This window comes from Talpa europaea, assembly GCF_964194135.1.
Source record: "Talpa europaea genome assembly, chromosome: 1".
NCBI classification, from domain to species: domain Eukaryota; kingdom Metazoa; phylum Chordata; class Mammalia; order Eulipotyphla; family Talpidae; genus Talpa; species Talpa europaea.
In genome coordinates, this window is record NC_140073.1 from 11,249,040 (window position 1) to 11,321,128 (window position 72,089).

General features: G+C 35.3%; 7 protein-coding genes across 10 annotated transcripts; 5 read left to right on the forward strand and 2 right to left on the reverse strand.

Annotated features, from left to right (window-relative positions):
- Positions 1-248: 248 nt before the first annotated feature.
- On the forward strand, positions 249-17,554 carry LOC311171491 (olfactory receptor 4C11-like; the record flags this gene model as incomplete). 4 transcript variants are annotated; one of them, XM_084234376.1, is made up of 2 exons in its annotated part: positions 249-311; positions 16,691-17,554. In XM_084234376.1, 2 exons carry the CDS (start codon positions 249-251, stop codon positions 17,552-17,554), a joined length of 927 nt encoding a protein of 308 aa, XP_084090502.1. The 4 variants fall into 4 exon arrangements, with proteins under 4 accessions (XP_084090502.1, XP_084090500.1, XP_084090501.1 ...); XM_084234374.1 differs by lacking the exon at positions 16,691-17,554 and adding an exon at positions 8,265-8,317 and having other exon boundaries at positions 249-1,128; XM_084234375.1 differs by lacking the exon at positions 16,691-17,554 and adding an exon at positions 7,555-8,317 and having other exon boundaries at positions 249-418.
- Positions 17,555-26,402: 8,848 nt separating this feature from the next.
- LOC311171504 (olfactory receptor 4C16-like) lies at positions 26,403-27,329 on the forward strand (the record flags this gene model as incomplete). Its single annotated transcript, XM_084234417.1, has 1 exon — positions 26,403-27,329. One exon carries the CDS (start codon positions 26,403-26,405, stop codon positions 27,327-27,329), a length of 927 nt encoding a protein of 308 aa, XP_084090543.1.
- Positions 27,330-36,504: 9,175 nt separating this feature from the next.
- LOC311171475 (olfactory receptor 4C16-like) lies at positions 36,505-37,455 on the forward strand (the record flags this gene model as incomplete). The annotated part of the gene is made up of 1 exon (XM_084234348.1): positions 36,505-37,455. Exon 1 carries the CDS (start codon positions 36,529-36,531, stop codon positions 37,453-37,455), a length of 927 nt encoding a protein of 308 aa, XP_084090474.1. The 5' UTR covers positions 36,505-36,528.
- Positions 37,456-42,701: 5,246 nt separating this feature from the next.
- On the forward strand, positions 42,702-43,772 carry LOC311170199 (olfactory receptor 4S2-like; the record flags this gene model as incomplete). Its single annotated transcript, XM_084232593.1, has 1 exon — positions 42,702-43,772. The coding sequence occupies exon 1, from the start codon at positions 42,753-42,755 to the stop codon at positions 43,770-43,772; it is 1,020 nt and encodes a 339-aa protein (XP_084088719.1). The 5' UTR covers positions 42,702-42,752.
- A 4,109-nt stretch (positions 43,773-47,881) lies between these two features.
- LOC311171546 (olfactory receptor 4P4-like) lies at positions 47,882-48,808 on the reverse strand (the record flags this gene model as incomplete). The annotated part of the gene is made up of 1 exon (XM_084234493.1): positions 47,882-48,808. One exon carries the CDS (start codon positions 48,806-48,808, stop codon positions 47,882-47,884), a length of 927 nt encoding a protein of 308 aa, XP_084090619.1.
- Positions 48,809-59,942: 11,134 nt separating this feature from the next.
- Positions 59,943-61,125, forward strand: LOC311171206 (olfactory receptor 4S2; the record flags this gene model as incomplete). The annotated part of the gene is made up of 1 exon (XM_084233868.1): positions 59,943-61,125. Exon 1 carries the CDS (start codon positions 60,190-60,192, stop codon positions 61,123-61,125), a length of 936 nt encoding a protein of 311 aa, XP_084089994.1. The 5' UTR covers positions 59,943-60,189.
- A 4,847-nt stretch (positions 61,126-65,972) lies between these two features.
- On the reverse strand, positions 65,973-66,899 carry LOC311170747 (olfactory receptor 4P4-like; the record flags this gene model as incomplete). The annotated part of the gene is made up of 1 exon (XM_084233171.1): positions 65,973-66,899. The coding sequence occupies one exon, from the start codon at positions 66,897-66,899 to the stop codon at positions 65,973-65,975; it is 927 nt and encodes a 308-aa protein (XP_084089297.1).
- Positions 66,900-72,089: the final 5,190 nt, after the last annotated feature.

The window sequence follows — 72,089 nt, forward strand, 5'->3', positions numbered from 1 at the left end:
TCCAGTGGCCGGGGAGCAGCCGGGGATCGAACCAGCACTGCAGAGGCTGTGGGGAGCTTTGCAACTCAGTGCTCAAACACTGCACCACCAGGAAGGCCCTGATTTCATTTTTTAAGAAAACACACTTTATGTGCCCATTGGTAGTGGCATTTACATAATCAACTATATATCCATAACTTCCAAATGTGGACTTTATTTCATAAACTTTTCCTTTACAGATAGACTATTTCTCTGCATCACAAGAAACAATGCAGCCAAATAATAATGTCACTGAGTTCATACTGTTAGGATTGACACAAGACCCTGTGAGGCAGAAAATGGTAATTGCTGTCATCTTCATTTTCTATCTTGGAACTGTGGTCGGGAATTTGTTGATTGTTGTGACCATCAAGTGCAGCCGGACACTCGGGAGCCCCATGTACTTCTTCTTATTCTATTTGTCCCTTGCTGATTCCTGCTTTTCAACATCCACAGCCCCAAGGCTCGTTGTGGATGCTCTCTCATCCAAAAAGATCATATCTTATAATGAGTGCATGACTCAAGTCTTTGCAATACATTTGTTTGGTGCCATGGAGATCTTTGTTCTCATCCTCATGGCAGTTGATCGCTATGTGGCCATCTGTAAACCCTTGCGCTACCCAACCATCATGAGGAGACAGGTCTGCATCATCCTGATTATTTTTGCCTGGATAGGGTCGTTTATACATTCTATAGCTCAGATCTTTCTGTCCTTGAGATTGCCATTTTGTGGACCCAATTTAATTGATCATTATTGCTGTGATCTGCAGCCCTTGCTGAAACTTGCATGCATGGACACTTTTGTGATTAACCTGCTGCTGGTGTCTAATAGTGGGACTATTTGCACATGCAGTTTTGTGATTCTGATGATCTCTTACTTTGTTATCTTGCATTCACTGAGGAACCACAGCACTGAGGGCAGGAAAAAAGCTCTCTCCACTTGCACTTCCCACATCACTGTAGTAATCCTAACTTTTGTCCCTTGTATATTCATATATACACGCCCTCCAACCACATTCCCCATGGACAAGATGGTGACAGTATTCTATACCATTGGAACACCCTTTCTCAACCCACTCATCTACACACTCCGGAATGCAGAAATGAAAAGTGCCATGATAAAATTATGGCATCTCAAAATTTTATCAGAAAGCCAATAATGAAATGAGGACTTGTTGATTAATTATTGAATCATGGTTCAACAGACTCACTAAGATATCTAATTTGAGAGTGTATAGTGGAATATCTAACAAACTGCATGGTAGTTTTGCCTCCTTCTGTCATGTATATCATCCATTCCTATTATTTGACAGTTATATTTACAAGTCAGAACAAGGGCTAGTTGGTGATAATATTTGAATGCATGAATAGAATGTAAAGGAAGATGAATAAGCTCAATAATGTGTAGAGCAACAATGGCATAAAAATAATGGATTTTTCCTATCATTATTACTCAATTCAAAATTTGAAGACTGGAAATTGTACATTTCATGGAAAAAAAATATTTTGTTGAATTCCTGCTTAAAATAAGATTTAAAATATATTTGAAGAACAAATTCTCAGTTAATGATCATAGAGTAATTGTGATAGTCTATGCTCTCAGCAAGATTTGTTTTTAACGATTTATTTTTATTTATGCATACAAGAACTGGGGTATAGGCCAGAGGTGCGAGGGGTGAGACGATTCACCAGAGACAGAATGGGGAGGAGAAGAGATGGATCTACTGAAATACACTGCTGAGGGGAGCAAAGGATCAGACAAGAGAGGTCTGTTATGCCATGTGGGTAAACTCCCTGGCCAGGGATCAAACACATGCAGCAGTGGATGGTGATAGCTTCATACCCTTGACTTTAACCCCTGAGCCACCAGGGAGGCCCCTCAGCAAGTTTTTAATCATCTTGTGAATGTGTACCATTTATGTTTCATTTCTCTGTTAGTTTACCTTTTGCTAAAATCTCTTCAATAAAATCACTTATTAAAATATGTCAGTCCATCTACTCACAAACAATTTCACAATAAATACACCTCATTCATGTCTTCTGTACTTCTCGATGTAGCATCCAAAATTTTGGCACCCAAGAAATGTATCAGTCATATTGATCATTGTTTTGCCTCAGTGATAAAAGAACCAGGATATAGGATCTATTGAGAAATCCCAGGAGGTGGGGGGCAGATTATGAAAACCCACTGTTTAAAATGATAAGATTATGGAAACTCTGGATCCTATAAAAGTATATCTGAGGGACATGGAGCAAAGACCTGAAAAGTGAAAAAAAGACTCCCGAGGTAAACACATCAAAAATGCAACACGTGGAGAAAAAGGAACTCTCCTGCATTGTTGGTGGGAGAGCAAACTGGTCCAACCACTATAGAGAGCTGTGTGGAGATTTCTGGACCTACTAAACATAGAGCTTCCATATGATCCAGCAATTCCACTCCTAGGTATTTACCCAGAGGACACAGAAACATCAATTCCAAAGAACACCTGCACACCCATGTTTATAGCAGCACTGTTTACAATAGCTAAGCTTTGGAAACAGCCCAAATGCCCAAAAATAGATGACTGGATCAAGAAGATGTGGTACATATACACCATGGAATATTACTCAGCATTCAAAAAAGATAAACACATGCAATTTGCAGCAACATGGATGGCACTGGAAGGGATCATGCTCAGCGAAATAAGCCAGAAAGAAAAAGGAAAAATACCGGATGGTCTCACTCATAGCAGGAATCTAGAAAACTTAAATAAGGGACCAGGAAAATGAATAACTATAAGAAAGAAAATATCAAAATCAACAAATAACTATGAACAAGAGACACCCTATGGGGGGGTGGGGGGTGGGGAAAGGAGGGCTTGGGGTAAAAATAAGGGGGTGGTAATTGTATGGGGAATATAAAAATAAAATTTAAATTAAAAAAAATAAAATAAAATAAATGCAACCCAAAGCATTAAAAGAAATCAGCAGAAGGAATAAGTATCAGTTGGGCCAGCTGCATTCTCAGGAAGGTAAAACATTTCAAAAACCAAGAGTTGAAAAAGAGGATGCAGGAACCCTTATCAATTCAATATGGTTATGACGATGACTATTCTACTAGTTCAGTGACAATTTATTAAACCACCACAGAGTGTTAGAAAGCTTGCTTAACATTGGCCTGGTAAAAGCCTAAATAACAAGATATGAAACTGGGGAGACATTAATAGGGATGATCAGGAAGGCTTTCCTAGTCCTGTTAAAACTCAATGCTGAAGGGCCTCCTTGGTGGTACAAGGGGTTAAGACACAATCTATGAAGCTGTCCACAGCCACTGCAGCGCAAGTTCGATCCCTGGCCAGGGAGCTACCCACACGGCACAGCAGTCTCACCTGCTGCTCCCCTCAGCAGTGTATTTCAGTCAATCTGCCTGTTCTGTTCCCCACTCTGTTTCTGGTGAATCCTCTCACCCCCCACACCTCTGACCTGTACCCCAGTTCTTATGCATAAATAAATAAATCTTTTAAAAAACTCAATGCTGAGTATTTGGGGGATAAAAATTAAAACCTCTTTTTTTTTTTTTTTTTTTTTTTTGCTAGTGAGTGAGGCAATGTGACTTGGTTTCAGAATGATGACTATAGCTACAGTATGGAAACTGACTTGACTGGAAAATACTGAAAGCAGGAGAGTCTTGCAAGGCCATTATAATTAGGGTATTAAAGGATGGAGGATAGTGAGTCTCCTACTGGAGCCTATGAGATGGAGAGTGAGATGGACGCTGTGTGTGCTGCTCACTCAGATCACACCCTTTATCAGGCATTATTTGAATTGAAGCCCAGAAATATGCTCACACTTAATGGACAGTTAACTTATACAATAGTAGCCAAGAATATACAATGAAGAAATGAAAGTCTTCTCAACAAATAGTTCTGGAAAACCTTAATGGCCACATGGACATGATGAAACTAGACCTCTATCTCACACCACACACACAAAAGTGAATTAAGTTAGATTGAAGGCTGGATTGTTAGACATGAAACCTTAAAATATATAAAAGAATAAATAGTCAAAACACTTTATAACATTGGCTTTAGGGATAGCTTTTGGGACTTGACACCAATGTCAAGGGGAAAAGAGCAAAATTAAGCAAACGGGTCTATATCAACCTAAAATCTTTACATAGTAAAAGAAACTGTCATTAAAATGAAAAGTTATGCTACTGATGGAGTAAAATATTGCACATTTTAAATAGAGGAATTAGCAATTTTTCTTAATCATTGTTTAATAAGACAAATTGAAGATTAACTTTGATCACATCTGTCTCATGTTTCTTAATTAGAGGGGACGGAACACTTTAGGAAATGACCTTCCCCAGACTCCTTAGTTTGCATCATCCATCTTTAAATACTCCTCCAGGGAAGGCACAAGAAAAGCATTTCCCAGTCACAGTCCTATCTGAGAAGTATATCCAGTCAACATCCTGTGTGGGAGTGGATTTCAGAAAGTGTGTGAGGAATCTGGGACCATCTTAGCCTGACTGTCGGCATGCAGATGAGCGCCTAAGCCTTGATGTGAAGTCAAAGAGATCCTGGCTACAGATACTTTAGACAGAGCATTCAAAACTCTTTATTGAATTTTCATTTGAATAAAGGGTGTTCAAATGATCATTGGAAGAAAAATGGTAAACTGATATCCTATCCTCTTTATAAGTTGCTACAAAAGGTGTTTAACTGCATTTCATACTTAGAGAATATTGATATGATCAATGCCAGAGTTCTCTTCTAATTCCAAAAAGAAGATATTTGTGCAAGGACAGAAAGTTTAAGGATTTTTCTAGAGGTGCTACATTTTAAACTGGGAAGATGGAATAAAAGGAATGTACAGCTGTTTCTGGTAGAAATGGCCACTACTAGGTAAGGTCTATTGATAGACTAGGGTGTGAGAGATGAGCAAATAGAAATAACATCTGTTTGAGGATTATAGGAAATGTTCTGTGGACATGATGATCTTTGATGATTTTGACATAGTTGGATGCAGGCTTCCATCAATTTTAATTGAATGCAGAATAGTGCCAAATGCTATTGAATTATGTCTATGAGAATTTATTAAATTATTTCATTCACCCAATACTTTTTATTAAACATGTACTAGATGCTTTAATTCAGCAGTGAACAGACAAAAATTACCTTCTTTATATTTCTTCATTCTGATACATATATCATTCATTTGTTATACATAAAATGTGTATTTAATGTTTATTATATGTTGTATACAATAAAATTTGGTTTATATATTAGAATATTAGAATAATAGCTGTAGGAATGCCATATATTTTATATACAATACATATTATCTATAGTTCATACAATACACACATATACCTACATATATACTTAATTTTTAGATCTCATAATTCTGTTTTTACTTCTGTTTGTTGAATTGTTGGCAAAGTGCATAGTTGGAAAAATTGTAACTCTACAGAGGACACACAAGTAATGGCAATTCAGGGGGTATGACATCGTGAAGAGCACTGAATTTCTGAACTGCCCCAATACCTGCCTCATCATCCCACTCAAACTCCTAGACCTTAAAGCTGCCCCAAGAATCTTACTGTCCTTCCAGTCTACAGCAGAAGATAGTTATACTCAGTCAGTTATGTATCAGTAACAGCCCATCTCCTTAGATAATTTTAAAATTTTATTTTAATGCAGCATCATTGTGACAAATGATATATGTAATATGTCACATTCAAGTATAATACCAAGGAAATATTTTGGAAGGTGAGTCATTCTCTCATTCTGACACCAAAATGCAGATTCCCACCTGCCCCACAAATAATACGCTATTGTGCACTCCCCTAAATACAGGTAATTTGTAGAAGAATGTGTGTGTGTGTGTGTGTGTTAGTCTGCTGTCAATGAGATATTACCATTCAGTTCTGATCTCTCAATTTACAACATCACTGAGAAGCCTTTGCATGTATCACTGCTTAGTTTGGGCTAATTCATGAATTTTCACCCTTGATTCACTCAGCTCCCTTCTGAAGGGCACTGAAGTTATTTTCTATCTTTTGCTACCATAGAAAGGGCTGCAATGACTGATCTTTGTGAGTGAGATTATCTGCACCAAATGGAATCACGGGACCAATGTCTATGTGCATTTGTAATATCATCAATATCAAAAATTACTCCTTAAGAGATTGTGCTCACTGAACACATACCAAAATGTGTAGGATTATTGTCCACATAATTTCAGCACTGTTTGTTAAAATGCCTTCCTCAAAAAAAAATCAATCTGTTAATTTTATAGGTGAAAATATATCTAATTTTCATCTAATTTTGAATTTCTATTAAATGAGCATCTTTGACACAATTATTTTTAATAAGATTTCTTTTGAAGTCAGATTTTTTATCCATTATGCATTTGAGCTGTGTTTTTCACATTCTTTATTTTATTTTTTTAAACTTCCTGAGCTATGTTTTAAAAGATTGAGCTCTAAAATATATATTCACTTTTGAGAAAATATGCTTTTGACTGTCACAGAGTTTGTCAATCTATTTACCGGTTTGCAACTATTATGCTTTTAACTGTGCTATGATTTGGAGAATATTTGTGTTGAGGCACAAAACCAATTTGTCTACTGTTTGGTATGTATGATTAAATATTAATCCCTTTCTATTTTTATCTTCTCTTACTTCAGTTAGGGAATAGCACATTCAGGATAGATCCCAGGAATTCATTAAATTGTTTGGCTAGGAGTTGGAGTTTATAGAGGTCGTTTTCTAAATTCCTGGTGCTTTAAATAAAAAAAAAAAGTTAAAAGAAGAGTTTCTAATGGCAAATTTTCTCACTATTTTATCCTTCATGTTAGTCTCAGTATATTTTCTCTTAATAAATAATGTTGACTCAAAAAAAAAAGGATTAAGTGGGAGAATTTCACTTTGGACAACAGTATTTAGCTTAAAAAGTACAAAGTTTAATGATAGAAGCTGAATTTAGATTTGTAAAAAACTGAAAAAGTTTCATCAGTAAAGTAAAATGAAACTTAGTCAAAGTGTCATAACAAGTATCACAAACCTCTGAAGTCTCATGAGTGACTGGATCACCTGAAACATACATAATAATCAATATAATGTCAAATGAAATGTTTGTTTTGTCTCATACATGTGTATACATTTAGTTTTTATTAAGTAAGATATTAATTCAACATTTTCAATTAATATTCAGTAATTCAATGATTTCAACAATTATTCCTTGACGGTTCAGAATATCTCTGCTCAAAGATATTTAATGCTACCAAAAGCAAGCATTTTGACCTCCAAATATAAAACTCTTTTCACACTCTTCTTTTTTTGCAGATTAATATCTAACCTGTGTTTTCTCATTGTCAACTGAAAGAATGCAGCCAAATAACAGCGTAACTGAGTTCATACTGTTAGGATTGACTCAAGATCCTAAGAAACAGAAAATGGTAATTGCTGTCATCTTCATTTTCTATCTGGGAACTGTGGTCGGGAATTCACTCATTACTGTGACTATCAGATGCAGCCGGACACTCAGGAGCCCCATGTACTTCTTCTTATTTTATTTGTCCCTTGCTGATTCCTGCTTTTCAACATCCACAGCCCCAAGACTCATTGCGGATGCTTTTTCAACCAAAAAAACCATATCTTACAATGAGTGCCTGACTCAAGTCTTTGCACTACATTTATTTGGCGCCATGGAGATCTTTGTCCTCGTCCTCATGGCGGTTGATCGCTATGTGGCCATTTGTAAGCCCTTGCGGTACCCAACCATCATGAGCCAGCAGGTCTGCTTCAATTTGGTTGTTTTTGCCTGGGTGGGGTCTTGCGTACATTCTATCGCTCAGATCATTCTGGCCTTGAGAATGCCTTTCTGTGGACCCAATTTGATTGATCATTATTGCTGTGATCTGCAGCCCTTGCTGAAACTTGCATGCATGGACACTTATGTGTTCAATCTGCTGTTCGTCTCTAACAGTGGGGTTATTTGTACATGCAGCTTTGCGGTTCTGATGATATCGTATGTTTTTATCTTGCATTCACTGAGGAACCACAGTGCAGAAAGCAGGAAAAAAGCTCTCTCCACCTGCACATCCCACATCATTGTAGTAATATTATTCTTTGGTCCTTGTATATTCATATATACACGTCCCCCAACCACTTTCCCTATGGACAAGATGGTGGCAGTGTTTTATACAATTGGAACACCCTTTCTCAACCCACTCATTTACACTCTGAGAAATGCAGAAGTGAAAAATGCCATGAGAAAATTATGGCATATCAAAATTACATCAGAATGACAAAGATTAATTAAGAGCCTTGGTTGATTACTTACTGCATCATAAATCTCTGCTAATAGCAAATATGAGTATAATTTCTGACTCCCCCATGCAATCTAGTGTCAAGCACTTGCTTTTCTTAAAGATTTCTGGGGTTCATCCCTTAGGTCAGTCATTTTCTAACATTTTCTGTCTTTTTTTTTCTTTTGCTGAGAACTTAAATCTGACATTGTTGATGGTGAAATATACTTCACAACAATAAGGACGTTTATACAATCACAAATTTTCATCTGAGCATCCTAAATAAAGGATTACACCTCTCTCTCAAGTGTAATTCCAGCTACAGCACATTGCAAATAAGTACCTTGTTTTCTCTTGAGTTCTTAAGCAAAGGAACTAATGTGTGTATCGAGAAGTTCATTCCATTATATATTTTTGATTTTTGATTTTTGAGAAGATCAAAATATTTAAAGTATAATAATTTGTTCTAAAATATTTTTTATTATTTCCTTTGGTTATTAGTATAACTGAGACATTACATATAGGATTTTTAGATGTAGTATTAGGATTTGCAGATGTGGTTTTTCTTCTGTATTTGGTGATGGGGTGACAGTAACAGAATTCTATAATATTAGAAGGTAAGAAAGTAAAAAAATGTATGTTGTCAAGAACAAATAAATTATTAAAATACATTAGAGATACACTATATTTTCTGTGATCAAAGTATAGAAAAATAGAACCAGGTTTTAAAAATTTACATGAAATTATTTCATTTGAAATTTTGTCAGTGAAAGTTTGAAAAGTATCATAGACTCTGAGATACTACTCACATACTTGTTCATAGAATTACAGAGGACCCACAACTATAGCAAGTTGTCACTTATTTTCTGTATCTGTACTTTTTTTTAAAAAAAAAAGGGTAGTATAGATTCACAAGTTAGAAATTTCAATCAATTTTGGTGCTCAGAGTGGACAGAGAAGATTAACAGCTGTACCTGGGATATGCATGCAAGGAGTTATAGCATTACATTTTAATATTACTGTTTGTTTATATTAAAGTATACCACATTTTTAGCAATTGCAAGATTCTATTTTATTTTAATGTTGTGTTCCTCGTTATTGAAAACCTTACCAATCACTATGTCCACCTCTTGTCAAAGATTACCTTAAAATAAATTCAGTAAATACTATGAGATTTTAATATTCTCACTTCTTTTTTTGTTTTCTGTGTCTTTATGATCATCAAGCTCTACTCTGCTGTTACAAACTTGTCATTCCATGTATAAGGAAGGTCATATAATACAACATGGAAAAATGATTAAACATAAACTAATCTACTTCTCTGTAATACTACCACACATAAACACAAACATTATTAATGTATTTATGTTGATATGATATTGATGAAAAATTGAAGGCAGAAGATATATAAGAGAAGAAATAAGATAAAATTTAACATAAAAATCAAGGATAGAAAATAGAATTATAAGAAATTATATAGGAAAAGAATAAACATGAAGCTTTATGTGGTTCCAAAACACAGTCAAATTAAAACTGTGGAAATTAAATAAAAGCTTTAAAATTTCAAGAATAATTTATCTATCAATGAATAATTTTGAATTAATCACCCACCCTCAAAAGGAATTCACCTAGAATGGAAACTGAATTATGATTATTATTTTATTTTGAGAATAAGTAGTAGCTGCTGTGTCCCTTGGTCTTGTCATTATTACACTTGTGTCTCACAAAAAAACTGCAAAGTTAGGTGTTCCTATTGAAAACTTACAGATAAGAAACCCAAAGATCATAGAAATAAACAAATTCCTCAGGTTGTTTGTTATGGATTTGAAGTTCTCTGTCTCCAAGTCATGTGTCACCTACATTGTGACTTATTTCCATCATGTTTCTAAAGGGCTAAAACAGAGGCACCATTAACAAGTTGATGCAATGACCATAAACTCAAAGTATGTGGTAGAATATAATAATTATTCATATGACCTCTGGGATAAAACTGCATGAAATTAGCATTAATAAAATTGCCCTCTTACCCAAAGCAATGTAAAAAAAAATTAAATCCTTGAAATTTTCGATTGTATTCTTCAAAGAAATAAACATTGCTTAGATTTTATGGAAGCACAAAAGCCCCCAATAGTCAAAGAAATCCTGACAAGAAGAGAAGGGAGGTATCACACTCCCAGATCTCAAATCATATTACAAAGCTATAGTAATCAAATCTGTATAGTATCTGAATAAAGAGAGACACACAACTAAATGGAATAGAATCGACAAATGAGACTACATCAAACTAAAAAGCTTCTGCGTAATGAAAATAACTATCATTTTAAAGAAAACACACCCTACTGCTGAATGGAAGCAAATATTTTCATGTCATAAATTGTACAAGAGAATGGTATACAAGTTCTACAGACCTCATAAATCTCAACAAGAAAATAAATAACTCAATCAAAAATTAGGCAGAAGAGCTCAATAGACACTTCTTCGAAGAAGACAAATAGATGGTTAATAACCATGGGAAAAAGCTCACCATCATGTATCATCAGGGAAAGGCAAATCAAAACCACAAATCAAACTGACTCACACCAGTGAAAATGACCCATACCAAAAATGATCAGAAACTACAAGTGTTAGAATGGATATGAGAAAAGGGAATTCTTGTACACCATTGGTTAGGAACATAGACTGTTCCAACCCCTAAATAAAACAGAATGGGGGCCTCCCCTAGTGGTGCAGCAGCTGAGCGCCGGGCTGCGAAGCTGCCTGCAGCCTCTGTAGCGCCGATCGATCCCAGGCCACCGGCAAGGGTCCCACATAGCGCGCAGACATCTCCTGCTGCACCAGCTGCTCCCCTCAGCAGTGTATTTCGTCTGTCTGCCTGTTTTGTTCCCCGCTCTGGCTCTGGTGAATTCTCGCACCCTCCTGTGCTTCTAACTGTACCCAGTGCTTGTCTAAATAAAAAAAAAAAAGAAAGAAAGAAAGAAAAAAGAAAACAGAATGGAAGTTTCTCAGAATATTGGGTTGTCATGATGCATTTTTGCTTGAAAAACATAGAAAAAAATGCATCGTGACTTTGCCAACAACCCAATGTTAACAATAGGTTTTCCAGGTCCTCCCTGGTGGTGCAGGCAGTTGAGCGCAGCCCTGTGAAGCTGTCTGCAGCCTCTGCGATGCCGGTTCGATCTCCGCTGGCCTCAGAGCTGACCCACATGGCGAGCAGACCTCTCCAATCTTGCCTGATGCTCCCCTCAGCAGTGTATTTCGTCAGTCTGCCTGTTCTGTTCCCCGCTCTGTCTCTGGTAAATCCTCTCACCCTCGCAAATATCTGGTCTATACCCCGGTTCTTGTATAAATAAAATAAATCTTTAAAAAAAAAAGTAGGTTTGCCATATGATCTAGCAATTCCAATTTTAAGTGTCTACCCCCAATACTGAAGATATATGTGCAATCCTATATTCACTGTGGCACTATTTTCAATAAAATCATGGAAACAACCTATGTGCCCAAGGACAGATGAGCAGATAAAGTAGATTTGGGGAGTGTGTGTGTGTGTGTGTGTGTGTGTATATAATAAAATATATATAGATTTGGTATATCCAAATCTACTTTATCTGCTCATCTGTCCTTGAGCACACAGGTTGTTTCATGATTTTATATATATATATATATGTATATATATGTATATATATACATATATTGTATACACACATACACAATGACTACTTCTTATGTGTAAAAAAAAGATGAAATCTTGCCATTTGCAACAACATAGAACTGAAGGGCATTAAGTGAAATAAATCAGAAGAATGGCAAATACTGGGTGATTTCACTTATATGTGAAATATAAAGAAACAAAACAAAGTAACAGACAAAACTAATACAAATCCTAGACATAAAGAATTGAAGCTACTACAGGGTGGAGTAGGTCATGGGAAGGAAGAGGATGTCAATGCACTATGGTGAAGGATTTTGTGTTTTGAGTGCACTGTGGTAGATGTAACTATAACTCTGGGGGCATATACAGTATTGTTAACCAGCTTTATCGCAATACAAATCATTACGATTTAAAAAAACAAGGTCAGTCTCCTAGTCAGTACATAGAGAAGTTTTGATTTCAAAATAAAAAGTATACTCTGTTCCTCTATATCTTGTTTGGGGATTCGTATTCATATTCACATTCATATTCACATTCATATTCACATTCATATTCACATATATTTAAATTATTGTTGATAAAGAATAATCTATTATCACTATTTTGCTTTTTTTCCCTATCTGCCTTGCATATAATTGTTAATCCCAAAGCTCTTCTGTTTTTCCTTTGTGGTTTTTTGCAGTGATATTCTTCTTTTCTTTATATTTTTTTCATTTTTTAAATAACCCATGCTTGTTATTATGTGTGGTTGCAATGTGATTTCCATAAAATTTTTGTGTTATGATGGACTGTTTTATGGATAACAGCTTAATGTCAATCACATTAATACTTTCATTTCTCCTGTCACACACTTTCAGTTGTTGAAGCCATTATTTATAATTATGTATCCTGTCTCCATTAAACAACTTTTGTAGTTCTATTCTTTAAATGTTTCTTTCAACATTAACACAAAAGTTGAGATATGTCCATGCCACCATTAAAGTCTACACTTTGTGTATATGCAACTATATAAAATAAGTATGTTACTTCCATATATGTTCATGTTATTGCTTAATATTCTTCAGTTACAACCTGAAAAAGTACCTTTGGCATTTGTTGTCTTGTAGATCTGGTGGTGATGGACCCACCCAGCTTTTATTTGTGTGCAAATGTCTTCATATCCTCTGTATTTGAAAAAACACTTTTTCTGAGTATTGAATTCATTGTTGTCATTTTTTTTTTCATTCATCACATTGAATATATCTGCCCACATCCTTCTGTTTTGGAACGTTTCTACTGAGAAATGTGAGAAAAGACAAATTATGGCTCTAGCTGTGGGGGGCGGATTTTTTCCCAGGTAACCCACTTCCTTTTTAAAAAGTGACACTATTTTTATGCTTCTGTTCTTTACCAGCATCTTTACTGTTCATTTCTTTAATTCTTCTTTTTTTCCCCTGTAACAGTGGTCAGCCTGAAACACCTAGCAACTCCAAATCCTTGTCTATATGTAATTAATGAGTGTGAAGAAGATTGACATGCTATTATCACAGGCTAAGTAATAAGTGAAAAATCAAGTTTATTGCCTATGAGGTATTTCTGACTAGCAAACTAAGGAAAACTTCAGGGAATAATAATCTCTAGGATATGAGTAACTTGCATCATTATTTCTGAAGATATTCCCCCTGGAATGCAAGCATAAACATTTTTTCCCGTTTTCTGTGAGAAGTCTACTGTCAGAAAAGTATGGGCAAACTTGACTCTAATCAGAGAGTCCTTTAACAGGTAAGAGACAAATTACCACTATCTTTTCTCTCAGAGTGATTATCTTTACAAAATAATCTGACATATTTTTAATGCATGTTAAATAAACTGTTCCCACACACTCTGAGAAAGGAACATAATAAAAAAAAAATCATTATTTAAAAAAAATACTCAATATAGGAAATAAGTAGAATTATCATAAGTATTAAGAAAAAAATGATCATTTGAGCTCAACAAATCCTTGATGAACACCAGGTATGCGCCAATTCATCACAGCATAAAGGCAGCAGGAGAATGCATTCCATGGGTTAAAGCTTATTATAGTTTCTAGATATGAGAGAGTTTAGGAAAAGATTAATAAATGAATTTGATGGAAGTTAGTAAAAGATAGTCCAGGTAAGAAATTATAGAAAATGTTAATAATATAGTTTCTACACAGCTTTTGAAGAAAGTCACCTTTTCTATCTTCCAGAGATAAATTTGAGTAGAATTTTAGATGAGGGTAAAGCATGTTTCTGAAATATTGCAAAATTATAATTTGCTGATATGTTAATTTAAAAGAGGAAAAATGCTGTTTAGATAAAGTTCAGAGAAAATATGATGAGGTGACTAAAATCTGGAAGATAGCATACTGTATATCTAGTAAAGGATTTCCTCAAAATATTTTGTATTAATAGTCTTCTCTTTCTTCCAACTTAATGTCCCTGCCCAACATTCATTCACATGTGATTATTATCCACCCTTGTTCCTTTACAAGGTCTCTGCTCTTTTTAGTAATATTTGGAAAGATGAATAAATAGATAATAATCTCATGTCATTGGGGCAATCAGATGAAGAGACCATAGTTAATGTGTATTACATTTTATGGTGAATTTTTGGTTCTTAGGTACAGCTGCATTTCTAGGGTATCTGTTGAACCAATAAGGAGGAATCATAATTCAGTTACCTAGAGTGAGTTCTTCAAGAGGGTAGATATTATTAATCCTTTTGTATAGATTTTAAGTATAAAAGATCTTGAAAAAAAACAATTGGCATTCCCACAGAGAATGGTAAATTCTGTGTAGAAATAGAATGTGTATTCTCCCAAAGATCAAAGTCTACAATAACTTAATGGGGGTTTAATGACAGTATTTAAGGCATCAGTGCAGCTCACTCTGGTCTCTGCTATATAACATTAGAAGTGCAGGAGATAACAAACACTCTGCCTCCCACTGTCATCTATTTGACACTTTTTTCTAGACTGCTTTTTCTTCTGAACAATTGTCACTGTCCCCACACCAACAATTTTCTCATTTGACATGGCTATTCTGCCCTTGACTTACCTGTTTAATGAGTTAGAGGGAGCACAATGAATGGTCTTTGTTACTGATACAGTTTTGTCTCCAGATATTGGTGTCTATTTTTGTGTCTGATTCCTTTAAAGAACCTGATGAAAGATGTTAACTTTCCTTTAGAAAAAAAATAGGCATATGGTTATATACCAATTGTACCACAAATATGAATCAATATTATGAGAATATGAAAAATGTAAAGTCTTTTTTTGCACCCTGAGTATCTAGGTTCAGGATTATGGATTATGATTCAGGATTCAGTATTCAGATTCAGGATTATGTGTGTAAGACATTCAGCCTCCGTCATGTCATATGGTGGCCTTCAGGGAGCAACACTGTCCACTCCAGGCTTTATAGTTATTCAAAACTTAAATTTATCTTACTTTTATCTTCAATTTCTGACTTTATAAATTGAGATTGATTGATTTCTTTATTAATTTCCTTATTTGTCTTTCTACCATGCAGAATAGCTAGAAACTCTAGTAAATTCATGTTGTGAATGCCTTTTGTAATCAGAATAGTACAACAAAAATAGATAATGTCATGTCATAAGGAGTAGTAGAGAATTTTCAGTGTAAAATATCTTACTGACCACCTGCAATATATAAAGCATTGAGTTGGAACTGTGACAAATAACATCTTGAGAACACATTGATTTGAATATTCCAGTTCTGTGAAGGAACTTAAAATTAGCATGTTCATTTTTATGCTATAAGCACTCATGTCCAGTAGTATTAGAATATTGTAAGTAAGCTTTTAGAGAGTTCCTTCTCACAATCAGAGAAGATCATCTACAGGATGATTTTCCACAGTTCAGTCCTAAGTTCACAGAGGAGGAGGCACTAGGAATGTAGGGTTTCCAGGAGGAAAGGAGAGGGCAAGATGACAATCATATGCCTGTTATGCTTTTTTCTGGACTACTCCATGACTTCCCTCCTGCTCCACCTTGTATATTTACTGATCTGTCAACAATCCCACTGCACTGTGAGCAGTCTCCAATAAATATTGCTGATTTGAGAACATTTCTTCCCTTCTAGATCGTAGGTTATTACAGATTATAAAATACATTAAAAATTCCTTGGTTTAACATTGAAAGAGAACCCCTAAACTGCACTTAAGGTATAGAGAATATTTTTCAAATAAACATATGACTGGCATACTCTGAATTGTTTGGAACATGAATAGATAGAACTGGGTTCTACAATTATTAAAATGAAAAGAAAACTTAAGGGAATAACAGAATTGTATATTTTATTTCTATATTCTTTCAGTTGGCAAATTTCATCAGAATCTTTTCAAAGATCACAGGGTTTGTATTGAAAAGCACTATCAGAATCTACCTGATTCACAAGCTTAGTTGAGATGTACAACATCCACTGAAATGATCATTAAAAATAAAGGCATCAAGGTTTAGAGAAACATTCAAAAAATCACAGAATGTACCTTGTGAAGAATATTTGATTTTGCTTAAAACATTCTTAAATAATTCACTTCAAGCACTTCTATATTCCCCCAAACACAATAAAAAATTGTTTATTTTTTTGCAGATAATCCATTTGAAAGTCATTCCTTCAGCTAATTCATGCAATCATGTATCTGAAGAATAATGTAACTGAGTTCATTTTGCTTGGGTTGACTCAAGATCCTTTTAAGAAGAAAATAGTGTTCATCATTTTCTTACTCTTCTATTTGGGGATATTATTAGGTAATTTGTTGATTATTGCTACCATCAAGATGAGCCGGTCACTTGAGAGTCCCTTGTACTATTTCCTTTTCTACTTATCCTTTTCTGATACCTGTTTCTCCACTTGCATAGCCCCTAGAATGATTGTGGACACCCTTGTGAAGAATAACACCATCTCATTCAATCAGTGCATAATACAAATTGTTACATTACATTTCTTTGGCTGCCTGGAGATCTTCATTCTAATCCTCATGGCTGTCGATCGCTATGTGGCCATCTGTAAGCCCCTGCACTACACCACAATCATGAGCCATAGAGTCTGTGGCATATTGGTGGCTGTGGCCTGGGTGGGGTCCTGTGTACATTCTTCAACTCAGATCCTTCTGACCTTGAGTTTACCTTTCTGTGGTCCCAATGTGATTGATCACTATTTCTGTGACTTGCAACCTTTGTTGAAACTTGCCTGTGCAGACACCTATGTCATCAACCTACTTTTGGTGTCCAACAGTGGGGCCATCTGCACAGTGAGTTTTGTCTTATTGATGTTCTCCTATGTCATTATCTTGCATTCTCTGAGAAACCACAGCGCTGAAGGGAGAAAAAAAGCCCTGTCCACCTGTATCTCCCACATCATTGTGGTCATCTTGTTCTTTGGCCCTTGCATATTTATATACACACGCCCTGCAACCACCTACTCCATGGATAAGATGATAGCTGTGTTTTATACAATTGGAACACCTTTGCTCAACCCTATGATTTATACTCTGAGGAATGCAGAAGTGAAGAATGCCATGAAGAAGTTATGGAGCAAGAATTTGATCTCAGATGACTAAAGGTGAATGGAAGTTACACACTTTTATTAATAGTTTATATTACCTAGGAGCTCCTTTCTATGAAGTTATTACAAATCTAACTTGTAATATGAGAATTATCTCCTTGAGGAAAATAGACAATGTAAATCCATACACTGGCTAGTGTTGAATTAAATGTGTATATGGGAATTGACAGTACCAGGTATAAACTGATGCATAAGGCCTTTTGTCTTAAATGTCATTCACTGATGTGTTTCTGCCTCTCCTGCCTGCCTAGAATCACTTTTGGTTTTGATCTACTGTTTTCCCTGCTCTTCATCAGGTTGACATCTGGTATTGTCTGCTTCCCAAATAGTCTCTGCCATATGCTTATACGAATAGCCTCGCTAGTTTTACCTACTGTAAAAGATTTTATTGATTCAACCTTTTAAAATGGACCTGTTTATATACTTCCTGGCCAAAGAGAATGTAACACAATAAATTACTATAGAAGAGTCATGTATCAAGAAGCAATATATAATCTAATAAACTCTCTTCTGAATTTTAGTCTTTATTCTAGATATATACTATGTGTTTATTTAGCTCCTTCTAGAACAATGACACAGCAGCCAGAAAATTCATTCTCTGAGGTAGGTCTTCAATGTTATGAAAGCTTTGACTATTGTATTTATACTCACAATAATATTCTTCTGGTAAAATCTGCTTTTTATTCCTTGTAATTGGAAGATTATTAAGGTTTTTCTTAAGTCATATGAACCAATTGTGGTCGAGAATTCCAACTGAAGAGAAGTATATTTATGTGGTCTAGAAACAGTGAGAATAAGCAGCTGCTATTAATGAGATTCAAAATATAAATAGATATAATAAGCTCAAGGAAGATATGTTGGTTTTAAAATGGCAAAATTTACATGATAGATATGTAATACCAATTTTCTTTGTGGAAAAATGCAAATAGTGGAAAACAAAGGACCTTATTTTTCAAGGGCTCAGGGGGTGCAAGAGGAAAGATGAATAAATGGAGCACAAGTTATTTTTTGGAGAAGGGAAACTTTATGATACAATTGTGATGGACTCATAAAGCATAAGTCAAAACCCATGAGACTATACAACCCAGCACAATCTATCTGACCAAAAATATGAATGCTATTGAAGATAAAAATCTTGGTCCATATGAAAAATTCTTGAGTATATCTGATAGATGTTTATCAAGTACAAATAGTATATGCCTGATGTATAGGAAGAAAATGAAGGACACTAATGTAAAGCAAAAGAAAACTGGAGAAAAATTGAAGATGACACCAAAAATACAATGAGGAGCTCCAATTATAAAGTTTATACAACATTGTAGATAATTGTTGCCTCAGTAAATAATTTTTAAAAGGTTTAACAAATTTTATCTAGACTGAAAATGCAAGGCATTTGAATTATATGTTAATTAATCTGACTTATGATTAAAAGGGCTGACTACTCTGATTGCTTTTGTGAGCAACATGAATGGATCCTGGGATATTAGTTGGAAAAGAAAGTCAATTATAGTAGCTTGGATCAGGACACTAGTAAAATGTCTGCTGTAGTTTCAGCTTTCATTGTTGAGGATAATATCAAATGCTACCTCCCCTTTGGATAAAGTTCTAGATTTTTAAACATAAAATTAAATATATACTTGGTATATGTCCAAACAATCCCATTCTTAGCTCTTTATTCAGGAGGAATATATTCATGAAATACCTGTAATATAATGTTTACAGAATATTGGTTCATAACAGCCAACAGCATGAAACAATGCAAGTGTGCATGAATTTTTTAAAAAGATAAATTTTGGCACATATACAATAATTTATTCTCCAGCACAGAAAATAACTGTACTCCTGAAATACACTACCACATTGGTGAACTGAAAAAAATATTTTGTTGTGTAAAAAGAGCTTTACAAAAAGCAGCATATACTTTATAATTTCATTAATATGAAGGTGTTCAGCAGACAAAATTAAACTGTGGTGGAAGCTAAGACAAAACTATATTTGTCTACATGGGGTGAGAGGGTTCAAGGAGTGAGAATAATCTGGGAAGAAGAATGAAGTCCATTTCTGGGCTACTAGAAATTTCTATATAGTAATAGATACTTTAGTTACATTGGTATATTTATTTGTAAACTTTGTTTTATATTTGAATTTTTTTTTTAAGATTTATTTATTTATTTATACAAGCACTGGGTACAGTCAGAGCGCGGGAGGGTGAGAGAATTCACCAGAGCCAGAGCTGGGAGCAGAACAGACAAAAGGACCGAGGTACACTGCTGAGGGGAGCAGCGGGCGGCAGGAGAGGTCTGCGCGCCATGTGGGACCCTTGCCAGCGGCCGGGCATCAAACCAGCACTGCAGAGGCTGAGGGCAGCTTCGCAGCCCAGTGCTCAACGGCTGCACCACCAGGGAGGTCCTATATTTGAAAAATTTAATAAAATGTAATGAAAAATAAATTTCTTGAACATGTAACGATTCAGCCATTTTGCTTTACTCTGCTTTGCCATTATTCTGATGGGAAAAGGTGATTTTAAATGTTTTTTCTGTAGTTTCTACTCTTTTACATAGTAAAATCTTGTTAGAAGAACAATATTGCATTCCCTTCTGTGTTTACTTTATCATAATGTACCAACCTCCACCAAATTATAAACTCTTCGAAGGTGACTTCCCCACCCTTACTATGCACTGTGCTGCCAAGGGAACTTTTTGCCTTTGTGAAAAGCATGAATACTGGCAAAGACAAGGAAGATCAAGTCATAATTTCCAATAGAGACAAAAGAAAAAAAAGAGTTTTCCCTAAGAAAGAGCTGGTACAGCCAATGTGGGTTCAAGACATAGAGAAATGAACCTGGGGCAGGGACAGTATTCGGACCATGCAAACATGATCTTTCAGGGAATGTCTTTTCCATCTTTCACCACTAATTCTTGAAATTTCGATTCAATAATTTTTGAATGCTAGACTAGCTAGACTCATTACAGTCAGCAAAACAAGCAAAATCACATTTAGTGGAATGCCCGTCACTGACATATCAATATCAAAAATTATATTAAATAATGTCAATAGTTCATTAAATGTAAGTGATCATATAAATTAATAATAAGAAGTCACAGTAAAAATATATATTGGCAGAGCAGTTTAAGAATATGACAAAACTTCATGCTATTTTAAAAAATCATTTCAAACATAATTACGCATCACGATGAAAATAAAATTTAGGGAAAGCATATACCATGTAAACACCTATAATATATTAGTGTTCAATGGTGCAAGAGTGGAATTACTCCATTGAATGGCAGATCCGTTTTTTTTTTTTTTGTAGTTTTTTTTTTTTTTTTTAAGATTTATTTATTCATTTATACAAGCACTGGGTACAGTCAGAAGCGCGGGAGGGCGAGAGAATTCACCAGAGCCAGAGCGGGGAGCAGAACAGGCAGAAGGACCGAAGTACACTGCTGAGGGGAGCAGCGGGCGGCAGGAGAGGTCTGCGCGCCATGTGGGACCCTCTCCGGTAGCCGGGGATCGAACCGGTGCTGCTGAGGCTGCAGGCAGCTTCGCAACCCAGCGCTCAACCGCTGCGGAATGGCAGATCCGTTTTTAATGTCTTGAGACACCTCTTTCCATAAGGGCTGGCCAGCAGTGAAAGAGGGCTCCCTTCAACTAATCTCCTCTGTATCATCTTATTTGGGAATTTTCATTCATGTAGATTTCAATTATTATTGCTGAAGAATGACTATCACCACCTTTCTCTTTTCTATCTGCTTTTATATCATTTATTACTCCATAACGCTCTTGCACCCCCCTTTTTTTTTTTTGGTTTGTTTGCAGTAATATTTTTATTTCTTCTTATTTTTCTTCTTTTTATTGTCTATGGTTGCTTTATGCAGGCTCCCTGAAGTTTCTTGTTTCATTATAGTCTGTATTACTGATACCATATTGTCAGTCACATATGTACTTTTTTACCTCTGCTCACACCCTTTAAGTTGTTAACGCCACAATTTAAATCTCTTTATATTGTCTCCATTAATGAACCTTTTTAGTTGTATTCTTAAAACTTTTGTTTTTTAACATTAATAGTAAAATTAAGAAAGGTTTATATACTACCATTAAAGTAGTAGTATATGCATTTCTTTAAATACAACTAAATAAAGTTTATTCTTCATGTATGTTCACATTGTTATTTAATATCCTTTACTTTCACCTTGAAAAAGTCCAATTAGCCCTTGTTGTCAGGCCAATCAAGAGGTGACAATCCCACTCAGCTATTGTTTGTGTGAGAATGGTTTCAGATCCTCTTTATTTAAAAAAGAAATCCCACATACTGAATTCTTTGTAGTCATTTTCTTCATTCCTCATGGTAAATGTGTCACCCCCCACAATCCTGCCCTGTTTGTTTTTCATTGTTATTATCATTTTAAGTTTTTATTTAACTGATGTTGACTCATAAGTTTTTAAACATTATGTAAATTCTCAGCATTTTATATCAATAGTGGCATATATTATGTTACATTGACCATCAAATCTCTAACTTCCATCCTTCGTCATACTATTGACCCCTTTTACTGATATATCCCTCCCACCCCTTCCATTTTGGGAACCATTGTTTTTTTCTGACATTCTAAATGTTTGTTTTATTTTGTTTGCTCATTTGTTTTGTTTCTCTTCCACATGTGAAGAAGTGATACAGTTCTTGTCTTCCTCTACTTATCTCTTTTAGCATAATATTCTCTGGGTGCATCCATGTGGCTGCAATGGCATTTTTTTAAGCAAAGTAGGGAAAGTAATTGTTTTCAGGTATCCCACTTCCTTTTTAAAAACTGACACTATTTTTATGCTTCCTGTTCTTTACCAGCATTTCCACTGTTCATTTCTCTATTTTCTTCTTCGTAACAGTGATCAGCCTGAAACACCCAACAACTCCAAATCCTTGTCTACATGTGCAAAATGAGTGTGAGGAAGATTGAAGTGCTATTCTTACGAGCTAAGTGAAAATCCAGAAATTAAATTTATTTCATAGGAAGTATTTGTGACTAGCAAACTGAGGAAAACATTGGGGAATAATAATAATAATACATTATGAATAACTTGCATCATTATTTCTGAAGATATTCCCCCTGGAATGGGCATGAACAGTTTTGTTTTGGTTTTTTTTTCCAATTTTTATGAGGTTACTATCAGAAAAGTATGGGCAGACTTGATTCCAATCAGAACAGCTTCTAACAGGTAAGTGACTAACTGCCTCTGTCTTGTCACTCAGTGTGGCAAAATAATCTGACATAATTGTCTAATATATTTCTATGTCTTTTAAGTAAATTATCCCCACACACTCTGAGAAAGGAACAGAATAAAAACAACCCAAAGTTTTTTTTGAAATGTACTGCTAATAAATAAAATAACATAATAAATACAATGAACATATGTATTAAGGAAAAATGATCATTTGAGCTCAGTAAATCCTTGATGAACACCGGGATTATTTATTTGTGTATTAAAGTTTATTATAGTTTCTAGAAATGGCAGTATATAGAAAAAAATCACAAATAAATTTAATGGAAGGCAATTGAAGATTTTGCCAGGTTAGAAATTATAGAAAAGGTGAATAGAATTAGTGGCCTTTACATAGATCCTGGAGAACACCAGCTTTTCTATCTTCAAGAGACAGATTTAAATAAACTTTCTATATTAGAGTATAAAATTAACTATTCTCTATGCAGGCTTCTAAAAATATCATTAAAATATAACTTGCAACTGGCATACTTCTGATTATTTTATTTAAAAGTGTAATAATTATTTTTTAGAGAAAAAATGATGAGGTGACTAAAACCTGAAAGATAATATGCCATACAACTAGTGAGGGAGTTTCTGAAACTATTTGTGTAAAAATCTTCCCTTTTCCCCTATTTAATGTCCCTGCCCAAAAGCTATCTGAAATTTATCTTAGTGTTTTTTAATTTGTCTTTATAAATTGAAATTGATTGATTTCTTCATTAACTTATTTGTTTTTCTACTATACAGCATAGGTAGAGATAGAAACCTAGTAATTTCTTGTTGTGAGTGTGTTTTGGAATCAGTATAGAGAACAATAAGATAAACATCACATTTAAAAAGTGGTAGGGAATGTTCAATGTAAAATATCTTACTGACTACCTGCAATGTATAAAGCCTTGAGTTGAAACTGTGACAAGTAATGCCTTGGGAACACATTGTCTTGTGATATTCCAATTACAGGAAGGAAGTTAAAATAAGCACACTCATTCTTATGTTATTAGCAATATGTCCAATAGGACGAGAAAGCTACAAGTAAGCTTTTAGAGAGAAAGGGTGTTAATTATCCTTCTCACAATCAGTGAAGGCCATCTGCAGGATGTTTCTCCACAGATCAGTTCTAAAGTTCACAGAGGGGGAGGTATGAGTTGTGGAGAAAAGTTGAGGATAAAAGGAGTTTGGATCATCTATACCTATTATGTTTCATTCTCGACTACTCCATGACTTCCCCCCAGCTCCACCTCATATATTTACTAATTTGTCCACGTTCCCACTGCAGTGTGAGCACCCCCCTGCTTCTACCCAGTCTCCCAACTGCGGAGATACCCACATGGCATGGCAGACTTCTTTTGTCTCTCCTGCTGCTCCCCTCAGCAGTGTATTTCAGCCTATCTGCCTGTTCTGTTCCCCACTCTGTCTCTGGTGAATCCTCTCACCCTCCCTTACATCTGGCCTGTACCCTGGCGCTTGTATAAAAATAAAATAAAGCTTTAAAAAATAAATAAATAAATACATGACTAACGTACTCTGAATGTTTGGAATGTGAACAGATGAAATGGGTCTACAAATGCAGAATGAGGTGGAGATTTTTAATGCCATCATGAAATTACTGATTAAATATTTTATGAGGATTGATTATTAACAAACCGACCCAGTTAAATATAGCTATTACTATTAATTTATCTTAAAGACATATGTTCAAATGTAGAAAAGAAATGCTCATCCAAGAAATTAGCAAACCAATAGAAATGACAATATCTAAACTAAAATCCCAACTCTCAAGAAAATGGACAAAATCATGAATGATTAGAGTGACAGAGATGTTTTCATCATCTTGTTTGCAATGCCTGCCTTATTTTCAGTGTCACTATTTTATGACACAGCACTCTTTTAAAGGAATCATGAAAATAACAAGCTCATTGTAATGATTAGGATACCCAGACTCATTCTCCTACAGTTTCTGAAATGTGTACAATATCACCAAGTCCTACAAGAGATTTTTCTTAATAGTTAGCACACCAAAGTAAAAACTTCATCATACATTTTGCCTAAAGTTTTCTTTTACTTGGAGGAAGATACGAGAGTTCAGGTCTGTTGAGAAAAAGAAAATTTACTAAGGGAGAAAAATAAATTATGCAAGAGTAATTCTCTCTGTTTAGACTGTTTTTGTCTAGGCTTCAGTCAACTCACAGTTTACAAAACAATATATTGGATGTTGGAAGAGATGGGAGGAAAGCAATAAGGTAAGTAACTCTCCACATTACATTTAAATATATCACATTTCAGGTTATAAATTATTTGCATATAGTATGTCTTCCAAACTCAACAAGAAATATACAGAGAGAAATATTTATTCTTGGAAAATGAGGGTATTGTTACTATTTCTTTTCTTCATTTTTGGCTTTGGTATTATTTTACTTTACAATGTGGGAAAAAAGATATTGTCTTAAAAGAAGTGACTTTTCAAAGTTCAATCTTTGTTGACTTTGTTGTCAGAAAATAATTAATGATAAAGGCAGTTACTATCTACTATTCCTCTTTCTAAAATTACATTTCTCTTCCACTTCTACTTTTTTGCTCCATACCATGAATGTGCTCTTGCAAGATTATAACTGTGTCCTGCTCCTATACCATCTATCTGGAGACACACAAACACCAACTACTGTTGACCAAATAAGTTTGCACTAAAATTTTTAATTGTGAATATATATACTATTAAAAAATATTGCCCAATTAATTTAGAAATGTAACTTCAGGAGCTTTTAGTGTTCTTAGGTTTATTTCAGAAATTGAAGATAAACAAATGGAAGTGGGAATATTTGAGATATTATCAACCATCAAAGAGCATTATTTCTCTTCACCAATCATTGTCAAAAACTAATACCACAGTATTTATTGAAGGTTGCAATAGACTCTTTAAAGATGATATCTGGTTATGTTCCTTCCTTTAAAGCTAAATATCTGAGAGACGTGCCCAAAGAAATGGAGAACACTATGTTTTTCTAGGTAATCTACATTTATGTGAATGTGTCTAAAATATGGACTATATAAATGAAGGTGTAAACACTGAATCTAGTTGAGATTTGTGTGTGTGTTTATTATCATTATTTTGTGAATCTACCTTCAAATATAGTAATGTGTACCCTAAACACTGGGTGATGCATCATACAAAAACATGGATATGGCCTTCAAAACTTATTAAAATGAAAAAAAAAACACCGAAGAAAATAATAAAATATGATCTCTTATTTCAATATTCTTTCAGTTGTTAAAATTAATCAGAAACTTGTCTAAGCTCTCATAAGAGGTCTTATTGAAGAATGTAAAGAGTGCTATAGGAAACTACCTTATTCACAAGCCTAGTTGAAACTCAGAAAACCCAATGAATTGATCATTAAGAGTTAAAGCACAAGTATTAATGTGACTTTAATAATGTACATAATGAGGGATATTTGATTTTGTTTAAAACAGTCTTGAATAATTTGCTTTGAATATTCTGTAATATCGCACTACAAACTATAAATTAATTCTGCTATTTTTTGTAGATAATCCCTTCCAAAATCATCCATCAGCTAATTCATGAAATCATGCATCTGAAGAATAATGTAACTGAGTTCATTCTGCTTGGGTTGACACAAGATCCTTTTAAGAAGAAAATAGTGTTTGTCATTTTCTTCCTTTTCTATTTAGGGATATTGATAGGTAACTTTCTGATTATTGCTACCATCAAGATGAGCCGGGCACTTCAGAGTCCCATGTACTTCTTCATTTTCTATTTATCCTTTTCTGATACTTGTTTCTCTACTTCCGTAGCTCCTAGAATGATTGTGGATGCCCTTATGAAGAATAACACTATCTCATTCAATGAGTGTATAGTCCAAGTATTTTCTTTACATTTCTTTGGCTGCCTGGAGATCTTTGTTCTAATCCTCATGGCTGTTGATCGTTATATGGCCATCTGTAAGCCCCTGCATTACATGACCATCATGAACCGACGTGTTTGTAATGTGCTGGTGGCTGTGGCCTGGGTGGGGTCCTGTGTGCATTCTTCAACTCAGGTCCTTCTGGCCTTGAGTTTACCTTTCTGTGGTCCCAATGAGATTGATCACTATTTCTGTGACTTGCAACCTTTGTTGAAACTTGCCTGTGCAGACACCTATGTCATCAACCTACTTTTGGTGTCCAACAGTGGGGCCATCTGCACAGTGAGTTTTGTCATGGTGATGATCTCCTATGTCATCATTTTGCATTCTCTGAGAAACCATAGTGCTGAAGGGAGGAGAAAAGCCTTGTCAACTTGCATCTCCCACATCATCGTGGTCATCTTGTTCTTTGGTCCTGGCATATTTATATACACACGCCCTGCAACCACCTTTTCCATAGATAAGATGATAGCTGTGTTTTATACAATTGGAACACCTTTGGTCAACCCTCTGATTTACACTCTCAGGAATGCAGAAGTAAAAAATGCCATGAAGAAGTTATGGAACAAGAAGTTGATATCAGATGACTAAAGATGAATGGAAGTAACACATTTTTACTAATAGTTTGGACTAACCTAGAAGTTCCTAGAGAATATTATATCCTTTCTATGGAATTATTACAACTCTACCTTGGTGAGTGAGAGTTAACTCATTTAGGAAAACAGACAATGTAAACACATACTTTCATTAGTGTTGAATTGAATTGAATGTATACATGGGAATTGACAGCAGCAGGTATAAACTGGTGTGTAAGGTCTTTAGTCTTAAATGTCATTCATTGATGTGTCTCTGCCTCTTCTTCCTGCCTTACATCACTTTTTGATTTGATCTGGTGTTTTTCCTACTCTTCATCAGGTTGGCATCTGGTATTTTCTGCTTCCAGATTATACTGTTATATGCTTGTATGAACAGCTAACTAGTTTTACCCACTCTAAAGGGTTTCATTGATGCACCACTTTGTCTCATCACATTTTAAAATGGTCTTCTATTTGTTATTCCTCATTGAATAAAAGGTAACAGATTTAAATAAATATAAAAGATGAACAAAGCTAGTAGTAAATAATATATAAACTCGTAATCTCCCTTCCAATTTTTAGAGCCTTTGCTCTAAATACTGACCATGTATTTACTTAGATACTTCTAACTCATAGCGGTAGGAAAACTCACTCTTTGAGCTAGGTCCCTGTTCTTAGGAAAGCTTTTACTACTAATTTATACTCACAATAATATTCTTCTGATGAAATCTAATTTGTATCCCTTCTGATTGGACAAACAATTAATGAATGAATTGTAGCATAGATGGTCTACCTTAAAAGCAAAATATTGATGTGTTCTAGATATAGTGAGAGTAAGCAGCTGATATTGGTGAGGTTTAATATATTAACGAATATGAAAACCTCAATAAGTACACTTATGTTTTAAAATGACAAAATTTACATGATAGATTTGAATTATCAATTTATTTTCTGGAAGAACGCAAAACTGGAAATAGTTGGGGGGAGGGAGAGGGTCAGTGTTTTTCAGGGTTTCAGGGAATGGGTAGAAGAGAAAAGATGAATAAGTGGAGCACAGGTCATTTTTAGAGATGGGAAATTATTAGTTGTGATACTATTAAGATGGCTGCATGTCATAAAGCATAAGTCAAAACCCATAAAAATGTACAACAAAGTCCAATCTATCTGATGAAAAATGTGAATACTGTTGTGGATGAGAATCATGGACAATAAGAAAAATTCTTGATTAAATCTGCAGAAGAGAGTTCTTAATAGATGAAACAGCAAGTACAAATAGTATATACTTAATAAGTAAGGAAAAAAATCAAGAGTACTCACTTTAGGGTATGTTGCAAGATAAAGGACACTAGAGATTCATTAAGATGACACCAAAAAATATGATGACCTCCATTTAAGAAAGCTTTATAGCATTATAAACCACTGTTAGCTCAGTAAATAATCTTTAAAATCTTAATAAATTTTATCTAGACTGAAAATGCAAAGCATTTTAATTGTCTGTAAATTCAACTGACTTACAGTTAATCCTCCAATTGCTTTATTGAGCAACATGAATGACTCCTAGGATATTAGTTGGAATAGAAAGCAGATTAGAGTAGCTTGGATCAGGACATAGAAGGTAAAAAGTATATATACTTTTCAGATTTTTATTGTTTATGGGAATATCAAATGCTGCATCCACTTTTTAAAAAATATTTATCTATTTATGCATACAAGAGCTGGGGTACAGGCCAGAGATGTGTGGGGTGAGGGGATTCATCAGAGACAGTGTGGAGAACCCAGGCAGACTGACTGAAATACACTGCTGAGGGGAGCAGCATGCGAGACAGGAGAGTTCTGCCACACCATGTGTGCTGCTCCCCAGCCAGTCGGGGACCAAACTTGTGCTGCAGAGGCTGCGGAGTGCTTCATAGTGCAGTGCTTAATCCCTTGCGCCACCAGGGAGGCCCTGTTGCATCCACTTTTGACAAAGTTCTAGCTGTTTAACATAAAATTGTACCTATGCTTAACATAAATCCCAACAATTCCATTCTTAGTACTTTATCAAAGAGAAATGTATTCATGATGCACATATAATATTTACAGAAAATTTGTTCACACAGCCAAGAACATGAAACAATACAGATGTGCATAATTTTTTTAAAAATATAACATATGGTACACATACAATGAAATCTTCCCTAACAAATAAAAAAAGAAATATACTACTGAAACACATAGCAAAATATTTTGAGTAAAAGGAGCCTTACAAAAAACAGTATACATTTTATGATTTAATTAACAGAAGATCTTCAGCAGGCAATATTAAACTGTGTTGGAAAATACGACAAATAAGATATACTTATCCATATGAGGCAAGGAAGTTAGGGAATGGGAATAATCTGGTGAGTAGAATGAAGTAAATTACTGGAGTAATGGAAATCTATACTGTAATATGTATTGAAGTTATGTTGGTATATTTATTTGTAAACCTTGTATATTTTTAATAATAAAATATTATGAATAAATAAATTTCTTGAGTATCTAATGTTTCAGCCATTTTGCTTTACTCTGTTTTGCCTTGTTTTTTCTCTGATAATGAAAAGTGCTTTATAATAGATCTATGATCCAACCATCCAACTTACCCAATCTTTTTTTTTATTATTTTAATAGTTTTTTTTTTAAATAGAGGCATGTTTTATTTATTTATTTGTTTGTTTGTTTGTTTTTTGTTTATACATGCACTGGGTACAGTCAGAAGCGCGGGAGGGTGAGAGAATTCACCAGAGCCAGAGCGGGGAGTAGAGCAGGCAGAAGGACCAAAGTACACTGCTGAGGGGAGCAGCGGGTGGCAGGAGAGGTCTGCGCACCATGTGGGACCCTCCTCTGGTGGCCGGGGAGCAGCCAGGGATGGAACTGGTGCCGCAGAGGCTGCGGGCAGCTTCGCAACCCAGCGCTCAACCGCTGCACCACTGGGGAGGCCCCAACTTACCCAATCTTTATGGAATAATTGAAAGCAGGAATTCAAAGAGATATTTACACTGTTAAGTTCATTAAAGCATTTTTGCAATAACCAGAAGGATAAAGCAAATGTGACATATGTTCATTGGTCACAAATTGCTAACTAGTATAATGACATTAAACTAAGTGAAATAACCCAGACACAAATACTGCATGAGGTAAATGATAACACACCCAGAGACACAGAGTAGATTGGTATTTTTCAGGCACTGGAGAGAACACTGGAAAGTGTTGCTTTTCCACTGGTGTAAAGTTTCAAGTGTGCAAGCTGAACAAGTTCTAGAAGATGCTGTTAGGTTTCATGCTAATAGATATCAGTACCTATTGTGCATTTTGTGTGCTTAAAAATGTATGTCACAAGGTTGTACTTGTTTACTGGGACCATTCTTTTGGGGTTCTTTTAAATGTTGGCGAAAACCTATTCTATTCTCTCAGTTTTCTTGGGTGAGTTCCCCCTGTCTTTAAACTACCATCTACATTGCTCAATCTACAGTTCTGATGTAAATTTCTACCAATTTTTTCCAGTTTTATTTAGAAACAATGGATATACATCACTTTATAAGATTAAAACATAAAGCATAGACATTTTGGTTAGCATCTAATGTGAAAAGATTGCCACAAAATATTCAGCTAACATTCATCTTCTCACTTCAGATAAAATGTAAAGGAAGGAAAAGATATTTATTCGCAATGAGGATTCCTAGGATTTATAATCTTAACAGTTCTCCTATAACCATAAATCAGTATTAACTATAGGCATCATGCTGTGCATTACATTTCTTTGTATTTATCTAGACATTTGTACCTTTCTCTAGTTCCAGCTCCCCTAACCTCTGCTTCTGGTAAGTACATTTCTGATCTTCTCTTTTTTATATTTTGTGTTTTTTTTTAATTCCATGACTTATTTAGTTAGCATAATACTTTCAGGGTCCATCCATGTTGTCACAAATAAGATTTCATCATTTTCATGGTTGAGTAATATTCCACTGTAAATTTCCTTATCCATTCATACGTTGATGAACACCTCAGTTGTTTCCATGATTTGGATGCTACAAATAGTACTGTTATGAATGTGGGGATGCACATATCTTTTGAAGTCAGAGTTTTCATTTCTTTTGACTATAATCTGAGATGACATGATAGTTGTATTTTTCATCTTTTGAAGACCCCCACATATTTTTTTCCATAATGGCTGTACTAATGTACATTCCCATGACAAGTGCACAGGTTTTCTATTTTAGCCCTAGCCTCACCAGTGTCTGCTATCTCTTGTCTTTTTGATGATTATCATTTTAACAATATGAGGTGGTACTGCATTGTGGTTTTAATTTGCATCTACTTAATGACTAATGATGCTGATCATCTTTAGGGCACTGAGTAGGAGTCAATTTTTTTTCCTCTGTGAGGGACTTCTTCTTTCAGCTATAACATTGCTAAAAGTATAAAGTTTCCCTCCTTCTGTGTGCCACCATCTATTTACATTTTTCCCTTTATCCCACTGGTAGCTTGATGAGTTATTTATAAACATTCCAGATACTTTTTTGCATCTTGTTGCTGAGTCTGAATAATGATAACTTGTTATTTTTTTAAGTTAAATAGACAAATCATAAGTGGAGTTTATACATCTGGATAATTCTGACTAGCAAAGGAAATTTAACATTAGGGAATAATATTCTCTGGATGTTCATATCTATGTCATCAGGTTTTAAAATATTCCCCCTGGAATGCAGAGAAAAACATTTTTTTCAGTGTTCTGTGAGAGGGCTGCTATCAAAAGTCAATGGGCAGATTTGACCCTAAGTCAGAGTCTTCTAACCTGTAAGTAACATCTTATTTCCATCATTTTACAAAGAGATATCATTATAAAATAATCTACCTCGCTTTCTAACATAGGTCCATGTATCTTGTGACTACAGTGTTCCCACAAAGTCTGAGAAAGGAACAGAGGGGAAAAAAATGAACAGTTCAACTTTTTCAAGATTTACCACTCATAGGAAATTAGCAGAATGAAACATAAGCATGAAAATGATCTTTTGGATTCCACATGTTTGATGAGTCCAGGTGTGTGAAATGTCATTGTTATTGTGTGGTAAGAGAAGGAAGCTGTCTTCAGTGAAGGTTTACTATAGATTCTAGAAGACACAAGAAGGATAGTAGTAGCTGTTGACTTTTATGGTGACCTTTTGATTCTCAGATCAAGCTTTTCATAGGGTATCTCTGGATCAGATAAGCAGGGAGTCCAGAGTGAGAAGTTCAAGGAGGGATGATTACATATTCTGTGCAGAAATTAAGTAAATGAAGAGTTCATTTTAAAGACAGAGATCGGTGTCACTAAATTAATGAGGGGCAGATAGTTTACAGAGATAATCCTTGAATAAAGTAATGCTTCCCACTGTGGCTTCAATAAAATAGAGTTTTAAGCAGAGTAGAATCCACCTAACAGACTATATTCTACCCTCACCTATTCTCCACCTCTCTGTCTGCTATCCTCTCAACTCTTCTGTTTTCCCACACCAAAGGAGAACTGTTTTACTAGTTTTGACAAAATAAATCTTTCTAAAAATTGGCTAACTTTGTTTGAAGAGTAAGAGGGTAAGATTATAGTTACTAGAAAATGTGTTATATTAGTGATGCTGTTTTGTCTCCAAAGTGTTACAACCATGTTTGTGTCCTTGCTTTGTGAATCAGAGGGAAAGTGTTAACCCTCCTCTGTAAAAAATATTGAACATGTGGCCATATACATATTATATATGAAAATATTAATCATTATCAGAAAATATGAAAAATAGAAAGCTTCTATCATATGCCTACTGCCAATGATTCATATTAACAAAAAATCCAAGTGCTCATTTTTATGGTACTAGGGTCCCCACTGTCTTGCATAACCTTGTAGTACATTGCAGGTACTATACCATTTACTCTAGTATTTATAGCTGATTCACTAAGTAGCTTGTGTTAATTTTTAGTTTATTTTAATTACGGTAACATTGGTTTGCAACACTGTATATGATTTAGAGATAAGGCTCACCCTCTTCAGTGCATGTTACCACACCACACCCCTAGTCTTCCTCCATTGCCCATTGTACCCCCTCCCCACTTTACTCTCCCCTATTCCCCTCCCATCTGGTAGCCTAACAAATCATCTGATAAAATAAAACCAATTAATAAGTTGTTTATAACCAAGCTCAAATTTGTCATTGATGTTTTCTGACTTAATAATTCTGGAACATATGTGTATGTCTGGCACCCATGAGAGATAGATGAGACCTTTCGATTTGATGCTAATGTGTTTCTCATTTGAACAGTACTACAACAATGACATAAATATCCTAGTTTAAGGAGTAAGAAGCAAGACTCAACTTAAAGGCACTGGCTGAGCACCTACATTGTACCAGGTATTGTGCTGGAGAATAATATCTTAAGAAGACACTGTCTTCCAGTGTTCTTTATTCAAGATGAAAACTAAAATAAACACATATGTTATTATATCGTGAACAGTGATGAGTCATTTTATTTTTTTAAAGATTTACTTATTTATGCATACAAGAGCTGGGGTACAGACCAGAGATGCTGGGGTGGGGGGAGGTGAGAGGACTCACCGGAGACAGAGTGGGGAACAGAACAGGCAGACTGACTGAAACACACTGCTGAGGGGAGCAGCAGGTGAAGCAGGAGAGGTCTGCTTCACCATGTGGGATGCTCCCTGCCTGGCCAGGGATCAAACTTATGCTGCAGAGGCTGTGGATTACTTCATAGTGCAGTGCTTAACCCCTTGCACCACCAGGAAGGCCTGATGCATCATTTTATAGAAAAATCTGCAAAGAAAATATTTCAAGAGCAGCTGAATGAATTTCTCTTCTCACAGGTTAATGACTCAAGACCATCTACAAGATGTTTCTTGGAGGTTTGGTCCTAAGATTCATGGAAGATTGAAGCAGGTATCCCAGAGCAGGAGTGGGTAAGATGAGTTTGGACATTCTACCTCTATTTTTAATCCTTAGTTTCTATATTACATGCTGGAGATCCTGCCTCTTACAGTCATTAATCTTGATGTGCTCTCTTTGCACTTGACTCTCATTATGTGTTATATCAACTTCAATAAGTATTTGTTGACTGAGAAATTTATTTTCCCTTGTGTAGAATGTGGGCTATTATAGCTTACAAAATATATTTAAAGTTTTTTTTTTCAGGAATAAAAAAGAATTCCTGAAACATATTTTGAGAGCACAGAAAAAGGTTTTTCAAAAATACTAATAAATATATGACTTAAAGAGTCATGTTTGAAATATGTATGGATAACAGACTGGATAGAGACCTTTAATGTCATCCTGAGATTACTGAGTAAATAGTTGATGGAAGACTGACATTTAGCAATAAGGTATTCAAATCATGTATGTTTATGAGTCTTAATTTGTTAAATATATAAGTCAAATGCAAAAAAAAAGGGAAATAGGCTATTCCTAAAAATGAATGAATGAATGGAATTTATAACATATAAACCAAAAATTCTATGTGCTCAATGAAATGGTGAAAATCTTGAACTATTAGAGTAATGTAGATTTTCACTACTTCCCTCAACATTCTACCATGTTCTAAAGTATCAGCATTTTATTATACATCACTCTTTTAAATAAATAAAAAGAATGAGCTTTTAGTATTGATTAATGTAGCAAAGCTAGGTTGTCTTTTTTTAAGATGCTAGTCCAAGATGACATATTTCCAGAGATTTTTCATTAAGCTATCCCAAAACAAATAATTCATTTTCCAAAGAATTTCTCTTAATATTAACAAATATAAGTTGTATTTCAAGTTTGTTAAGAGATGCATGTTTGTCAAGGGACAGGAAAATATAAGAAAAATTTGATGTCTACTTAATCTATAATTGTCTATGTTTGGCTAGCATATTTTTTTAAGAAAAATGTATTACATGAGTTTGGTTAGGATTCAGAAGAATACAGTGGGGTAAGTAAGTCTTCCAGATTACATTTAAATATGTCACATTTCAGTTTTTATTTTTATTTGCATCTAGTGTACTTTCTGGCATCATTTTCATAAGAAAGATAAAGATAAAATGCTTCAATCCTATGATAACATTTCTTTCCACATTTGAAAAAATATCAAAAAAGTGACATTTCAAAGTTGAATAAGAATTGATTTTTCCAGAATAAAAAAAAAAAAATGAGTGAAGTCAATTACTATCTCCTAACTTCTTTTTAAGCCCTCATCTCCCTCTCTATTTGCTCACTTCTGAAATATTGGGGTTTTCAGACACCTAAATAATATAAACTCTACTGGGATTGAAACCATGAGTGGGTCCTATATCATGAACCTGGTGACATACACCCCTGAAAATAATCTCTCAGGTCTAAACTACTGAAGCTAAAAATTTGAATTATGAAAACATGAATTATTGAGTGTTAAGCCACTGTTGTTCATTTAGAAATGTAAATTCAAGAACACTGAGTGCTCTCAGGGGTGTTTTTCAAAAATTTCAAAAGTTCGAAAAATAGACATGGGGATATTTGAGATATTAACAAATATGAAAAAATATATTCAGTTCTAACAACTTCATTAGATATTTGTCAACTACTAATTACAATTAAATTCATAAAATTTACAGCAGATAATTTAAATGCTATAAATATTTTCTATTCTTCTTTTCAAGGTTTAATATAGGAGCAAGTATGCAGTGAGGAGGTAGGGCTTATTATGTGTTTATAAATAATATATATTCTATAAATAATTATAAATGTGATACATATATATATATATAATTGGGGCATTAAGATTAAGGTTTTGTGTGACTTTATATAACGAACCTCCAAATACAGTCAAAAGTACCCTAAATGCAGTGATACTCCGTACAGATATAGGCCATAAGTTTGACTGAATATGAAAAAAAGAAAACATAAAACAGAGCTGCACCTCTTAAGCATACACTAAAATTGGTGAAATTTATCAAATGACATCCAAATTAACAAAAGGCTGTTAGAAAGTATCACATTGTAAGCTAACATTACCCAATGAACAGGTTGTGGAAATTAAGGGTAATAGGTACAAGAAAATTATTAAGAAGCCACAGTTAGAACATCTTGATGAGGAATAGCTATTTTTCCTAAAGTATTTCATAACATTACATATAACTCTATATATTCATTCTTTTATTTTTTTGCAGAAAATTCATTTCTCACTTACTCCTTCACCTCTTTCATGAAACCATGCATCTGGACAATAATGTGACTGAGTTCATTCTTCTTGGGTTGACTCAAGATCCTGTAAGGAAGAAAATAGTGTTTGTCACTTTCTTGCTTTTCTATTTGGCAACCTTAATGGGTAACTTGCTGATTATCGCGACCATCAAGACCAGTCGGGTACTTGTGAGCCCCATGTACTACTTCCTTTTCTACTTATCTTTATCTGATAGTGGCTTCTCTACTTCCGTAGCTCCTAGAATGATTGTGGATTCCCTTATGAAGAAGGCTACTATCTCATTCAGTGATTGCATGATCCAAGTCTTTGCATCCCACTTCTTTGGCTGCATGGAGATCTTCATTCTAATCATCATGGCAGTGGACCGCTATGTGGCCATCTGTAAGCCCTTGCGCTATACTACCATCATGAGCCGTAAGGTTTGTGGAGCATTGGTGGCTGTGGCCTGGGTGGGGTCCTGTATGCATTCTTCAGCTCAGCTTTTTCTAGCCTTGAGTTTACCTTTCTGTGGCCCCAATGTGATTGATCACTATTTCTGTGACTTGCAGCCTTTGTTTAAACTTGCATGTACAGACACCTATGTCATCAACTTACTCCTGGTGTCCAACAGTGGAGCCATCTGTACAGTGAGTTTTGTCATACTAATGTTCTCCTATGTCATCATCTTGCATTCTCTGAGAAACCACAGTGCTGAAGGGAGGAGAAAAGCCCTGTCCACCTGCATCTCTCACATCATGGTGGTCGTCTTGTTCTTTGTTCCATGCATATTTATATACACACGACCTGCCACCACATTCCCCATGGATAAAATGATAGCTGTGTTTTATACAATTGGAACACCCTTGCTCAATCCTCTGATTTACACTCTCAGGAATGCAGAAGTGAAAAATGCCATGAGGAAGTTATGGAGCAAAAAGTTGATCTCAAATGACTAAAAGTGAATGGAAGTTATACAATTTTGCTAGTAGTGTGAATTGACCTAGCCCAAGTTCCTAGAAAAGATTAACTTCATTTTGTGTAGTAAATATAATGCTATTATAAGGCATCAGTATACTTTTTCAGGATAATAGATAATGTGAGCTCAAACTCTGGTTAGTGTTCAGTCAGTTTTGTATAGAGGAAGAAGCAGCATCAGATACAAACAGTCACAGAAGATCTGTTGCTTTAAGTGTTCATTTATTTCTTTGTCTCTGCCTTCCCTACCTATTGACACTGAGACTTTGATCTAGTGTTTTCCCTGCCCCTTGTTTTGTGACTTCCAGTGTCTACATACCCATCCATAAACTTACATGTACAGGCTACTCAACACCACCTTTCCAAACTGCTTCTTTTTTTTTTTTTTTAAGATTTATTTATGTATTTATACAAGCAGTGGGTACAGTCAGAAGCGCAGAAGGGTGAGAGAATTCACCAGAGCCAGAGCGGGGAGCAGAGCAGGAAGAAGGTCAGAAATACACTGCTGAGGGGAGCAGCGGGAGGCAGGAGAGGTCTGCGTGCCATGCAGGACCCTCCTCCAGTGGCCTGGGAGCAGCCAGGGATCGAACCAGTGCTGCAGAGGCCACGGGCAGCTTCGCAACCCAGCGCTCAACCGCTGCACCACCGGGGAGGCCCCCAAGCTGCTTCTTTATTAGACATTTGAGTCTGTCTCTAATCAGAGACCTTTAATTTAGTAGTTCTTCATGATCAGGAGAAAGATTCAGATTCAAATGATTATAGGAGCTTCAAGCTGTAAGTTGCAGTATATAATCTATGTAATCCCCTGCATATATTTTAAATGTTTACACTAAATTCTTACTAGGTTCATTCAGAATAGTGTCAGACTATGGAGAGAAAATTTATCCTTCTTGGCAGCTCTTTGTCTTAAGAAGGGCTTGACTGTCAGGTTTGTTCATATTAGTATTCTTTTGTAAAAATCTGCTTTTCTGCTCCAAAATTAATTCCTCTTAATTTGGAGGGGGGGTGATATTAAGATTTCTTTCATTATACCAATTTTAATAATATGTCTATTATGTTGGGTTATGATGACTGTAACATAGTCTAAATAAAGGGTGAAATATTTATGTGACTACAAGTAAAGAGAGCAAACAACTGATGTTACTGAATTTTAAAATATAAATAGGATAAAATGATCAATGTGAGATGTGAAAGGACAGCTTCTAGATTTTTTAAAAACATCAATGTTTACTTGACAAACATGAATTATGAATTTCGTTTCTGGAAAACTGTGGAAACAATGGTAGTATTTGCCAGGATTAACAAAAAGTAAAGGGGTGAATCGGTGGAGCACAGGGTATGTTTAGGGAAGGGAATCCATTCTGTTAATACTCTAGTGGCTTATATGTGACAGAATGCACATGTGAAAACCTGCAAAATTCTACAAAATGAAAGTGAAACTCTAATGTAAACTATGAAATTTAGTAAATGTGGATCCATGTTTGTTCATCCATTGTAATAAATGTACCACACTAATGTAAGATGTCAGTAAATAGAAAGATTTTGAAGGGAACATAATGTGTATATGGGAACTCCCTGTGCTTTTACTGTAATTTTTCTGTAAAAATAAAACTATTGTAAAAATAATCTATTAAAAATTATATTCACAAGAGAAAACTCAACTTCTCATTACCAAGTTTAAATATTTAGTTGAATTTTTATAGAAATTTATTACTTAAGTTCATGTTTTATTATTAAGTATTGAAATCCTCAACTATTCTACAACTTAGTATGCTACACTTATATCATTAATGAATATACAGTATTATAGCCCCTGTTTGAAGATTTTCTAATTGAGAAGTATTATTATAAATTTGCAAGCATTTACTCGAACATTGTTGCAAGTTATGAATAATTTACATTAAAATGCTTTTGTTTTATTCCAGAGGTAGTCCTTCATACTTTATATATGAAAAGTATTTTTTCTCTAATTCTTTACTTTATTTACTCTCTAAGCATACTACTTTTGTGATTATTTTAATATTAATAAACACAAAAGAGAGCATAACTTTTGTAAGTAGTTTAAGTCTCCAATGGAAGCAAAAGGAATTTGGGTTTATAATCAGTGTCTATTTTATCTTTTAGAATCTAAGCTTTATCTTAGATTACAAAAAAGAAAGTACATGGAAAACCTATAATTTTAAGATTTTAGGCAGAATTTTAGGTGCTAAAAATGACTGTAAAAGTTTAATGTTTAAAATTTAAATTTATATGTAATAGAAAAAATTATGCAAAACAAAGATAAAAATAATATTCTACCACTCTCTTTGCTTAGTTTTGTTGAAAACATTATTGTTAAGAAAACAGGTATTGCTATTGCTTCATCACAAATTAATTAATGTGAATGTCATATTAGCAAAATGTTATCATCTCAACAGATACAGAAAAACTCTTTTGACAATATTCAGCATGCTTTCAAGATAAAAACTGTCAACAAATTAGGGATAGAAAAGAAATTATCTCACAGTAAAATCCATCTATAAAAAGTTCATAGCTAGCATCATACAAATGGTTGAAAACTAATAGTTTTCTTCTAACATAAGGAACAAGGTAAGGATGTCCAGTTCAACATCTGCTTAATCTCATACTACAAGTCCTAACTTGAGAAATGGATGCCAAAAGAAATAAAAGGCATCCATGCTACACAAAAAGAAGTAGAATTATCTGTTTGCAGGTGGTGTCACTTTATGCAGAAAATCTCAAAAAACATACTAAAATTAATAAATTAATACAGTAGAGGTGCAGGTTACAAAATCAACATACAAAAATTGGGATTTTTTTACTTAGTTTCTTTTTTTATAATTTGTTTATGTATGTATTTTACATCATTGCGTATTCCCTGCACAATTCCCACCACCTTCACCGGTGAACCATCACCACTTTCACTCCACGTGTGGAATGAATTGTAAAATCACATTCCATTGCATTACTTTAATAACAGGATTTCTTAAGGTAAAAACTTAAATATATAACAATACTTGTAAATTATTAGGATGCTATATATATATTTTATAGCAAAGAAAACCAGAAAATCATGGAAATTCTTGGTCCTCTCAACCTGTGACAGGCGTCTCAGAGAAGATACATTTCCTAGAGTAGCATACAAATGCCAAACTATGCAGTCTTCACAAGTTTCCCTGAATAAAGTGCTGTCATGCCCATATATCTGGGATCACGAGGAACAGCAAGTCCCAGAATGACAGACATGAATTCTACATGTCAGAGCTGGGAGAGATGCAGAGAGCAAACTGATATACTTCCTATGTAGAAAGTGTCATAAACTAAAGTAATAGAAAGTGAATGAAATAAATTTTTAACAAATTGAAAACACGTCTGGAAATTAAAGTCATTACTTTTTCTCTGACGTGGTGAGATTATAGGGGCAGACTTTGGGGGAAAGACTTTCCCCAAGGTCATTAATATTTTGCCTTATTCCCTTTAAATAGATCATATAATAAACAGAGAAAACACCATTGGTTGCCAGAGATACCGTGAAATGGAAATTTTCCTTAGGTGAGAGACAGAACAAGATCAACAAGGACTCAAAGACTTAATACCCGCCAACCTGTGAATTTTTGAGTCAAGGATTCTTTGGTATTCATTTTTTCACAAAGCAATTCCTAAGGAACACTTACACTTAATTTTGGACAGCTCCGCCAAAATTATTACAGGAGAGATAGAAAAATAAAGCAAAACTCAAGCCCAGGACAATACTGGTAAGATTTTCTTCTAAAATTAATACAAAATGTTCATGTAAAAAGAAAATTCAATCAAATTGCTATAATTTGAATGCCTGTAATAACTGTGAGACATCAGAAATAAGGACAAAATAAAATTATTGAGTGATCATAAGGTAATAAAGTTCATGTATACGTAGCTATAAGATAAGGTAGCATGATTGTGAATAACAAAAATAACAAAGTTTGAAAAATTGAGATGCTATGTTTGAAATGCTTGGAAGAGGAGAAAGAAATTTTGTGTGGGCTACGAAACTCACACCATTCTCGGGTTTCCAGGTGATATTCAGTCTCATTGTGAAAAATACTATGATTTGGGTTTTCATAATTGAAGACTCTCTCACTGCAGAAGAGTATAAACATGTCTTTTTTCATTCAAAAGGAAAACTGAAAGGGGAATAAACATATAAAACAGGAAGATTTCTTGAATGTGAATTTGAATTATTACTATTACCTTTACTATGATGACCAACATTTTGAACTATATAAGAGGACAACCATCTTTAATGACTACACTATCAATTCTAATATGCATAACTGAGAAAATAGTCCTGATGTTTCTCAAAACTTAGAAAGCCAGCAATACTATTGGCGCAATGAAGAACTAGATGTTTTATCAAGAATTACAGCACTAGAATCTCAGAACCTGCCTTGTATAATTTTGGTTCCCTTCCTACTAGGCTATCTCTGGACTATAAGAACTTGGTGTGAGGGCCTCCCCTGGTAGTGCAGGCAGTTGAGCGCCAGGCTGTGAAGCTGTCGCAGCCTCTGCAGCGCCGGATCCATCCTGGCCGAACAGCGAGGGTCCCACATGGCCTGGCAGTCCTCTCCTGTGGCGCCCGCTGCTCTCCTCAGCAGTGTATTTCATCAGTCTGCCTGTTCTGTTCCTTGCTCTGTCTCTGGTGAATCACCCTCCTGCACATCTGGCCTGTACCAGGGTTCTTGTATAAATAAATAAACAAATCTTTAAAAAAAAAAAAAAAAAGAACTTGGTGTGAAAGCAGGACCATAAATTCAGAGACACAAAAATCAGAATTCATAAGAAAAAGCGTATGCAGGGATCACCCTATCTCTACTGGAACAGTCTCAGTAATATTCAGAAAGGAAATGTGGCATGTGTTTTCATTTCTAGGTCAAAATTTACACAAACCTGTGCAGATATATAAATATTACCATACCTCAGACAGAAGCTGTTTCAAAATGAAGCTGTTTTACATAGACAATAAGAAATAGAAAACTTTGGAAATAACCTGTTCAATTCACTTTAATTAAAGGTGAATAAACTTCAACTCAGACACATTGTGACCTAGAGGTCTTGTTTTATCTCCTGATCTTTATTTTCCCTTTGAAGTGAATGAATGGACTGGCATACAAAGGTAAGATGAGCTGATCTGATATACCCACTGCAGTTTCGTTAAAGACACAGACACCACACAAGCAGTAGGTACCAGCATCTCCAGTTTCGGCAACAATGATTTTCCATTGTTTTGAGATATAAGTAAATGTTGCTACCCTTTGTTATGTTTTCTCTCTCTTTCGTTTTTTTTTTTTTTTTTTCCCCCAGCAAATGTAATCGTCTCTTGGGACCGTGGCCTACTAGAGTAATGGCAAAAATAAACAATGTGACTGAGTTCATTTTATGGGGTCTTTCTCAGAACAGAGAGGTTGAAGAAGTATGCTTTGTGGTGTTTTCCTTGTTCTATGCAGTCATCCTTCTGGGAAATTTCCTCATCATGCTGACAGTCTGTGTGGGAAACCTATTTAAGTTCCCTATGTATTTTTTTCTCAACTACTTGTCTTTTGTGGACATTTGCTACTCTTCTATCATAGCGCCTAAGATGATTGCAGACCTGTTAGTCAAGACAAAAAGGATCTCGTATGCGGGGTGCATGATTCAACTATTTGCGGCACATTTCTTTGGTTGCACAGAGATCTTCATCCTTACTGTGATGGCCTATGACCGCTATGTGGCCATCTGCAAGCCCCTCCACTACATGACCATCATGGACCGGGACAGATGCAATATCATGCTGCTGGGGGCCTGGGTGGGTGGCTTCATCCACTCCTTGATCCAAGTGGCTCTGGTAGTCCAGCTCCCCTTCTGTGGACCCAATGAGATTGATCACTACTTCTGTGATGTGCACCCTGTGCTGAAACTTGCCTGCACAGACACACATGTTGTTGGTGTAGTTGTGACAGCCAACAGCGGCACTATTGCCCTGGGCAGCTTTGTGATTCTACTCTTCTCCTATACTGTCATCCTGGTGTCCCTGAGAAAGCAGTCAGCAGAAGGCAGGCGCAAAGCTCTCTCCACCTGTGGCTCACACATCGCTGTGGTCATCATCTTCTTTGGTCCCTGCACATTCATGTATATGCGACCAGATATTACCTTCCCAGAGGACAAGATGATAGCTCTATTCTACACCATTATCACACCCATGTTAAATCCTCTGATTTACACCCTGAGAAATGCAGAAGTAAAGAACGCAATGAAGAAACTCTGGACCAGGAAAGTTTTATAGGAAGCTAATAGTAAATAGATGGGAGTCCCAATTTAAGATAAATGATGGTAAATTGTCTCATGTACAATGGAGACTGCACTAACAATCTCACAGCAATTTTTTGGAACAAAAGAAAGATTGACATATTCTTGTGAAATAAGGTATTAGTAATCATTATTATTATGATTGTTCTAATATTTCATAACCTGATATTTTTCTGAATATTAATACCAGAGAAAACTTATTAAATTTAGAAGCTTAATGAAGTCATATGTCTTCTTCTCCATTTCCAAATTTTGGGCATTTTTCTTTAAAGAATGAGAGTTTACTCTGAAGTTTTAAGAATGTTTTCTAGAGTTTAGAAAAGAAATCAGTACATGTCAACACTCAGTATGTGTATATTGCATGGATGAATTAAACATGAAATAGAGAGAGAAAAATATTCTGGCATAAGTCTTACAAAGCAGTGAAAGCTAAACCTGAGGTTTAGATGGAAGTGGTGGTATGCATAGAATATGAAAGATTTACCACAGATTTAAAGAACAAAGGAAATTCCAGTTTCTGATTGTCTTATGAGAGAATATTTTCCCTTTATGTGGCGCTCATTTTCCTTATAAAAAAATGGTGGGAAAACAACTATGATTTCTTTTTAAATTGTAATTTACCATTAATATATTTCTACCAAATTATAATTTTTGCTGGTAGTAAATGCCTGCATCCCAGTTCAATGTAAACTAACTAATGAAAACAAGTACAAGCTACACTATGGAAAAACAGGCAAATGGACTCACTCAATAGACTACAATGGGCAGAAAGGCATCACTGGAAATATCATGTTCTTCCAAAGTTTGAACTGTAAGAAGATAAAGACTGACAGACTCATTACCATCAAAGACCAAGAAGTGGAGCATGTGGAATAGTATTCTAGTTTCCATCAGTGAATTTATAAACTTGTCCTTGTTCACAAAGTGCCTCCATGTCAATTCCCATAAGAGGGGCACAGAGAGTCTCCCTTTATCTCCTTGGAAAGCGATGACTGAGAATCATGAGAACTCAGATTTTCCCAATTCAGTGGGGTGATTCTGGTGAGCAACACCATTTTGTTTCATAGATGTATGCTCCCAACATGGCTGCCAACCCTATACTTTTATAATCGTAAGGTTAATAGATGCAAGACCTTTCACTGATGAGAGACTTCATTGGTGAAAATAAATGAAAATACCATTCATTTTCCAGATGATTTAAATTCATTAACCTCATAGTGGAAAACAGCAAAAATGAGTCTCCCTGTAGCTGCTAACCAGTGGTTATATCTGAAATAGCATGCTGTGTTTTAAACATGTCTCCAAGTGCAACTCAATTGAATATGTAAAGATACTTTCCATAAACATTTTATATGTCTTCCCTTTCTCATTAAAACATACCCAGGAAATTCAAACATTTATCACATGTCTGAGTCTCCAGAATTTCATAGTTACTGAGAGAGAATTCCTCATATTGACAGTGTGAGTTGTGACCTGATCATGCTGGTGAGTAGGTGTGTGTGTGTGTGTGTGTGTGTGTGTGTTTAGGTTAATGAAACACTATAATTTTAGACAAATCTTAAAAATAATCTTGATACTGCACTTTCAGTAAAAAACAATCTGCAAATTAGGAGCAATAGTAGGTAGTGAGAGACATAAATACTAGACTTCCATAACAGTCAAAGGCTCAAACATTACAAGTAAGTAACACAAAATTTCAATTCAAAAAAGGCAAAAGACACATGATCAAGAATCAAAAGGTTATAGTAGGGATAAATCAAAAGGTTATAGTTTTGGAATAACTTGTTAGTCCACGTTATTGAGTTGGCTGATCAATATATAACAAGGTCATTCTGTGGAATTGGGGATTCTGAAACACATTTTTGAATTAATAAACCTCCAGTGTATTTAGTTTAACATATTCAGAAAGGAAAAGTACAAAATACCAAGCTAGAGATAAGAGAGATGAGGAATAGCATGTAATCTTGATTGTGTACAGAAAGGTCATACATGGGATAAAACTTAGAAATTGACATGTGTCACCCTTGGGTAGATTTCATTTGCTTCTTATTTGTTGATAAATTATAAGAAGAGCTTTTTTAAGAGGTAAATATAACTAATGTTCTAACAAACTTCTGAAGGAATGTTTTCTTTAGGGAGAAAATAAATAGCAAATTTTCACAAGAAGAAAATTTAATCTTTCCTGGAGATATGGCCTACAGACACATCCATAACAGGCTTGCTAAACAAACCCACCAGAATTAGATATCATATTCCACCTAGTTAGAAACATTTCTCTTCATCCCCATGATCCTGAACTGGATATCCCCTAAACAGTCATTGTCACTAGTTGATATCAAAATTAAATCCTGACATGAAGTGAAGTTGTCTTTCTTATCTCCTTTTAAATGTGTTTCATTATATTTCTACCTCACCTTCTGTTTAACTTCCCCCAATTATTCAGGCAGTACAGATTAGGGTCTCTTGGAACAAAGAAATTATCAGTGAAATCTTCATCATTCTATTTCTGCAAATATACTCCCCACTTTAAACATGGTTCTCTATTGCTGATAGGACAGTGACACTTTATGTGTGTGCAATTCTATTTCACAGGAAAATGTCAAGTCAGTATTTCTCATATTTATAAACCTGTTGAATCCAAAATTCAATTTCTCAGTGCATCCTTTGATAACAAATGACCCTAGATGTCCTCAGAGACACCACCCCAGTCATAACACTGGGGATTCCTTAATAAATTAAGGAAACACTTCAATGGACCAAAGATGATGTTGCCCTATGCCCCACGACTCAGGCAGTTATACCTGCTTCCTAAACTCATCATTACTTCTCCCTATTAAGAGGTATTTCATGAGTGAAAATGATACTATTTTCCATTTGATTGTGACGGGAAACCTCCAAATACACCCTAAATACTAAGTTGTGAGGAGTAACAAAATGCATACCAGGAATGTCCATCTCTTTAGCTGTGTGCCTTCTGAAACTCATGCCTTCCCACAGATGGGAGATTTTCCATGTTGCACATTTTCAAATGTATTAATTTATAGAGTCATGAATGCTTTATTCAAGGGGGGTATAAATATAGTCATGAAATAGCGTGTATACTTTGAAAAAAGATTTATCAGTCAATTTGAAACTCTGGTTCCTGACAGTGTAAATAGGTTAGGCTTTCCCAGGCTCAGAACCTGAGAAACTGCTCAGAGTGATACCCCAAAGGGGACTGTCACCTGCACATGGTGAAGCAGAAAATTCCCAAACAAACTGTGAGCACTTCAAGGAAGTGAACAGGGCTTGAGCACATGTTTGCCTCACTGTGGGAACACCCACTTTCTATGTGATAGTCTCCAGGTAATAGTCTCCAGGTGCTGCTGAAAGGGGAGATGTGAATTGTTGATGCTGCCCAGTAAGATTCAGTAGCCACAAAACACTTTCATGCTATTCCCACCTGTAATCCATGTTTTATAACCTCACAGTTTTCTCTTATGTTTAGCAGGTAGGTATACTCAGTGAACACAAAAAAGACACCAAAAGCAAATAAGAATGAATGATGATAACATCTACACAGTGCAGTGTGAATTGTGAAATTGCATCGAACTGTATAAATTTAGAAACAAGAATTTTTAAGGTAAAGAATAAACATGCAACAACATTTCTAGTATTTTAGCATTGCTCTATGTCCTTTATTGCAAAGGTGCCTAAAACCATGGATGTGCTTGGTCCTTATACCTGTGACAGGTGTTTCAGTGAAGATACGCTTCCTAGAGTAGGACACAACTGCCAAACTATGCAGTCCTCACAAGTTTCCCTGAATAAGGTGCTGTCATGCCCACTATATCTAGGATCATGAGAAACAGCAAGTTCCAGAACGTCAGACATGAATTTTTGATGTCAGAGTTGGGAGGGATGCCCAGAGAAATTGCTATACTTCCTATGTAGAAAGTGTCCTAGAATAAAGTACCATAAAGAGAGAGAAGTTCTTTCTCTCTTTAAGATGCCACACCACCTTCATGCACCCCACTTGCTGAGTCCTCCACATTCACGATTTTGGGCAGGGAATGAGATCCTCCAAAGTAGGCCAACCCAGAGCCCTCATTTCCCGTCAAGTTGCTTGTCTCGGCACCACACCTTCCTCATGGCATTCTTCATGTCGGTGTTCCTCAGTGTGTAGATGAGGGGGTTGAACATGGGTGCAATCATGGTGTAAAACAGGGCGAACACCTTGTCGTTGCTCACAGAATCCACTGTGGGCACGTAGGTGAAGATGAGAGGCAGGAAGAACATGAGCACCACGGTGATGTGTGAGCCGCAGGTGGAGAGGGCTTTGCGCCGGCCCTGAGAGGAGTGGGCTCTCAGGCTGGACAGGATGACAATGTAGGAAATCAGCAAGACAACGAAAGTCAAAATGGACATTAGCCCCGTCGTGGTAATGATGGCAATAACCCACACGTGGGTGTCGGTACAGGCCAACTTCAACAAGGGGAATATATCACAGAAGTAGTGGTCTATCTGATTGGGGCCACAGAAGGGAAGTTCAATAACAACCATTACTTGCATGAATGAATGCAAAAATGCTCCAATAACAGAGACCACCACGAGGACATAGCACACCTGCCGGCTCATGACGACCATGTAGTGAAGGGGTCTGCAGATGGCGGCATAGCGGTCATAGGCCATGGCCACCAAGATGAAGATTTCGGTGGCACCAAAGAAGTGGGAATAAAACAGCTGGGCCATGCAATTGTTGAAGGAGATGGTCTTCTGCTGGGCCAGTAAGTCTGTGATCAATTTGGGGCCCACAGTGGTGGTGAAGCAGACATCCATGAGGGACAGATAGCTGAGGAAAAAGTACATGGGCTGCTCACTGAGGCGGCTGCCCCTGATAGTGATAAGAATGAGTAGGTTTCCAGAGAGAATTGCAAAATAGCAAAGTGAGAAAAACACAAAGCAAGCAATCTTTGCATCCACATCTTTAAAAAAACCCAGGAGGATAAATTCTGTGACATTTTCATGTCCCATTGCTTTGTGAGTGTTATCTGAGAGAGAATTCAATATACTTTAAACTCTCAACTTTTGCATTTATCAATTTTAAAAAACATTCATCATTCAATGAATACATATTGATTGGTTATTAGAGTGCAATCATTATATTTGGTTAACAGCACATCAGTGTACATCACACATACAATCTCTACTCAGAAGTAGAGTACAAGTTATGACAATATTTATATAGTAACAAGAATATCCCAAATAATCAAAACTGAAAGGATAAATTCCAATGTTGCAAACTTGAGATGAACAACAGAATGAATGATTAAAAGATGAATGGCTGTTTTTTTTTCACATTAAAGATAAAATGAAATTTCACTATTTTCCCTAAGAGTGATTTTTTTAAACTCTTGTATGTATAAAATAGCAATATCTGTTCTTCAAGGACAGGAAGGTCACTAATTCTCAATTCCCAGTTATTTCTCTAGATGCTGAAAGTTCAGTAATGCTCATCTTTAAGTCCTGGACTCAGGTGACAATTTTGGAAAGTGCCTTTAGAAATTTTCACAACCCCCCCCCAAAAAAAAAAAAATGGAGATAATGAAAGAAAGACACAGATCTTTGGGGGAAAGTGTGTTCCAGGGATGCTTCCTAAGATTTTCATGTCTTCCTGGAATTCACTTCATTTAGGGGTTTGCTCCCCAGTCTAACTTGGCAGCTCTCATCACCTCTGCCTGTAGTCACACCTCCTGGCACTTCCTTTTTTGGCTGCATCATTGGGCAGGGCAAACTGCATCCTGAGAGTCTTCACTCCATCTGTTTCACCACATTTTCTTTCTTTGAATTGAACCACTTTCTCATGCAGACAAGCCCTGGATAATTAAGTTAAAAAGAAAGTAATTTTTGGTGGAAAATATACTTCTCTTCCATCTTTTCTGTAATCTGATGTATCACAAAACTTCTAAACTCAAGCCTCTCAAAAAGAAAAAAGAAAAATCTCTGCACAGTGATAAAAATCTGTCTGCCTGGTTGTTGAAGAGTTACAAGAATAGTTAAATTGGGCCTCCCCGGTGGCGCAGCGGTTGAGCGCTGGGTTGCGAATCTGCCCGCAGCCTCTGCAGCAGTTCGATCCCCGGCTGTTCCCCGGCCACTGGAGGAGGGTCCCACATGGCGCGCAGACCTCTCCTGCCACCCGCTGCTCCCCTCAGCAGTGTACTTCGGTCCTTCTGCCTGCTCTGCTCCCCGCTCTGGCTCTGGTGAATTCTCTCACCCTCCCACGCTTCTGACTGTACCCAGTGCTTGTACAATAAATAAATAAAATAAATCTTTAAAAAAAAAAAGAATAGTTAAATAGTATCCTATATGCCATGTGAGGCCTTAGGAGATTGTTTGAGAAAAATGCACAGTTGTCATACAATAACTTTTTTGCAAGGTCATGGACTTTTGATAACAATTCCATCCATGAACCCTGATATAATGCCTTATAGTCTATTTTCTTGCAAAATCTTTGAGAGTCACCATGTCACACAAGCAAAACTCCAGTTTCACTGGTTCTGGGCTATAGTGTAATTTATTTATAGATTCTTTTAATTAGGGCCTTCCAGTGGTGCGGGGGTTAAAAGTCTCAGCACTACCAAGCTATCTATCTCCAGTCACTGCAGGATGATTTTCTATCCCATCCAAGGAGCTAACACACATGGTGCAGCAGACCTCTCCTGTCTCACCTGCTGCTCCCTTCAACAGTGTACCTCAGTAGATCTTCCTGTTCTGCTCCCCACTCTGTCTCTGGTGAATCCTCTCACTACGCCCACCTCTGGCCTGTACCCAAGTTCTTGTATGCATAAATAGATTAATCTTAAAAAAGATTCTTTTAACTGTAAGCTATTAGTCCTTTAAATATAATTCCCTTTTTGAATATAGAGTTATGTTAAATGGTTAAAAAATCTGAAGTAAAAAGATATAGCATATATGTCCTTAGGTAAGAGCAATATAAAAAGCATTCCAATTTTTCTTAAATTTTTCAGTACATTAAATAATTAAAACAAAATTTCTTAAAAATTGTGAAATGTTGGATGTAAAATAAATAAATAAATACTAAAATGTTGTGAAATTTGAAATGTTGATTGATTCCAAAAATTCAAAAATTCAAAAAATTCAAAAAAAAATTCAAAAACAGTAATCAGAATACTTAGAAAAGTTTTTTTTAAAAAAAGATAAGAAAAAAAAGGAAAACTATGCCTTTTCATAATTGAAGAAAATCATAAAATTATGTGATAAGAGATAACTAGATTTGTACATAAACACGTTCATATATTGAAATTTATTGTTGCTTAAACACATATATATGTTGAAATTTAATGTTGCAGAAAAATTTCAAGTTAATGTGAAGTAATGACTCCACAACTAATCTGAGATCTTTGATTCCTTCTCTGAAGGATAAAAAATACCTCACAACTTAGAAAAATTACATAAGATGGTTGAATGATACAAAAGTATCAAACAAAACTGGAAAAAACACTCAAGAAATATTTTGAATGGATATCTATCTTAGAGTGGTAGGAGGGAAGTTTAACACAACTTTGCACAACAAAAGTCATAAAGTATATATAAATACATTTAAAATTTCTATATGAAAAAAAAATTTCTATATGACAAAAATCCACGTGACAAAGTGTTTTCAGAAGTAGTAAAAGGAAGTAAATATTTAAATGCTACAGATCAATAACTTAAAGTTAAGTAACCCCATGTTCTAAAAGAGCAAAACATTTGAGTAGACAATACACAGAGAGGACATTGTCACTAACCAAGAGCATATGTACAATTTAAATCAGGAATATGCAAATTAAACAATGAGATATTATTACCAGTCATCAATATATAAAACTAAAATCAAAAAGCAAATTTGAATAAAATTTGATGAATAACCCAGCAAAACTATCCCAGATATCCAGGGCAGGTTCATTCACATTTGGAAAACGGAAACCATCTAAAGACATGACAATAATAGAATAGATGCAAGATGTGGTATATTTTTATTATGGAAAACTAAGCAGAAATTCAAATGTTGGATTAGATAGCACATCTACCATGAATAGATTACTAAGATATATTTGTCACCAGAAAATATAATAAATACACAGAGATATCACAGCATGATAACTTGTCTGTTTTAAAATATTTCCCACTCCAAAACTACCACACATTTTTTCTGAATATATTCATGCTTATAATGAATAGGAAAATGTGTGGAAGGAAACATCAATCTCTCAGAAACTGAGAGGGTGATAGCCAAAGGGGATTTTTAGTGTTTACAATATTTTGACTCCTTTTTAAAAATGTTTATATTTCAGTGTTGCTTCTGTAACTAAAGGTAGTGACTTTTGACATTTTTTTTCTGAGTTTGGTTTTCAACTCACCATTAAAAGATCTCATCACTACATCACTGTCTTTTGTAGTGCTTTTAGTATTCAAATAAATTTCAAGATCATCTGTTAAATCCAATAACTCCTACTACTCAAGTGTCAGGTTGAAAGTCTATTCCTTTTCATGACTCCTTGTTTTGCTGAACACTAACTGTCATTTAAGTTTTAATGGTAGGAAACAATAAATGTATAACAGAGGATACTAAATAATCAGGATGTACTACCTGAAAGGTTAACAGCCTCTGATATGTGAACACTAAGTAACAATGACTCTGTAAGTGTACATGCAACAGCAATGCCCCCTATTTGTTGGACACCATAGCAATGAACTTGACATGTGTGGACTTAATCCCAAAGCTACCATTTTAAAACTTCTAATGACCTGAAATCTCCATCTCTGCTGCTAGAAGTTTATTAAGGAAATTTACACCGTACATCCTGAACAGGGTGGGTAGTCAGACTCCATTGTTAACCCAGCCTCACCTCATCTGCCATAAAGAAATGAAAAAGGGAAAAATGAGAAGAAAAAAAAAAAACCCTTAACTCCTAATTTCCAGGGTCAATTTGGTTTACTTATCACACAGGAAAATTTTCTTAGAAAACAATAATGGCTAATATGCAATTCCTAACATATCTGCAAAATTGTAGCTACAAAAATTGTAACTACAAGGAAAACAAATTCTATGGTGGGTGACAGTGATCTAGTTAGACTAAATAAACTCCAAAATATGCCTCATAACTTAGCTGTTGCATAACCTTGAACAAGTTACATGCTCTCTGAGTCCTGGTCTTTTCATTTATTTTTAATCTGTAAAAACAAAACGTAATCATTCCTATCACATAGGATTCTGTGAAAAGATCCATATGAAAAATTCTGGTGTAGATGTGTATTAACACACTGCATGAGCTAACAAAACAAAAGCTCTTCTTTTTACATTTTGAAAAGACACGTCTATTAGAAAAAGGAGTAGGCAAGAGAGCTTTGTTTTGCCAGTGCAAAAATTGTACTGATAGAATGTTCTTTTTAAGAGGGGTTCATACCTTTGTGAAATTATTATCTACTGTTATATTACTGCTAGGGTGTGACAAGGTTGAGTCATAAAAACCAGTGATTCTCTTTAATGGTCCTCAACCTACATTTCCCCACCTTTGGTCCGTGCCTCATAATTAATCTTAAAAGGACTGATAATCTGAAAATGTTTTACCAATGGTAAACAAAGGAAACTGAGCAAAAACATTTCTATCAGTGAATTTAACATGCCTCTAAATATAGATTTCTCCAGAAGCCATAAAATATTTTCACAACTCTACTGAAAATGCCAAACTAACTACTGGCTGTGAAGTGGGGTAATAGGATTTTCCACTGCACAGATGGCAGAACTGAAATCAAGTAAAATTTATTTATGAAGACTTCACTGTCCTACAAAAAATAATCTTTTTAATTAAGAATAGTTGAATCAAATACTTCTAAAATAATAACCTTATTCCTACATTCTGCTTAGGTCATATCATACTTTTGTGTTTTGGATGATCTACCTTTGCAAAATAAATAGACATCCAATTTACTCTCCTATTATGAATGCGGAAATTTTCTTCCATCCTACCACATTTATTTCAAATGCCAGTAATTATTGCAAAGTATTATAAACCTATGATGCAGTAAAGTAGGTTATGAAGCTTCTTGTCTTCATCTGTCACACCATGATTATGTGATTAAGGGAGCTGTCTTTTAATTTTTATGGGTTTGCTCTTAACAAAATGCAGAAATATGGTTTTTTGAATCCTTTAGCTGAAGAAACCAGCTATGAAAACAAGTGCTACAATAAATCATTCATCAACCAAGATCAAATGCATGAACTAATTTTCTATAATTTTCTTAATCTCTTTATTCCACTTATTAACTTATTCAATTATTTTATTTTTTTCCAAATTTTAATTTTTTGTCTTCGTTTATCTATTTGAAGTAGAGCATAAAACATTTCACAGTTTTTCTTAGCCTCCTGTCCCAGGACCTAAGAGTTCCCAGTTTGAAACGAAAAGAGCATTTTCTTTGTCCTTTCTGTATTGGAACAGATTTAAAGTTGTTTAGCAAAGCATTTAAATGTCAAATTTTATATAAACTAGAAGACTATAAAAGTACAAAAGAGAGTAAGCAGATATATTTATAAAATATATTTATAATGGAAAACATATTTTTCCTAGAAAACAAACAGATGGGCACAAATGATCCCAAGGCTATGCAAAACAATGACTTTACAGATTTTAAGTATACAAAAGCAAAAAGGAAGAAGATAGAAGAAATGAAAAATAGTTTAAAAAAATAACAACTCACATATTTGGTTTCAGCCAATTCCAAACAATATTTGAAAGTGTATCCTTATCTTCTTGAACTCATGATAACAAATAGTAAAATACCTGTTGTGAATCAGAATACTAGATCCCTTAGTGAAAAAAAAAAATGCAATGGAAAAAACTCCAAAACTGTATCTTATGATAAAGTTATATTTAGAATAAACATATCCTAAAAACTAACTTTAGGTGTACTCAGAATAGAAGTGAAAATTATACGAAAAAACTGCAGGAGAAGTGGCAAATACACTTGGGCTTTTTGACTTTGTCTTTCTCCCTTTGATGCAATAATGAGCAGCAAAGTCCAGTTCCCTGAATACTTGGGGTCTGGGGGCTCCTGTAGGCACTGCACTGAAAAAAGCCAGCAAGAGTATTTAAAGGGCCCAAAGGGACATGAGTACAATCCCAGTAGCAATTCCTGAGGCAATTCTAGGACAAGACTAGTAAAAGTAAACTCTGGTGACTTTATTTGACAATGACTTTGGCTTTACAAATGTGTTTTTAAAGAAATAAATGCTATATAATGATGCACACCTGAAGTACATATAATGTATTTCAAATGTATGATTCTGAATATCAAATAGGTTTTATGACCAGTGACCAATATTTTTAAATATACTCTTATTTTTCCATGCAGGGAATAAACCATAATGCATTCATTATTGAGAGTCATCCTCTGCTTCCATTATCAATGCCTATCACCTATTAATGTGAAAGTGTTTAGCTTTTACTTAACATAGTTGAGATAAAATTCAAACATCCTGAGCCTCCCTGGTGGCACAAGGGGTTAAGACACAACCTATGAAGTTGGCCGCAGCCTCTGCAGCGTGAGTTCAATTCCCGGTAAGCCGAGGAGCAACCCACATGGCAGAGCAGGCCTTTCCTGACTCACCCACTGCTCCCCTCAACAGTGTACTTTGGTCAATCTCCCTATTCTGTTCCCCACTCTGTCTCTGAGGCCCCCTACACTTCCGGCCTCTATCCCAGCTCTTGGATGCATAAACAAATAAATCTTAAAAAAAATTTTAAATTTCCCAATTTCCAAAGTTTTTTCCTATATTGTCTTTTCTACAACATCATCGCCACACCCCAAGTCATTCCATTTCCAATATCTGATGTATATAGATTATATTATTTGATTCCCCTTTCATATAGAGTTTTTTTAATGTTGTGTGTGTATACATGTGTGTTCAAATGGCAGTTTTCTTGTTTTCTCAATAGAGTACTAACTCACTGAAAATAGGACCTACTCTTTCTCCCCTTGAATATATCATTTAAATTTTATTATAAGACAGTAGCAGCAAGAACATGATCTTTATAAAGTGCTACTGCTTTTAGTAAGAACTTTAAAAGATAGCTTTAATTTAATGTACATAATATTATGGGTCACTCTCACAGGGGTGAGATGGTATCTCATTGTGCCTTTGATTTGCATTTCCCTCATGATAAGTAGTGATGAGCATTTTTCAGACACCCGATGGCCATCTGTTTATCTTCTTTGGAGAAATATCTGCTTAGCTCTTCTGCCCATCTATGTGATTGTGTTCTTTGTTTTTTGGGTGTTTTTCTTCTGTTGAGTTGTAAGAGTTGTTCCTGTTTTTAGATATCAACCCACTGCCCTTTGTATGATGTGAAAACACATTCTCTCATTCAGTAGGGTGTTTATTTGTTATATTCAGTAGGGTGTCTATTTAATGATACTTTCTTTTGCTGTGCAAACTTTTAAATTTGATGTAGTCTCATTTGTTTATATTTGCTTTTGTTTTTCTTGCAGTCAGAAACAAATCCACAAAGAAGTCACTAAAGATTGTGTTGGGGAATATTTTGCTTACATTTTCTTTGATATATTTTATTTTGGGGGCTTTGTTACTTGTCTTCAATCCATTTGATGTTAATTTTTTGATGTGAGATGGTGATCTAGTTTCATTCCTCAGCATGTGGCTTTTCATACACAATTTGTTGAAGTGTTGTGTTCCTACACAATTGTGTTCCTACACAATTTGTCTTTCATCCTTTGTTATAAATTAACTGTTCATAGATATTAAGGTTTATTTCTGAGTTCTGAATTCTATACCATTGTGCTGTTTCTGATTTTGTTCCATTACCATACTGTTTTGAATATTATAGCTTTGTGGTATACTTTGAAGTCCAAGAATGTGATACCACAATGTTTCCCTTTTTTGTCAGGATTGTTTTGACTAGTCAGGATATTTTGTGGTTCTCTATCTATACTTTATCTGCTTATACCTAAACTGGAAGATTTCTTCTCTTTCAAATAATTCCTTTATACATACCTTCAGTCACATTATTTCTGAGTACAACCTACAATTTGGATGTTCTTGACTCAGTAGAAAGTCCAGATTCAAATAATTATTCAAGTTTCATTGAGATGCTATATCATGCAGATAAGCCTTCTTCAATTTCTTAGTATTATGCATTGAATTATTATCATTATGTTTACCTAGACACTTCCAGAACATTAACAGGTATTTATATAAAATTTTCCATTCTATAGTACATCTTTGGTCCTTAAATGTTTTAAATACTGTGTTAACATTCAAAAACATGTTTTTGGTAAAATGTAGTTTTTTGCTCCTATTTGCTCCCTACTGATTAGGGTTGGCATTAAGATTTTTCTTGAAGTATATGCATTTTAGACTTTTAACTGAATATCAACTTATAATTGTAGCATACACTGCTCAAATTAAAAGTAATAAATTTATATGGAGTAGAAGTAGAGGTGTCAGTGAATTTTAAAATATTGATAGCTTTAGCTCCTTCCTACAGCTTAGTTTTATTATATATTTAAATGTGTTTATTGAAAAGTTTCTTTACTGTTTCCTTTTTTGTTTTCTCTTTTTTTAACATACCTGCTTTACTGTTTCCTTTTTTTTTCTCTCTTTTTTTAACATACCTGCTTTCCATATCAATAAACACAAAATGGGATATAATTATCTACAGATGGCTTGGAAAAGGGACATCCAAAAAAAGTCCTGTAGGTCAGGAAATCCAACATGCTTACTGTCAAGAAGTGGACCAAGGTCTCCCTGGTGGCTCAAGGGGTTAAGCACAGCATTATGAAGCTATCCACAGACTCTACAGCACAAGTGTGATCCCTGGCCAGGGAGCTTACCCACATGGCACAGCAGACCTCTCCTGTCTGGTCTGCTGGTCCCCTCAGCAGTGTATTTTAGCCAATCTACCTGTTCTGTTCCCCACTCTGTCTCTGGTGAATCCTCTCATGCGCATACAGCCCCCACACCTCCGGCCTGTACCACAGTTCATGTGAAAGAAAGAAAGCCTTCACCATGATTCACTGCTATTCTAGCTATAGATAGAACTGAACATTTTCCTATCAATTTCTACAGAAATCAGCAAAGAAAGTGGTATACCCCATCACCTGACCCAATTCATTATTGAACATTCAAAAGGGTATAATTATTAAATCAATGGAGAAATAAATCAAAATAAGTAATATTTAATAAATTTTGAAGCACATTAATGCAATGGAAGAGTAATTACCATAAAACAATTATCATAATTTGTTGATATGCTTTGGATTTGTGTATTAATCCAAAATGCACTAATTGATTGGGTTTTAAATTTATGAAATGGGATTTTTTTAAGTTTTTAACAAATTGAAAACACATCTGGAAATTTAAGCTCATTACTTCTTTTCTGACGTGATGAGATTATGGAGGCAGACTTTGGGGGAAAGACTTTCCCCAAGGTCATTAACATTATGCCTTATTCCCTTTAAATAGGCCATATAATAAACAGAGAAAACACCATTGGTTGCCAAAGATACCGTGAAATGGAAATTTTCTTTAGGTGAGAGACAGAACAAGATCAACAAGGACTCAAAGACTTAATACCTGCCAACCTGTAAATTTTTGAGTCAAGGAGTCCTTGGTATTCATTTTTCACAAAGCAGTTCCTAAGGAACACTTACACTTTATTTTGGACAGCTTCACCAAAATTATTACAGGAGAGATAGAAAAATAAAGCAAAACTCAAGCCCAGGACAATACTGGTAAGATTTTCTTCTAAAACTAATATAAAATGTTCATGTAAAAAGAAAATTAAATCAATTGCTATATTTGAATGCCTGTAATAACTGCCAGACATCAGAAATAAGGGCAGAATAAAATTGTTGAGTGAACATAAGGTAATAAAGTTCATATATATATGTAGCTATGAGATAAAGTAGCATGATTGTAACATGATTGTGACAAAGTTTGAAAAATTGGATTATATGCTTGAAATGCTTGGAAGAGGAGAAAGAAATTCATTGATAGGTCAGGATTCAAGAAGAAGGAAGAGCTCTTTTAGAACATTTGTGTGGGCTATGAAATTCACACCATTCTTGGGTTTCCAGGTTATATTCAATCTCATTATAAAAAATACCATGATTTGGGTTTTCATAATTGAATACTTTTTTTTTCATTCAGAAGGAAAATGCAAAGGGGAATAAACATATAAAACAGGAAGATTTCTTGAATGTGAATTTGAATTATTAGTATTACCATTCCTATGATAACTAACATTTTGAACTGTATAAGAGGAAACCATTTTTAATGACTACACTACCAATTCTAATATTCATAACTGAGAAAACACAGTCCTGAATTTTCTCAAGACTTAGAAATGCCAGCAGTACTGTTGTCTCAATGAAGAACTAGATGCTTTACCAAGAGTTATAGCACGAGAATCTCAGAATCAGCCTTATATAATTTTGGTTCCCTTCCTACTAGACTATCTCTGGAATATAAGAACTTGGTGTGAAAGCAAGACCATAAATTCAGAGACACAAAGATCAGAATTAATAAGAAAGATCAGGAAAAAGAATAACTATAAGAAAGTGAAAATAAAAATCAACAAAAAACTATGAACCAGAGACACTTTTTGGGGGGTGGGGGCTGGGAGGCGAGGGATTGGGGTCAGAATGGGGCATGTGCAGTTGTATGGGGGAATATAAAAATAAAATTTATTATTTAATAAAAAAAAACAAAAACAATACTGCAAAGCCCAAAAAAAAAAAAAAAGAAAGAAAGAAAAAGTATAGCAGGGGTCACACCATCTCTACTGAAACAGTCTCAGTAATATTTAGAAGGGATGTATGCATATGTTTTCATTTCTATGTGAAAAATAAGACAAACCTGTCCAGATATATAAATATTATCATACCTCAGACAGAAACTGTTTCAAAATGAAGCTGTTTTTCACAGACAATAAGAAATAGATAACTTTCAGAAATAACCCATTCAATTCACTTTAATGAAAGGTGAATAAGCTTAGACCCAGACACATGTGTGACTTAGAGGATTTTTTTTATCTCCTGATCTTTATTTTCCCTTTTAAGTGAATGAATGGACTGCCATACAGAGGTAAGACGAGCTGATCTGATATACCCATGATAGCTTTGTTAATGACAAACACAACACACAGCAGTGTGTACTGGCATCACCAGTTTCAGCTACCATGATTTTCCATTGTTTTGAGATATAAGTAAATGTTGCTTTGTTATGTTTGTTATGCTTTGCTATGCTTTGCTATGTTATGTTTTCCTTTGTTATGTTTTCTCTTTTTTTTTTTTTTCGTCTAAATTAATTGTCTCTAGGGACCGTGGCTGCTAGAGTAATGGCAAAAATAAACAATGTGACTGAGTTCATTTTCTGGGGTCTTTCTCAGAACAGAGAGGTTGAAGAAGTATGCTTTGTGGTGTTTTCCTTGTTCTATGTAGTCATCCTTCTGGGAAACCTCCTCATCATGCTGACAGTCTGTGTGGGAAACCTTTATAAGTCCCCTATGTATTTTTTTCTCAACTACTTGTCTTTTGTGGACATTTGCTACTCTTCTGTCACAGCACCAAAGATGATTGCAGACCTGTTAGCCAAGACAAAAAAGATCTCATATGGAGGGTGCATATTTCAACTCTTTGGGGTACATTTCTTTGGTTGCACAGAGATCTTCATCCTTACTGTGATGGCCTATGACCGCTATGTGGCCATCTGCAAGCCCCTCCACTACATGACCATCATGGACCGGAACAGATGCAATATCATGCTGCTGGGGGCCTGGGTGGGTGGCTTCATCCACTCCATGATCCAAGTGGCTCTGGTAGTCCAGCTCCCCTTTTGTGGACCCAATGAGATTGATCACTACTTCTGCGATGTGCACCCTGTGCTGAAACTTGCCTGCACAGACACATACATCGTTGGTGCAGTTGTGACAGCCAACAGCGGCACTATCGCCCTGGGCAGCTTTGTGATCCTGCTCTTCTCCTATACCGTCATCTTGGTGTCCCTGAGAAAGCAGTCAGCAGAAGGCAGGCGCAAAGCTCTCTCCACCTGTGGCTCACACATCGCTGTGGTCATCATCTTCTTTGGTCCCTGCACGTTCATGTATATGCGACCAGATACTACCTTCTCAGAGGATAAGATGGTAGCTGTATTCTACACCATTATCACACCCATGTTAAATCCTCTGATTTACACCCTGAGAAATGCAGAAGTAAAGAATGCAATGAAGAAACTCTGGACCAGGAAAGTTTTATGGGAAGCTAATGGTAAATAGATGGGAGTCACAATTTAAGATAAATGATGGTAAATTGTCTCATGTACAATGGAGACTGCACTAACATCTCATGGTTTTTTTGGGGGGGAACAAATGAAGGAGTGACATATTCTTGTGAAATAAGGTATTATTAATCATTATTATTATGATTGTTCTAATATTTCATAGCCTGATAGTTTTCTGAATATTGAGACCAGAGAAAACTGATTAAATTCAGAAGCTTAATGAAGTCATATGTCCTCTTCTCCACTTTCTTATTTTGGCCATTTTCTTTAAATTACGAGAGTCCTCTCTGAAGTATTTAAGGGTGTTTTCTAGAGTTTAGAATAGAAAACAGTACAAGTCAGCACTCCGAATGTGTATGTTACATGGATGAATTAAACATGAAAAAGAGAGAGGAAAGTATTCTGGCATAATTCTTGCAAAGCAATGAAAGATAAAGCTGAGGTTTATGTGAAAGGGGTCATGTGTGTAAAATATGAAAGCTTTTACACAGATTTAAAGAACAAACGAACTTCTAGTTTATGATTGCCTTATGTGAGAGAATTTTTTTTTTCTTTCTGTGGCACGCATTTTTCTCACACAAAATAATTGGTGGGGGAAAAAAGATCTATGATCCCTTTTTAAATTGTAATTTACCAATAATATACTTCTAACATTGTAATTTTGCTGGTAGTAAATGCCTGCATCCCATTCAATGTAAACTAATGAAAACAAGTGCAAGCTACACTTATGGATAAACAGGCAAATGGACTCACTCCACAGAATAAATACAATGGGCTCAAAGGCATGACTGAAAATCCATGTTCCTCCAATGTTTGAACTGTAAGAAGATAAAGACTGACAGACTCATTACCATCAAAGACCAAGAAGTGGAACATATAGAATAGTATTCTAGTTTCCATCAGTGAATTTATAAACTTGTTCTTGTTCACAAAGTGCCTCCATGTCAGTTCCAATATGAGGGGCTCAGAGAGTCTCCCCTTATCTCCTTGGAAAGTGATGACTGAGAATCATGAGAATCATGAGAATCATGAGACTGAGAAATCATGAGATTTTTCCAATTCGGTGGGGTGATTCTAGTGAGCAACACCATTTTGTTTCATAAATGTATGCTCCCAACATGGCTGCCAACTCTATAATTTTATAATCGTAAGGTTAATAGATGCAAGACCTTTCACTGATGTGAGACTTCATTGGTGAAAATAAATGAAAATACCATTCATTTTCCAGATGATTTAAATTCATTAACCTCATAGTGGAAATCAGCAAAAATGAGTCTCCCTGTAGCTGTTAACTAGTGGTTATATCTGAAATAGCATGCTGTGTTTTAAACATGTCTCCAAGTGCTACTCAATTGAATATGTAAAGATACTTTCCATAAACATTTTATATGTCTTCCCTTTCTCATTAAAACACAACCAGGAAATTCAAACATTTATCACATGTCTGAGTCTCCAGAATTTCATAGTTACTGAGAGAGAATTCCTCATATTGACAGTGTGAGTTGTGACCTGTTCATGCTGGTGAGTAGGGGTGTGTGTGTGTGTGTGTGTGTGTGTGTGTTTAGGTTAATGAAACACTATAATTTTATGCAAATCTTCAAAATAATCCTAATACTGCACTTTTAGTAAATAACAATCTGCAAATTAGGAGCAGTAGTAGGTAGCGAGAGACACAAATGCTAGATTTCCACTAACAGTCACAGGCTCAAACATTACATGTAAGGAACATAAAATTTCAATTCATAAAAGGAAAAGACACATGATCAAGAATCAAAAGGTTATTGCAGGAATCATTGGTACAGGGCAGGAGAGGGGCAGCCCAAACCCCGCAAATCTGCCTATTCTAAATGGGTTCTGCCATCCGCCGCATCAACACAAAACATATGAGACTTCGATGGGAAGGAACTTTAATACAATTAGGAAACAATACAAAAAAGGCAAAGAATATAGTTTCTAAATCAAGCACTCAATGTTACCCGTCCCCTCGTGGGTAAAAGTCCACCCAGGCAGGATTGGCCCAGAGCAAGGCCCCAAAGCCTGCCCCAAGTCTAAAGCATCTTCCAGTGGGGACCCACAGAGAAGGATCAGAAATAACCAGACAAGTCTGGAAAGAAAGGAGAAAAATCAAAATCAAGACAAAAACCGCCATTCTCACATACCCACAGGTCTTTTACCCACATCTGTGTCACCCAGTCCACGACCAAAAGGCAAGTGTAGTTTCTTCACGTGTCTCTCGGCTCCATGCGCCTCCTCTAGTGCTCCTTCTGGCTCTCCACCCTGCTTCCTTCCTTCCTCAGTCTCCTCTGCAGCTTCTTCTCTATTTGTTCAGCCCCACCCTCCTTTTGGGTAGGGCAGGAAGCCTGAAACCTCCTCCTTTCCTGGGGACCACCCTGTTACATCTTTAGTTTTGGAATAACTTGTTAGTCCACATTATTGAGTTGGCTGATCAAGATATAACAAGGTCATTCTGTGGAATTGGGGATTCTGAAACACATTTTTGAGTTAATAAACATCCAGTGAATTTAGTTTAACATATTTAGAAAGGAAAATTACAAAATGTCAAGCTAGAGAGAACAGAAATGAGGAGTAACGTATAAACTTGATTGTATACAGAAAGGTCATACATGGGATATCACTTGAAATTAACATGTGTCACCCTTGAATAGATTTCATTTGCTTCTTTTTAGTTGATAAATTTTAAGAGCTTTTTTTTGTTTAATGATTTTTTATATTTTATTTTTTATTTTATATATTTCACATCATTTTTCATTTTTACACAACGTATGCATTTTCATTGTTTACATTCCCATACAATTCCCACCTCCCTTATTTTGACTCTAAATAAATCTTTTTTTTTAAAGATAAATATAACTCGTATTTCAACAGACTCTGAAGGAATATCTTCTTTAGGGAGAAAATAAATAGCAAATTTTCACAAGAAGAAAATTTAATCTTTCCTGGAGATGTGGCCTACAGACACATCCCTAACAGGCTTGCTAAATAAACCCACCAGAATTAGACATCATATTCCATCTTATTAGAGGCATTTCTCTTCATCCTCATGTTTCTAAACTGGATAATCCCTCTAAGCAGTAATTGTCACTAGGTGATATCAAAATAAAATCCTGACATGAAGTGAAGTTGTCTTTCTTATCTCCTTTCAAATGTGCTTTGTTATATTTCTTCCTCGCCTTCTGTTTAAGTTCCCCAGTTTTTCAGGCAGTACATATCAGTGTCCTTTGGAACAGAGAAATTATCAGTGAAAATGTCATCATTCTATTTCTGCAAATATACTCCCCACTTTAAACATGCATCCCTATTGCTGACAGGACAGTGATACCTTATGTGTGTGCAATTCTATTTCACAGGAAAATGTCAAGTCAGTATTTCTCATATTTGTAAACTTGTTGAACACAAAATTCAATTTTTCAGTGCATCCTGTGATAACAAATGACCCTAGATGTCCTCAGAGACACCACCTGAGTCACAACACTAGAGGATTCCTTGATAAATTAAGAAAACACTTCAATGGACCAAAGATGATCTTGACTATTCCCACATCTCAGGGAGTTATACCTGCTTTCCACCTCATCATTACTTCTCCCTATTAAGAGGGAGTTCATAACTAAAAATGAGACTATATAGCAGTATGACTGTGGAGAGAAACCTCCAAATACACCCTGAATATTAAGTTGTGAGGAGTAACAAAATGCACACCAGGAATGTCCATATCTTTAGCTGTGTGCCTTCTGAAACTCACGCCTTCCCACAGATGGGAGATTTTCCATGTTGCACATTTTCAAAAGTATTAATTTATAGAGTCATGAATGCTTTATTCAAGGGGGGGGTAAATATAGTCATGAAATAATATGTATACTTTGAAAAAAGATTTATCAGTCAATTTGAAACTCTGGTTCCTGACAGTGTAAATAGGTTAGGCTTTCCCATGTTGGCAAGTTGAGAAACTACTCAGTGTCATACTCCAATGGAGATTGTCACCTGCATGTGGAGAAGTAGAAAATTCCCAAACAAACTGTGAGCACTTCAAGGAAGTGTACAAGGATTGTACAAGTGATCATCTCATGGTGGAAATGACGGCTTCCTACAGTCCAGATGCTGCTCAAAGGAGAGATGTGAATTGTTGATGCTGCCCAGGAAGATGCCAGTATCCACAAAATACTATCATGCCATTTCCAGCTGTAATCCATGTTTCATAACCTGACAAAATTCTCTTATGTTTAGCAGGTAGGTATAATCAGTTAACACAAAAAATGACACCAAAAGGGAACAAGAATGAATGATGATAACATCTACACAGTGTAGTGTGAATTGTAAAATTGCATCGAACTATATTAATTTAGAAACAAGAATTTTTAAGGTAAAGAAAAAACATCCAACATTTCTAATATTTTAGCATTACTCTATGTCTTTTATTGCAAAGTGGCCTGAAAACCATGGATGTGCTTGCTCCTTATACCTGTGACAGGTGTTTCAGTGAAGATGCGCTTCCTAGAGTAGGACACAACTGCCAAACTATGCAGCAGTCTTCACAAGTTTCCCTGAATAAGGTGCTGTCATGCCCAATATATCTGGGATAATGAGGAACAGCAAGTTCCAGAATGTCAGACGGGTATTCCAGATGTCAGAGCAGGGAGGGCTGTCGAGAGCAACTCTTATACTTCCTATGTAGAAAGTATCCTAGAATAAAGTACCATAAAGAGAGAGAAGTTCTTTCTCTCTTCAAGATGCCACACCACCTTCATGGACCCCACTTGCTGAGTCCTCCACATTCACGATTTTGGGCAGGGAATGAGATACTCCAAGTAGGCCAACCCAGAGCCCTCATTTCCTGTCAAGACAATTGTCTTGGCACCAAACCTTCCGCATGGCATTCTTCATGTCGGTGTTCCTCAGTGTGTAGATGAGGGGGTTGAACATGGGAGCAATCATGGTGTAAAACAGGGCGAACACCTTGTCGTTGCTCACAGAATCCACCATGGGCACGTAGGTGAAGATGAGGGGCAGGAAGAACATGAGCACCACGGTGATGTGCGAGCCGCAGGTGGAAAGGGCTTTGCGGCGTCCCTGCGAGGAGTGGGCTCTCAGGCTGGACAGGATGATGATGTAGGAAATCAGCAAGGCAATGAATGTCAAAATGGACAATACCCCAGTAGTGGTAATGATGGCAATATCCCACACATGGGTGTCGGTGCAGGCCAGCTTCAACAAGGGGAATATATCACAGAAGTAGTGGTCTATCTGATTGGGGCCACAGAAGGGAAGTTTCATGACAACCAATATTTGCATGAATGAATGCAAAAAAGCTCCAATGACAGAGACCGCCAAGATGACATAGCACACCTGACGGCTCATGATGAGCATGTAGTGAAGGGGTCTGCAGATGGCAGCATAGCGGTCATAGGCCATGGCCACCAAGATGAAGATTTCAGTGGCACCAAAGAAGTGGGCATAAAACAGCTGGGCCATGCAGTTGTTGAAGGAGATGGTCTTCTCCTGGGCCAATAAGTCCATGATCAGTTTGGGACCCGTGGTGGTGGTGAAGCAGACATCCAGGAGGGACAGATAGCTGAGGAAAAAGTACATGGGCTGCTCACTGAGGTGGCTGCCCCTGATGGTGATAAGAATGACCAGGTTTCCAGAGAGAATTGCAAAATAGCAAAGTGAGAAAACCACAAAACAAGAAAAGTTTACATCCACATCGCTAAAAAGCCCCAGGAGGATAAATTCTGTGACGTTTTCATGTCCCATTGCTTCTGTGGGTTTGATCATGTGGAGAGAGAATTTAATATACCTGAAACTCTCAACTCTCTGATTATGGCTCTTTTAAAACCATTCATCATTCAATGAATACATATTGATTGGTTATTAGAGTGTAATCACTATATTTGGTTAAGGGCACTGCAATTTACACACACATACAGTCTCTACTTACAAGTAGACTCCAGGTTATGACAACATTTTACAGTAACAAGAAGAATCAAATAAAAAGACTGACGGGTAACTCCAATGTTGCACACTTGAAATGAACATTACAAAGTATTTTGAAACATGAGAAGTTCTTTTCTACTTTAATTTTAGAATGAAATTTCACTATTACCCACTAAGCGTAACTTTAGAAACTCTTGTATGTGTAAGTAACAATAAGGCTTCTATTCTTCAAGGGTAAGAAGGTCACTACCCATCCCAGTGATGCTAAATCCTGCAAGTTCACTAATTCCAGTGCATGCTTATAATTTTAAAAACTAGACTTCTGATGATAATTTCAAAAAATAACTTTAGAACCTTTCATGTAACTTTAGAAAATGGAGGTAGAAAAGAACAGCAGCCGGTCTTAAGGGTATTGTGTTCAGTGTTGCTTCCTAACACATTCATGACTTCCCAGAATTCACCTTATTTACCAGTTTGCTCCCCAGTCTAACCTGGCAGCCTTTATCACCTCTGCCTGTAGTCATACATCCTGCATTTCTTTTTTGACAACAACCTTGAGGAGGGGCAAACCACATCCTGAGATTCTTCTTCACTCCATCTTTTCACGACATTTTCTTTCTTTGAATTGAACCACTATTGCACGAGGCAAGCCCAGAAATAATTTGTTAAAAGTAATATGTCTTTTTGATACAAAATATTATACTTCTCTTACATCTTTTCAGCAATCTGATAATCTGTCACAAAACTGCTAAACTCAAAGTCCAGTTTCATTTAAGAAAATATTTACATAGAAATGAAAATTTGCCTATTTCTGAAAGTTATAATAGTAATTGAGTAGCACCTTTTGCTCCATGTGAGTTCATATGAAATTGTTTTAGAAAAATGCACATTTGGTGTACAATGAGATTTTTTAGCAAGTTCAAGGACTTTTCATTTGAAATCCATCCCTGAAACTTGTCTGAATATCCTATGGTCTATTTTATCACAAAATTTCTTGAAGTATAAGTGTCTTTCAAGCAAAACTCTTTTTGCATTAATTCTGAGCCAATGGTATGATTTGTTAAAAAATTCTTTTAACTGAGAGTTGTTGACCCTTTAAAATAGGTTACCTTTCTCATGTATAAAATTATTTTAAAATGTATAAAAATTTTGAAATCTAAATTCCTGCCATGAGAGAGACCATCAGTATTTTTCTTTTTCTTTCTGGCTCATTTCGCTGAGCATCATCCCTTCCAGCTCCATCCATATTGCTGCAAATGGCATGAGTGTATCATTTTTGATTGCTGAGTAATATTCCATTGTGTATATGTACCACATCTTCTTGATCCAGTCATTTATTTTTGGGCACTAGAATTGTTTTCATAGTTTATCTATTGTAAATAGTGTTGCTGTAAACATAGGGGTGCCGGTGCCCTTTAGAATTAATGTTTCTGTGTCCTTTCACTCATAGTAGGAATTTAGAAAACCTAAATAAGGGACTAGGAAAAAGACCAATTATAATAAAGAAAAAATCAAAATCAACAAGCAACTGTTAACCAGAGACAGAGGCACTTTGGGGCGGGGGAGGATTAGAGTCAAAATAAGGGGAGTGTAACTGTATGGAGAATAAAACCAAAATTAAAATGCATACATTGTACAAAAATGAAAAATGATATAAGAATTATATAAAATAAAATATATTAAATTAAAAAATAATAAAAATAAAATATTGAAGTGATATGGTAGAAAAAAAATTAAATCTGTAAAGGGGTATTCCACATATTTAATTAGGAAAGATCTATATTAAAATGATGCCAACTCTTCCCAAACATCATTATATTTAACAATTTAAGTAAAAATGCTAAAAAACTGCGTAATTTGACATTTCATTCAACTTTTCAGAAATTAATATCCAGAGTCATTAAGTGAAATTTGTAAAAGGAAGAATAAAAGGCATAGACATACATTTTCAGAATTGAAGTAGATTATAAATCTACTCAATAAGATATCTTGATAAAGACAGATTATTGAACTTGAAATCAGTAATTTCAATAAGTAATGTCTTTGAGTACATCCATGCTTATAAATGAATAGGAAAAGGTATGGAAGAAAATATTAACATTGCAGAAATTAAAAGTGTGATGGCCAAAGGAGAATTTAATATTATATATCGTCTTGATTTCATTATTACAATGTTTATATTTCAGTACCACTTCTGAAATTAAAGATAATTTAAAGACTTTTTCATATGTATTATGGTTTAAAAGGAATATGTTACATAATGAACAAACTTAAACAAAATTATATATGAACCACAATCCATTACAGTATCCAGTAAACTGTTGTATTACTTAATCCTTTCTAGTTACCAAATTGCTTCCTCAATTATTGTAGCAATTGCCAAAATAGATATTTATCCCCAAGCACTATAGTCTATGGTTGTTATAAAAATATAAATATGACAGATAAATTTCTAGTCCTCCCACTCCTACATGATGACATATTTGCCATAAGAAAACAGGGGATGCATTATAGAATCTATACTCATACAACATTTCTACCAATATCTGCATTTCCTTTTGAATCTTTATCTAAGCTTGGTTTTCATATCAGCATTAAGAATTCTCATTAGGGTCTCCCCTGGTGGCGCAGACAGTTGAGCGCCACGCTGTGAAGCTGTCCGCAGCATCTGCAGTGCCAATTCTATCCCAGCCGGCCAGCAAGGGTCCCACATGGCATGCCAGACTTCTCCTGTCATGCCCACTGCTCCCCTCAGCAGTGTATTTCAGTAGATCTGCTGGTTTTGTACCCCGCTCTGTCTCTGGTGAATCCTCTCACCCTCCCTCGCATCTGGTCTGTACCCTGGTTCTTGTATAAAATAAATAAATAAATATTTAAAAAAAAGGAATTCTCATTATCCTTTTGCAGTACTCACAGATTGAAATAAAGTCAAAGATGGTCTGTTAAAATTAGCAGTTGTTATTATTGAGGACTCAGATTTAAAGTTTGCTCTTTTCCTTGTTTTCTGAACAAACACCAGCTCTCCTTAATGTTTCCATGAAAGGAAACAAAAATTTTATATCAGGATGCTGAACAATTAGAGTGTGATACATGAAAATCCAACAGTCCTGATATGTGTAGATTAAGTAGCGATCCCCCTCATATGTGTGGATTCAATAGCAACACTACTATATTTAAAGTCTCTGGGGTTCTGAAATCACATCTTGCTGCAACAAGTTCATTAAGAAAATATGCACCACACAGTATCCTAAACAGAGTAGTCAGGATTCCAGTGTTCTCCCTGCCTTGACACAACCTCTAGAAAGAAGTAAAAAGAAAACAAAAAGACAAGAAAACCATCAGCCCCTGATTTCTACAGTCAACGTAGTATGCTTAGTCACAAAGAAAATTCTCTTAGGAATAAGACTGACTAATTTTCAACTCTTAAAATAGCTGCAAAATTGTGTCTACAAGAAAGACAGATTTCATGGTGACTGAGTATTCTCCATAGACTAAATGAATTCCAAAATATTGCCTGCCTCTAAACTGTTGTATAATCTCGGGCAAGTTACATGTTTTCTGATGCCTGATTTTTTGGTTTATTTTTAATCTATAAAAAAAAATGATGATAGTTTCTGTCACATAGGATTCCCCAAAAAGATCCATATGAAACATTCAGGTATAGATATCCGTACAATAAATACAGGGTATGCACTAACAAAATAGGAACACTTATTTATTTTAAAAGGATTAACAATCTGCAAATGTTTCACCATTGGTAAACAGGGGAATACAATTTTTTACAATAGTTTAAAATGCCACTAAAACACAGAAGTTATAAAATATTTTGACAATTAGCTTCTGCAGAAAATCCCACAAACTGATGGATATGAAGTGGTTAATAGGATTTTTCAAATCCCTGATGGTAGAATTGAAATCAAAGTGAAATTTATGAAGACCTCACTACCAAAAAAAATTTCTTTTTAATTAGGAATAGTTGCATCAAATACTTCTAAGAAATAATCAGTTTATACCTATATTCTACTTAGTTTACTTCAGTTTTGTACTTTTACCCTATTTTAATGATATGTTTTTATTGTTTACCTTTGTAAAAGAAACACACAGCATCCAGTTTGATCTCCATGAGACCACTAACTTTCCTCCAATACTATCACATTTATTTAAAATGGCAGGAATTATTACAAAGTATTATTAACCATTATAATAAAGCAGCATATGAAGGTTCTGGTCCTTATCTGCACTACCTGTTTATGTGAAGAACATTTGATTTCCATGGGTATACTCTTAACAAAATGAGGAACTATGGTTTTTTTTTTTTTTAATCCTTAGCTACAAAAAAAAAAAAAACTATGAAATGAAGTGGTACAAAAATCATCAGCAGCCAATTTATCAAATTTGTAAAATAATTTTCCATTATTTCCTTAATTTCTTTATTCCAATTATTGCTTACCTATCTAATTAATTGAATTTTTCAAAATTTTTATTTTTTATCTATTTGAACATAATATAAAACATCCAATTGTTTCCTTTACCTCCTGTCAGAATACCTAAGAGTTCCAAGTTTAAAACCAAGATCTCAAGAGAGCATTTTCTTTGCCCATTTTCTATTGGAACAGATTTAAAGTTGTTTGGCAGGTATTAAAATGTCAGATTTATTATGTAAGTTGGAAGTCTATAAAGATAAAAAAGAAACAGCAAGCAAATATATTTGTAGACTATATTTATAATAGAAAAATTAATTTCCCTAAAAAACAAGCACATGAGGTAGGATGATTCCAAGGCTATCCAAAGAGCTAGTTTTACATAGAGTTAAGGATGCAAAAATAGAAAGAAAGGAAGAACCAATGGGAAAAAAGAAAAGAAATAAGGAAAAACTCACATATTTGGTATCAGTCGATTCGAATCAATACTTGAAGGTATAGACTTTTCTTCTTGAAATCATAATAACAATAAAAATTCTATTGTAAATCAAAATAATATATCTTTTAAGGAAAAGGATGCAATAAAAAA